This window comes from Pseudophryne corroboree, chromosome 2 (assembly GCF_028390025.1).
Source record: "Pseudophryne corroboree isolate aPseCor3 chromosome 2, aPseCor3.hap2, whole genome shotgun sequence".
Lineage (NCBI taxonomy): Eukaryota > Metazoa > Chordata > Amphibia > Anura > Myobatrachidae > Pseudophryne > Pseudophryne corroboree.
In genome coordinates, this window is record NC_086445.1 from 247,840,594 (window position 1) to 247,912,682 (window position 72,089).

At 47.3% G+C, this 72,089-nt stretch overlaps 1 protein-coding gene across 1 annotated transcript; it reads left to right on the plus strand.

The window, feature by feature from the left end:
- Positions 1-9,947: 9,947 nt before the first annotated feature.
- Positions 9,948-60,380, plus strand: LOC135050695 (myb-related transcription factor, partner of profilin-like). The gene is made up of 8 exons (XM_063957099.1): positions 9,948-10,118; positions 39,434-39,603; positions 56,847-57,034; positions 57,205-57,724; positions 57,801-58,340; positions 58,443-58,568; positions 58,643-59,735; positions 60,256-60,380. The coding sequence occupies exons 2-4, from the start codon at positions 39,564-39,566 to the stop codon at positions 57,658-57,660; spliced, it is 684 nt and encodes a 227-aa protein (XP_063813169.1). The 5' UTR covers positions 9,948-10,118; positions 39,434-39,563; the 3' UTR covers positions 57,661-57,724; positions 57,801-58,340; positions 58,443-58,568; positions 58,643-59,735; positions 60,256-60,380.
- The last annotated feature ends 11,709 nt before the right edge of the window (positions 60,381-72,089 follow it).

Below are 72,089 nucleotides of genomic sequence, written 5' to 3' on the forward strand. Positions count from 1 at the left end.
ATGTTGGATACACGGCTGCAGGAAGGCATCTAAATAGATAGATATGGCCTCACATAGTGACCCCCGGGCAGAGATGATGGGTCTGCCAGGGGGGTTATGTTCATCTTTATGTATTTTAGGGATGACATAGAATAGCGGGACTACTGGGTGAGGTTTGGACAATGCTCTGGATACTGTATCTGATATAATGCCTTGACCGACTGCCTCAGACAATAATGTGTTCAACTCTTTGTGAAACTGTTGAGTGGGATCCCGAGGCAGGCATGTATACGTTGAAGTGTCACTCAGTAATCTAGTGCATTCCATCATGTATTGATCTTTGTCCATCACAACGATGGCCCCTCCCTTGTCTGCTCCGCGAATCACTATGTCCTCCCGTGATCCTAGCTCCTTCAAGGCCAGTTTTTCATCTTTAGTCAAATTGGGCCGGGTTCTTCCCCGATCCTCTGTCAAAGTGCCCTCAAGCATCCGCGAAAAAGTTTTTATCGAGGGGTTTACTGATACAGGCTCAAAGCTCGACTTAGGTCTGATTCTGCGTAAGACCTGGGAAGCAAATGTGTTGTCCGTACTATCAGCAGCCTTTGAATTTTTACCGAAATGTTCCTGTAATTTTAGTTTCCTCTGTAGCCGGTAATTGTCAATTTTCCATTGTGTCTCATCTGGAGTATGTGTGGGAACATATGACAGTCCCTTACTCAATACCCCGATGGCTTCAGGCGAAAGGGGTCTGGAGGATAAATTGAAAATTAATTGCGCATTCCTTTCGGAGGCTTTTTGTCTGTCTTTAATCCTCTCCCTCCGCCTCGTCTGCCCCCCTCTCCTCGTGGGTTTGTTCTTCTGTTGTTGCCTCCAGCCCGGGTATGTGCCCCTAAAGGGCCACCCTGCGTGGTATCAACTCCTGTGCTGGTATTGGGCTCGTCAGTGTCACTGGCAGATGTGCTGGTGAACCGCACATTGGTTCTTCTCCTAAATGCTCCCTTGGGTCCTTGCTGTTGTTTAGGTGCATTAGCTCCCAACCAAGAGTATACTTTGTGTTGTGAGTAATCCTGCTGTACCCGCACCAATTTGTCTTTCTTGTATTTGATCAGCTCGCGTTGGTATTGCTCTAACTGCTGTGTCAGTTTGTCCATCCATTTAGTGGTGGTATCTGTGGACAAGCTGGCCAGGTGTTCTGATTCAAACTTGGTGATATTTTGTTTGGTCAGGGACAGCTCTCTCTTGGATTCCTCAATCACCAAGAGGATTAAGTCCATTGAGCATTTGTTTAACACCGAAATCCAGCGTTTGCAGAAAGGGATGCTATATCTGCCTATAGTGGGCATGTTGTGAATCCGAAACCCACGCGGAATTTGTTTTGCCCTGTAATAGTCTGACAGGGTCTTGCCATGAAACAGGAAATCAATCTCCCTCTTTTTAAGTTTGAACAAATCTCTGTACAAATCATCATTCGTGGTGACATCTTCCGCACTGAATGCAGGTTCACTGTACAGGATATTCTCAGCCTCGGCCTCAGAAAAACTTAATGTTTCAAAGTTGTCACACTGCTGGAAGTATGCGGACAAATCATCTGCGTCTTCTCCCCCTTGTGCCATCTTATAGAGGGTTTAAAACGTGAAAATATACATGCAATGTTCCGATACTGCAAGGTGTAAATCCAACCGCTGTGAACCCAGCCGGTATATATCACCAACCGTGATATGTGCAAAAAAACTGCTGGTTATGTGCAAATAAAGTGCTAGGAGTCACAACTCCTGTGCAGTGCAAATGAATGTGAATAAAAAAGTATTGCTGGAAGCGTCCTGAATGGGTTAAAGCAATGCCTAGAGGTGCCACGACTACCAGTGCTAGTGAGGACTTCACTACTGCACTGGACATATATGGAGGAAGTATGTCTGGCACTCTCCCGTGGGCTAATAGAGCAAGGCTCACGCTCCGGTGCCCTCCCAAACAGACCCGGTGGTCTGTGTATACAAATGAAAGAACGAGGCGGCACTCTGGAGACTTTGGTGAAGCGGTAAACTCTGTCAGGTGAGACTTTATCAACGTTTCGGGGTGCAAGCCCCCGTCATCAGGACACACAGTGATCAAACAAGTGAAAAATAAACATTTAAATTCATTGTGAATTAAATATTGATATTTAAGGAGTAGAACAAACATGCTTACCTGTACAGAACAGTTTCTATAATACAGGGTTCTGAACTAACTAGATGTAACCAACTGCTAAAATATCCGTTTTATGTATTTACAGTTTGTATAGATATGTTTTTAGAGTTTTAACATTCATTTTATTGCACGATATGCTTCAGGCAGACACGGTATTGCCTGTCCTGTCTTAAGAACTGCACCATGATTGGTTTGTGTATTGTATGTTTTTTCAGCTCGCACCATAGCAACGGCCTCCCCCGCCCCCTGCATGACGGCACTGGGAGCTCGCGTCACGGACCAGGGTCACCTGACCGGAAGCGCTGAGTCCGGAAGTCGGGCAGCGGCGAGGAGAGCACGGCTGGAAGCGCGCCTGGTAAGTGTATTTAAATGTTTATTTTTCACTTGTTTGATCACTGTGTGTCCTGATGACGGGGGCTTGCACCCCGAAACGTTGATAAAGTCTCACCTGACAGAGTTTGCCGCTTCACCAAAGTCTCCAGAGTGCCGCCTCGTTCTTTCATTTGTATACACAGACCACCGGGTCTGTTTGGGAGGGCACCGGAGCGTGAGCCTTGCTCTATTAGCCCACGGGAGAGTGCCAGACATACTTCCTCCATATATGTCCAGTGCAGTAGTGAAGTCCTCACTAGCACTGGTAGTCGTGGCACCTCTAGGCATTGCTTTAACCCATTCAGGACGCTTCCAGCAATACTTTTTTATTCACATTCATTTGCACTGCACAGGAGTTGTGACTCCTAGCACTTTATTTGCACATAACCAGCAGTTTTTTTGCACATATCACGGTTGGTGATATATACCGGCTGGGTTCACAGCGGTTGGATTTACACCTTGCAGTATCGGAACATTGCATGTATATTTTCACGTTTTAAACCCTCTATAAGATGGCACAAGGGGGAGAAGACGCAGATGATTTGTCCGCATACTTCCAGCAGTGTGACAACTTTGAAACATTAAGTTTTTCTGAGGCCGAGGCTGAGAATATCCTGTACAGTGAACCTGCATTCAGTGCGGAAGATGTCACCACGAATGATGATTTGTACAGAGATTTGTTCAAACTTAAAAAGAGGGAGATTGATTTCCTGTTTCATGGCAAGACCCTGTCAGACTATTACAGGGCAAAACAAATTCCGCGTGGGTTTCGGATTCACAACATGCCCACTATAGGCAGATATAGCATCCCTTTCTGCAAACGCTGGATTTCGGTGTTAAACAAATGCTCAATGGACTTAATCCTCTTGGTGATTGAGGAATCCAAGAGAGAGCTGTCCCTGACCAAACAAAATATCACCAAGTTTGAATCAGAACACCTGGCCAGCTTGTCCACAGATACCACCACTAAATGGATGGACAAACTGACACAGCAGTTAGAGCAATACCAACGCGAGCTGATCAAATACAAGAAAGACAAATTGGTGCGGGTACAGCAGGATTACTCACAACACAAAGTATACTCTTGGTTGGGAGCTAATGCACCTAAACAACAGCAAGGACCCAAGGGAGCATTTAGGAGAAGAACCAATGTGCGGTTCACCAGCACATCTGCCAGTGACACTGACGAGCCCAATACCAGCACAGGAGTTGATACCACGCAGGGTGGCCCTTCAGGGGCACATACCCGGGCTGGAGGCAACAACAGAAGAACAAACCCACGAGGAGAGGGGGGCAGACGAGGCGGAGGGAGAGGATTAAAGACAGACAAAAAGCCTCCGAAAGGAATGCGCAATTAATTTTCAATTTATCCTCCAGACCCCTTTCGCCTGAAGCCATCGGGGTATTGAGTAAGGGACTGTCATATGTTCCCACACATACTCCAGATGAGACACAATGGAAAATTGACAATTACCGGCTACAGAGGAAACTAAAATTACAGGAACATTTCGGTAAAAATTCAAAGGCTGCTGATAGTACGGACAACACATTTGCTTCCCAGGTCTTACGCAGAATCAGACCTAAGTCGAGCTTTGAGCCTGTATCAGTAAACCCCTCGATAAAAACTTTTTCGCGGATGCTTGAGGGCACTTTGACAGAGGATCGGGGAAGAACCCGGCCCAATTTGACTAAAGATGAAAAACTGGCCTTGAAGGAGCTAGGATCACGGGAGGACATAGTGATTCGCGGAGCAGACAAGGGAGGGGCCATCGTTGTGATGGACAAAGATCAATACATGATGGAATGCACTAGATTACTGAGTGACACTTCAACGTATACATGCCTGCCTCGGGATCCCACTCAACAGTTTCACAAAGAGTTGGACACATTATTGTCTGAGGCAGTCGGTCAAGGCATTATATCAGATACAGTATCCAGAGCATTGTCCAAACCTCACCCAGTAGTCCCGCTATTCTATGTCATCCCTAAAATACATAAAGATGAACATAACCCCCCTGGCAGACCCATCATCTCTGCCCGGGGGTCACTATGTGAGGCCATATCTATCTATTTAGATGCCTTCCTGCAGCCGTGTATCCAACATACACACACTCACCTAAAGGACACCTCAACTTTGTTACGAAAGTTTGAGGAACTTGGGACAGTACCTGTAAGCACCTTATTGGCCACCCTTGATGTGTCTAGCCTGTACACCTGTATCCCCCATGAGATGGGGATACAGGCAGTAAGAGCACTGATAACTAATAATGTATTGTATGAGGGCCCAGGGACAGAGTTTTTCTTAAAATTATTAAGGTTTACGTTAACTCACAATTACTTTGTTCATGATAATAAGTTTTACATTCAGTTAACGGGGTGTGCGATGGGGTCCTGTGTGGCCCCGTCGTTCGCCAACACATACATGTGGGCAGTTGACCAGGATTTATTTCTTAGTCAGCCTGCCATAACACAGCACACAATTTTATATCTCCGTTACATTGATGACCTGCTACTCTTCTGGTCAGGGCCACAATATATTCTGGAAGAATGGATTGAAGTTCATAACAACTCCTCCAGCCCAGTCAAATTAACTATGACTGTGGACCCACAGCAGATAGATTTCCTTGATGTACATATCATAATCAGAGACAGCAAGATTAATACATCAATGTACACCAAAAGTACTGACCGCAACACTTTGTTGCGGTACGACAGTTTTCATCCAAGGGCTACAATTAACAGTTTGCCTTACTCACAGATGCTACGGGTCTGTAGGATCAATAGTGATCCACAGGTGAGGGACCAACAGCTGGACGAGATGTATATCAAGTTCAAGGATCGGGGGTACCCTGATAAGCTACTACGTGGGGCTAGGGCCAAAGCCATTGGGTTGCCTAGGCAACAATTGTTAGCTGAACGGGTCCAAACCACCAAAGAGAAAAGGGTCCCCTGGGTCAATCAGTTTAACACATCCAGCAGACACACTAGTAGAAGAGCTAAGGAACTCTGGCCAATCGTAAATACTGACCCTGAGCTCAAGATGTTTAAAGATACCAAACTGATGCCGTGCTATACTAGGAGCCGGAACATCAGAAGCCTAGTTGTCAAAACTGATGTGGCTAAAAAAACAAGAACAGAGGGCAGTCTAATCAGGTCCAGAAAGGGATGCTACAGGTGCGGGTGCACTACATGTAACTTTCTGGTTCCTGGGGATTCGTTTAAACATCTCTACACGGGTAAGACCATTAAATTAAAGGACGCCTATACGTGCAACTCCAAATTTGTGGTGTATCTCTTGTCTTGCCCATGTGGATCACACTATGTGGGCAAGACAGAGTGCACGTTCAAAGTGAGGATGACACAACAGAGATCTGCCATTAGGGCAGCATTAATATCAGGAACCAGCGAACAACCGGTAGCTAGGCATTTTGCCATAGCCAAACATTCACTTTCAGCACTTAGGTACCGCATTGTGGACCAGGTGCCGTTTTCCATCAGGGGGGGTGATAGATCCAAGCGCCTCCTACAACTAGAAACCAAATGGATAATTGCACTGGACACATTGAGACCAAGAGGACTCAATGAGACTCTTGGTATGATCAGTTTTGCTTGAAACCTGGGGACCTCTGACTAAGTATAACGAAGAAGATAATTTTGTAGTGATAGATCTGATTAACAGCTCCTCCTCCCCCGAAAACATAGTTCATTGTGAATTAAATATTGATATTTAAGGAGTAGAACAAACATGCTTACCTGTACAGAACAGTTTCTATAATACAGGGTTCTGAACTAACTAGATGTAACCAACTGCTAAAATATCCGTTTTATGTATTTACAGTTTGTATAGATATGTTTTTAGAGTTTTAACATTCATTTTATTGCACGATATGCTTCAGGCAGACACGGTATTGCCTGTCCTGTCTTAAGAACTGCACCATGATTGGTTTGTGTATTGTATGTTTTTTCAGCTCGCACCATAGCAACGGCCTCCCCCGCCCCCTGCATGACGGCACTGGGGGCCCGCGTCATGGACCAGGGTCACCTGACCGGAAGCGCTGAGTCCGGAAGTCGGGCAGCGGCGAGGAGAGCACGGCTGGAAGCGCGCCTGGTAAGTGTATTTAAATGTTTATTTTTCACTTGTTTGATCACTGTGTGTCCTGATGACGGGGGCTTGCACCCCGAAACGTTGATAAAGTCTCACCTGACAGAGTTTACCGCTTCACCAAAGTCTCCAGAGTGCCGCCTCGTTCTTTCATTTGTATACACAGACCACCGGGTCTGTTTGGGAGGGCACCGGAGCGTGAGCCTTGCTCTATTAGCCCACGGGAGAGTGCCAGACATACTTCCTCCATATATATATATATATATATATATATATATATATATATATTTATATATACAGACAATCATGCACTTACTGTGTTTGTTTTCTTCTCCTAACAGAAATCTATATCTCTATTATTTATGTTTTTTTTTGGGCGGCTGCTTGGACGGGCCTTTGCCTTTACCACTGTCATGTGGGCGTGCTCTAGTGGAGCGCCTTGGTGGTGAGGACACAGGCAATATAAGTGGAGTTGTCATACCAGAACTGCTGCTTGGTTGCTGTTGGTGCTGGGATTTGAGTGTTTCATTGAGGTTAGTGAGGATGGCATTGAGTTCACGCGTTGCAGCATTTTGATTTTCTAAAATTCTGGTTATAGATTCATTGAGCATTTGATTGGTTTCTAAAATGTTGAGGTAGCTTTGCTGTTGTCTGTGCTGTTCTTCCATTGTGCGTTGTATGTTGCATGACATGTGTGTCATGTATGTATGTGTCATGTCTGCCCGCATGATTTCCATGGTATTGGCAATTCTTATGGTTGGTTAATTTTGGCGGCTGATATTTCTGCTGATTCTTCTGAGGTGAGATGGTAGGCTTGAAAATATTTGGGTCTGCCTACGCAGGCAATGCTGATTAGTTGCCTGCAGTGAAGCCCAACTGTCCCAAAACACTTGATCAGGGCCTTGTGCTAATGGTGTTGTTGGGCTGTGTTGTGGTGGTGGTGTGTTTTGCGGTGGTGGTGTACTCACAGGTGCTGGGGGGGGGGGGGTGTTTCCTTCAATTGCTGGCTGCATTTGTAAAATTATTGTCTCTTTCATGTCACTGTGTTGCTGGTGTTGCGGAGGGATGCTGGTAGCAGTACTTGAATCTGGAAGGACAATGATTTTGTGTTAAGTTATCTATATGTTAGAAAAATAACTCCAAAGCAACAAACATGGAATACATGTATTTGAATGGTGATTGTACATATCCTACATAGCAACAACATCACTCATAACTTAAATACATCCATATGCCTGTTTGTGCCAAATGTTGCTGGTTACTTCATTGTGAAAGCAAGCACATGAGTTGTATGGTATATCATACATACTCCACTATAAAAGCGCATTTGTAAACATAATGTGTTGCCTTTTACTGTGTAAACCAAAAACATAGTAATGTTGTTGCATGTTGGAGGCAATGTTAGTTAAAAAACACATGTTAAACAGAGGATTACAGCCTTACTCTTTGACAAGCTTACACGTGTGTTTATGTTATAGCATCTTCCAGACAATCTATGGCTGAAGTGAATATACATATCTTTACTGGATGTGGAAAAGGCAATATGGCTTTGTTTCCATTTGATGTTTTTTATTCTTCGGTAAGTATGGGTGATTTGGCTGGTTGGCCAGTTTATGAGTTTAATTAAATGGATCATTAAGAGATGACTAATATTGTATTTTGTTATAGATTCTTACTCACCATCAAGATGAGGGGAGTGTGGTTGGCTTCTTGGAGGTGTGTCCAAAATTTGGAGTGGGGGAACCGAAGAAACTGCAGACAATCTTCGTGGCGGGGTAGCCTGCTGTGGTTGGGAGTGGCCATCATACCTTGCTTTCTTTGTTGGCACATGTGTCTGCTTTTTGTGGGGTTCAGGAGGCCGCCTTCTGCTGCTCAAGACTTCTATTGAGGGACCTAGTATTTAAATGAAAATATTTGTATGGCCATTCCTTTACAAACATAACCTGTATTACAATGGACGCTTTACCTGCTTCCGCAGCGTCATCATCATCAGATGTCATGGGACTGACTGTAGGGAGAGCAGTTGTGCTTTTTTTTCAACACTGTACATCAGGGAAAAAAATAAAATTGTTGTAAATTCCAGCCATTATGTTTATAAACATTGCACAAAAAAAATATTTTATGTGTTGTATTTTTTAGAAAAAAATTAATATTTATTCTGATATTGCAAACACACACACACACACACACACACACACACACACACACACACACACACACACACACACACACACATTAACACATCAATATTGCTCAAAAGCCATATGCACTATGGAAAGTGCAACACAGGAAATAATGTAGAGGCCACAGACATCGGTCAAAATTACAAATACGTACACTAAATCTGACTAGATTGCTTAAATTTTAAGCAGCGATCACTCCGTGTGTACCCCTCACAGCGATAGTGATGCGCAGCCCCGCGCATCGGCATCGCTATCGCTGGTGCTAGATTGGCATGCATGCAGGCCAATCTAGCAGGTCGCACACTTCACCCGCTGGATGAAATAAGCGGCCCCCCGTCTCCACCCCGCGCGCTCAGCACACATCGCGCTGAGCGGGGGGATAGATGTGTGCTGAGCGAACCCCTCAGGACACATCTCTCCCCAAATTGCATGCAGGCCAATCTAGCAGGTTGCTCACTTCACCCGCTGGGTGAAATGAGCGTCTCCCCCCCCCATCTCCCCCTGCACGCAGAGCCGGCGCAAACCGCTCAGCAGATCCTGCAAAGCAGGGAGGCGCCAGACCGAAGAGGCGCTCTCCCTGCTCTGCACTGCAGCCTGCTGTTGCTGGCGGCAGCGTGAAGAGCGGCTCTTGTTCACTTCCCTCCGGCTCCCTCCCTCTTCTTTCCTACCCCTCCTTCCCTGCACCATCACCAGCGGCGCCAGCAGCTTGAAGTGCGCTGCCTCCACGGAGGAAATCTCATCTGCCGCTGCGCCTGCCTCTCCTCTCACGGACGTCTTATAGCTGCGGCGCCCACACCATGTACTGTAAGTACAAGTAATATCCACTTGGCAGCGCTGTGCTGCTGTTATTATCAGCTCCCTGACTCTGCCCCCCTCTCCTGCTACACCGCCCCAGGCTGGCCTATCTGCAGGGACCCTCAACAAGGAGCGCATTGCTGGCTACCACCCAGAGCCGGATTAAGAGGGTGGAACAAGGGTCATGTACCCTGGGCCCTCCGTTTTATAGGACTCCCCTGTTGGATCTGCTCCCAGATAGCTCCAGCACGGGATGATAGAGCTCAGCTAACACAGCAGCAGTAGCTGGGCAGAGGGAGAAGAGAAACCTCCAGGCCAATGACAGAGAGCTTCTCCCCGGAGTCCCCGCCCCCTGCAAAGCACTGCTGGGAAGAAGACTGGTGGTGTGCATGTGGTCTGAGAGTTCTGCAGGGTGAGAGCAGAGGCAGCAGAGCCAGCCAGCCCACATCAAAGTGGCATTGGACAGAGGGGCAGCTGCTGGGGAGCGAGAGAAAACTCTGCAAGTAAGTGGCTGCTTTACCTGCTGCTGCCTAGGAACATCACACTGCCCACTGCTGCTGCTTCCAGTTATCATGTCCTGCTATACACACACACACACACACACACACACACACACACACACACACACACACACACACACACACACACACACACACACACACGTTGTGTGTACTTTACATGTGACTGTAAGTTGGTGGATGCTCTAACCCTCCCTCCCATCAGCCAATTGCTAGATTCAAGTGGCCTAAGGGACCTTTTACGCCAGGAGGAGGAGCCATGACACACAGAGGAGGAGCTAGGCCAGCGAGATAGTTCCTCTGCTATCCACGCCACCAACTATTACCTTTAGTAATCAAGTGGCGAGCGAAGGGGAGCGAGCCACCGAGCCCGAAGCATGGCGAGTGTACATTTCGGGTACCCAGTTCAGCCGTGGCTCCTCCCCCGGTGACGTCAGAGGTCCCTTACCCCACTCCGATTTAGAACTATCCATTGCCTAAACCTTACCCTCCCTCCCCTCAGTCTATTCCCTATCCCTCCCTCTCCTCAGCCTATTCCCTAACCCTCCCTCTCTTCAGCCTATTCCCTAACCCTCCCCTCAGCCTATTCCCTAACCCTCTCTCCCCTCAGCCTATTCCCTAACCCTCCCTCCCCTCAGCCTATTCCCTAACCCTAACTTAGAGGTGACTAACAAGTGAGTTGGACACCTGCGCACAGGTTCTTGTGTCATACTGATCATCTACTGCAGGACATGTGTGTAATGATGCACTGCAAAATGCAGTGACCAGAACTGCGCATCTTGTCCCAAGTGACCGCTGGGTGAAGCTGGGGCAGATGGATGCAGTGAGAGCTGAAAATGGGAAGGGGCAAGGGATAGTGTAGCTGAGGGCATATCTGTATAGCTTAGTATTGGGCACGGTATACCCCATCCCCCTGCTGTGGCGCCCTGTATGTGCGGTGTTATACTCTGTTACTGCAGCTCAACAACATGCTTATGGACAGCGATACCCACATCCCGATGTTTAAATTCCGAGAGGGGAAGGTAAGTATGCTATCCCCTGCCCCCTACCCCTCCCTTCCCACAGCCTAACCCTAACTTCCCCCCAAGTGCCTAACTCTAATCCCCCCCCCCCCCCCTCCCGGTGGAGCCTAGCCCCCCTACCCACAGTGTAACCTGAATAAGGTACACAACTATGTGGTACAATATGAATCATGGCCACTATGTATGGTGTAATGTGACTAAGATTGGGTTACTGTGTGGCGTAATTTGAATTGGGGTACTATTGTGTGTCCATGCCCCTTTCTGGTGAGACCACACCCCTTTTTGCAACGTGCACCTATCCCTTTATTACGTATGGGAGGGCGCAAATTTATCTTTTTCAGGTGGGCGCCGAACCCCCTAGCACCAGCCCTGCCTGCACGCTCAGCACACATTGCGCTGTGCTGAGCGGGGGGAGAGATGTGTGCTGAGCGAACCCCTCAGCACACATCTCTCCCCAAATCAGCCCGTGAATACGGCCCTTTACAATACAAATCACACACATCTTGCTTTTATTATCTAATGTACTTAATGAAAGATGGAATATGGTAAATCCTCTGCGGTGTGCCACTACAAACACACACTAGCACAATATCACCAAAAAATTAAGTAAAGCATTGTCTAAAAATAATAACCATCATAATATTACTGTAACTGATTCAGCAGTGTTGTGTCAGGGTACAAATACAACCTCAAACTGAGCCAACAAATAGTATGTTTGCTTTAAACATGATTACATTCTGTCCTAATTAAATAACACATATCACTGGTTTAAAAGTGTCTTAGGACTACTCCAGCCTCTAACATGTCAACCACTGTTTTGTGAACATTGGCCCTCATTCCGAGTTGATCGCTCGTTATTTTTCATCGCATCGCAGTGAAATTTCGCTTAGTGCGCATGCGCAATAGTCGCACTGCGACTGCGCCAAGTAACTTTGCTATGAAGATAGGATTTTTACTCACGGCTTTTTCTTCGCTCAGGCGATCGTAGTGTGATTGACAGGAAATGGGTGTTACTGGGCGGAAACACGGCGTTTTAGGGGCGTGTGGATGAAAACGCTACCGTTTCCGGAAAAAACGCAGGAGTGGCCGGAGAAACGGGGGAGTGTCTGAGCGAACGCTGGGTGTGTTTCTGACGTCAATCCAGGAACGGCAAGCACTGAACTGATCGCACAGGCAGAGTAAGTGTGGAGCTACTCTAAAACTGCTAAGTAGTTTTTGATCGCAATAATGCGAATACATCGGTCGCAATTTTAGGATGCTAAGATACACTCCCAGTAGGCGTAGGCTTAGCGTGTGTAACTCTGCTAAATTCGCCTTGCGACCGATCAACTCGGAATGAGGGCCATTGCACATGGATAACTGCATAAAACAACAGAGTCCAAGTTTAAAACACTAAAATGTGCTAAAGGACAATCTTACTGCTTTACAATTCAATGACACACAAATTAACAAATTCACATGCTAAATGTAATTTTACATTACAACATCACATACAATACTGTTATATGCTACATTGGCTTTTGTAGTAAACATTCTCAAAAACTATGTATTTGGTGATGTGCACTTGAAGATGGTAGTAATGCGCTACGCCACATGACACACATTTTCTATATACATTAATATATAACAAATGTAAGAAAACACATGTTCACCATCCTTCCTGGGCCGATCGGAATCACGGACATGGGTTACTGACACTACTTCAGGAGGTATTAAACTCTGCATGGGCTCCTCATAGTCCAGATATCTGGCAATAAAGGACTGTCCACCACCGGTTTTGCAAGCCGACTTCACCTCCTTGGCCATTTTGGACTTCACACGGCGCTTTATGTCATAGTACTGTTTACGGCACGTGTCCTCCATCCGCTTGACCAACCCCTCACTATTTACAGCAACAACTTTCGCCCACAGCAATGTCTTCTTCCATGTTGGCACCTTGGCGGACTCAGGCCCAAATAGCTGCCACTGATATTTCATCAGCTCTTGCACCAATGCCACATTTTCAGCATAACTAAATTTTACATTCCGCCCAGTCTTAGTAGTGGTGAGTGGCTGTGGAGCTGTATGACTGTCACTGTCACTTGAGGCTGCAGCAGCAACCTCACCCACCTCCTCCACCTCACTAACCTCACTCTCACCTCCTCCACCTGACCAACCTCCTCCCCCTCACTCACACCCTCCACCTCACCCACCTCTGAGTTAGACATAATTGTGTGGATAAACAATTAACACAGAAAACTAATAAGACAAACAACACACTCCTCCACTACCACCACCACTACACTACACAACACACACACGCACGCACGCACGCACGCACATAAACAAACAAACACTGACAAGGGACTCCAAGTAAAAAAAACTAGGACAAAAAATAAGACAAACCAAAAATAAACAAGACTACAAGAATGACAAGACTACTTTCAAACACAATACTACACTCAGAACTCACTAGAAAAACTCCTTACAAAACCAACTACTCACCAACCTCCACAGCACAACCTCACCACTAACTAAACCCACGAGGTGCGGACGGTTTGGGGATTATTTATATGGTTGCGCACAGACACTCCTACATCTGAAACACAACCAATCATGAACGTAGGTGAAAATCAAAACTAAAAATGCAAATGCGGCCGTAGTTGCTTAAAAACACTGCCGCGTTTAACATTGACAATAATCTAGTAAAAACACAAAAAACACGAACGCAAATGTGATTGACAGCCGTAAATGGAGAAAAAAAATACGACATACATCGACATCAGAAAATACGAAAACCAATAACTCGACAGCTTTGTAAATTAGCGTAGATAGATTCAAAAAGTTGCATGAAAATGCACCCAATAAAAAATGAGTTTAAACTCTACCCAAACCGACTCAAACACGAATATTAGTAAATAAACCCCCTAGGTGGAGGCACATAGTGTATTAGAAACCCCCTCACTTGTAGTGAGCCATTGGGGTGGGTTACAAAGGATCCAGGTAAGGCAGCCATTTTAGGTACATTATAATGGACTACACTGGGCAGAATAGGCAATGCCTGGAAGAGATGACACACAATTCGGGAGATAAAAATACTAAGCAATATTCTTGCAAATTGATCATATTCTTGTACTGTTCATTCTACACCAAAGAGAACCAGGCCAGGTAGCCATCACGGGTGCACTACATTGGTTACAGTGTGCTAGATAAACAATACATAGTAGTAAGACATACAAGGGTAAAATGAGCCGAGTCTAATAGGTTGTTCATCCTGCCCTTGAAAGTACCAGACAAGGCTGCTGCCACCTAGAGTACACTACTTAGGCTACAGTGGGCAGGGTGAGTGATTCATAGAAACGTAACTTGCAGGGGGAATTAGAGTAAAAAACAATAAAATACAGTAGATTGAATTAACATAGTAACATAGTAATTGAGGTTGAAAAGAGGGAAAACGCCCATCGTGTTCAACCTGTATTCTGTATCAAGTTGAGTTGATTTTACTATACCTGCTGAAGAATGTTTTATGACTAGTTAACAACTATAAGTCATGTTACACCCGGATTAACAATGTCAATATTTTAAATGTTGCAACCTTGGATATCCTTTTCAATCAGAAATTCATCCAATCCTTTTTACCTGCATTTACAGAGTCCACCATTACCACTTTCCCTGGCAAGGAATTCCAAATCCTTATTGCCCTAACAGTAAAGAACCCTTTCCTCCGTTGCGTACGGAATTTTTTTTCCTCCAGCCTCAACGAGTGCCCACGTGTCCTAAACAGAGTTCTTTTAATAAATAATTCCTCTGATAACTACTTGTAGTGCCCCTTTACATATTTGAAGACATTAATAATGTCTCCTCTTAGACACCTTTTTTCCAGTGTATACATATTCAACCTAGTAAGCCTTTCCTCGTAATCCAGTCCCTCTAGCCCTTTAATCAATTTAGTAGCTCGCCTTTGAACCCTTTCGAGTTCACCAATATCTTTTTTATACAGTGGTGCCTAAAACTGAACACAATATTCCAGGTGCGGACGTACCAATGATTTGTACAGTGGCAGAATTACATCCTCGTCCCTTGTCTCAATTCCCCGTTTTATGCACGCTAGCACCTTACTTGCCATCTTTACTGGGCTTTGATATTGTATATGGTTATTAATCTTATTATCAATGAGTACCCCAAAATCTTTTTCCAAAACTGTTACCCCTAGACTTTCCCCATTTAATATGGAGGATGCAAGTTTGTTTTTAGTCCCGAAATGCATAACCTTGCATTTTTTTATATTGAACCTCATTCTCCATTTAGACGCCCAGATTTCAAGTTTAGATAAGTAATTCTGCAGAGACTCTACATCTATTTCTGAATTAATTACCCTACACAGTTTAGTATCATCTGCAAAGATTGAAACTGTGCTTTCCAGGCCTATTTCTAGGTCATTGATAAATATGTTGAACAGTAGTGGCCCGAGTACGGACCCCTGTGGTATTCCGCTGACTACTGGTGTCCAGCTTGAAGACTTCCCGTTGACCACTACTCACTGTACCCTGTTGTCCAGCCAGTTACTTATCCATGTACAAACAGTTTTTCCTAGGCCAAGCTCCATAATTTAATGATTAGTCTCCTTTGAGGCACTGTATCGAAGGCTTTTGCAATATCTAAGTAGACCACATCCACTGCTTTTCCTTAGTCAAGATTGTCGCTCACTTTCTCGTAGAAGTTAACTAAGTTAGTTTGACATGATCTGTCCCTCACAAACCCATGCTGGTTCTTGCTAATAATCTTAGTAGTCTGCAGATACTCCTATATGCTATCCCTTAGAATCCCTTCCAATATTTTCCCCACTATAGATGTCAAACTAACCAGTCTGTAGTTACCTGGATGAATTTTGGATCCCTTTTTAAATAATGGCACTACCTCTGCTATACGCCAATCCTTCGGTACCATGCCAGATCTAATTGAACTATTGAAAATCAAGTATAGGGGTCTTGCTAGTTGTGACCTAAGCTCCAAAAGAACCCTCGGATAAAGTCTGTCCGGGCCAGGTGATTTATTAGGCAATTATACTGGGTAAGTGGGACTGGAAGAAAGGGGGCAGGGAAAGGGGGCAGGGAAAGGGGGCAGGGGAGGGATGGTAGAATGAGGGGTCAGTATGGAGAAAAAAGGGAAGCAGAGTGTGTATCACAGACAGAAATACATGGTAAAATGGAAAAATAATAGAGGTGCTAAACTCGAAAATGAGTGAGGACAGAAAGCAGCAAATATAATAATCTTAGGGCCTAATTCAGGGTTGATTGCAATAGCAAAATATTTCTCTAATGGGCAAAACCATGTGCACTGCAGATGGGGCAAATATAATGTGCAGAGAGAGTAAGATTTGGGCGGGTTATTTTGTTTTTGTGCAGGGTAAATACTGGCTGCTTAATTTTTACACTGAAATTTTGAATTCATTTTGAACACACCCCACCCAAATCTAACTCTCTCTGCACATGTTACATCTGCCCCACCTACAGTGCACATGGTTTTGCCCATTAGAGAAAGATTTTGCTCATGCAATCAACCGTGAATTAGGCCCAATGTAAGGCAATGATGTGTATAATTACAGAGTGAAGGTGCAGTAGTGTGGAATTGAGTAGTAGGTTGCAATGTTTGAGAAATTGTGGATTTTTTTTAGATTAGAGTGGTGCAATATCCAGCTATAACAGTATCCTTGTAATAACATTTTTAGCCTTAACAATGGGAGGCCAAAGCCTGTTTGCAGGTCTTTAGAGTCATGCTCTACTACAACCACATCCGCTGGTAGAGGTGAAAGGGTGTGGTTGAGCATACCTCCCAACTGTAATAGACTCACAGTTACAATACTGAATCCCGCACCAGTTTTATAATTAATTTATTTAGAAACATATGGGCCGGGATGTAATGGGCACTGATAATGGCAAAATGTCCAATGTTTGCAGCCTAACCCAGCAAACATCGAGCATATTCTAAAGTCGGCTAATGTATTAGCAGCCGCAAACCGGATTTTTCGGACACTTTTGACTCTAAAGTAGAGCACCCGAGGGGGGAGTGGCCTGACAGCCTAAGCATCAAGACGTGTTCTGCAGAGCTCCCGCAAATCCTTAATAAACCAAGGCTTTTCTAACTCCATCCCTGCCTGACTGAGCCGTCCTGGTGGCCTCCGGGGACCCCCTCTGCACTGTGGATCTCCCCCTGCTGCTACCGTGGTGCCCCAGTGTGGTCCGCGCGCTGCGGCCTACATAGCCTCCGGAGCCGGGGAGTAAATTATGAGCGGTGGCCGGGAGGACCGGGGCCGCCGGCGTTCACGATCTGAGGACCCCACAGAGCCACCGTGCACCCCCCGCAGCCACTGTTACCTGTCGCTGGACTGGGGTAGCTGGAGACCGCGGCGCGGTAGCGAGGGAAAGTGCCGCCTTGACTCAGTGTGGTGGAGCCAGGAGGACGGACAGCGCGACTTCCGGATGGCGCTCTCCAGCGGCTGGACACCCTGTGCTGCCTTACGATAGGGGGCCCGTGTTTCTCCGACCTCCGGCCTCGGGCAAAATAAAAATAATAAAAAGGAAAAAAAGGGGCTGGGACTGCCTGCACTCCACTCCTTGGGACCCCTCGCCCTCTTGCCCCTCCTGCTGCTGGCGGGTGAGGTCCGCGGAATCGGGGGGCACTCCTGGAGCTCCCGCGGATTGTGGCCCACCTGCCCCTCCAAGACCGCATCCTCAAGTGCCGCCTGCCGCCGGAGACGCCCGCCCGAGACACCCAGCTGCTGGATCGCGGACCTCGCTTGCCGCGCCCCCCCCCCCCCCCGTACCTGCTGCGGGCGCCCTTGCTGGCGGACTTGCGGATCGTGGCGGCTCCCCCCGGCTCGCCTCCTCTCTCCCGGACACTGCAGGGATGGCGGCCTTCAGATCCCCGCTGGCGGCGGCCGTCTTGGACGTCCTATGACCCCGGCGCGGCTGCATTGCTCCAGGCTCACTGCTACTGAGGCTCCTGCTGCTGAGGTTCCCTACTGTGCTGAACACTGAAGGAGGCCACACCAACACAAGGTGAGGAGAGGCCACATTGTGTCCCTGACTCCAAACCCTCTTCCCCACCACCTGCTTCACCCCTTTCACCCCTCTTGTGACCTGGCCCTGTGAGTGGGGACACTGCAACCACGACCTCACGGCCCCCCGCTACTATATGCTGAGTGCACGCCCACAGTGCATTGTGATGAAGTAAAGCCACTCAGCGGCCCCTGCTCCCAATCTTGGACCCCCTCCCCCACGTCCCGCAAGGCTGGCTTATAATTATCTGCCACTGGAACTTTGATTGCTTCTTAATCCTATAATTAGAAGACCGTACCTCCTGCCCCATCTACTGCTAGTCTACCTTCTGCCACAACCTGTAGTGAACCGTTTTACACCTTGTGATACTTCTTCTACACTACTGCCGACGGGCCCCATGCCCCATTGAACATACCTTATTCTAGCCCTACAGTGGTTCATTCTCAGGCCTTCTCGCTTGCATATCTCCACGAGCCGCTCCGGCACTTTATCTGACCTATCCCGACTCAATCTGCCGGGCTGCTACCATGTCTAAATCCGCCGCCGCCATTAGAAAGCGGGCGGGGACGGACATATCCCAGCATTTCACCAGGGCCGACAAAAATGACAAACCGTCCTCGCTCTCTGGTCCCCTTTCCCCTAGCCTCTCGGTGTCCGACAAGGAAGACTCGTCCTCATCCCCCGCCCTGTCAACCAAGGAGGACATCCTAGCTCTGAAATCGCTCATCATGGACTTCAAGGAATCACTGGAGTCCAAACTGGACAACGTGGTTGCCACCATCAAGTCGGATATAACGTCTCTGTCCTCTAGGACCTCCAAGCTTGAATCCCGACAAGACACTCTTCACAAGGAGCAGAGCGAGACCATTAGAGACATCGACCATCTTATTCGGGACATCTCGGAACTACGCGACAAGAACGAGGACCTGGAGAATCGCGAAAGTAGAAAAAATCTCCGCATACGGAATGTCCTGGAATCCGTTCTTCCCGCGAATCTCGAAGCATACCTACACAAGCTATTCTCCACCGTAGCGCCGATCCTAGGCTCCCGTGATCTACCACTAGAAAGAGCCCACAGAGCTCTCCGACCCAAACCACGTGATGGTGATCCCCCCAGAGATGTAATTTTGCGCTTTCTCAACTTTAAAGATAAAGAACTGGTTCTTAATCCTACCTGGAGCAAGCCATACATCCTATTCGAAAATGCTAAACTACAATTTTTTCAGGACTTGGCTCCCTCCACGCTACTCAAAAGGAGAGAGCTTAAAGATCTGACTTCCGCGCTTCGCACGCGCGGAATTCGATACCGCTGGGGGTTCCCCTTCAAGCTACTGTACGACTTCAATGGAAAAACACTTATCGTCTGAGACCCGAGAGAGGGTAGGGACTTCCTGTCACACCTTGAGGACACCGACTCACTACCAGCGGCAACCTCCAATCACCAGACGGCCTAACTACCCTCACTTCTAATGCTGCCTACACTTTTCGTTTGGTAGAAGTACCTTGGCCCACATGTGTCTCGGTTCTATTTGCTTAGGTCCACTCGGCCAGTTGACGTTTACTGCATATAATATATATTGGTTGCTGTTGTGTGTGTGGTTTTATTTATTTTTTTGCTTCTTTCCATCATTCTACATGTTTTTCATGTTTTAAGCATTGCATTGTTCTGATGCTACACCCCCCCACTTTTTTTTTTATATATATATCAACTACCTAGCTCTTCCACAATGCTTAATACAACCGTATAGTTACGAATTTGTTACAAGACCCTCCCCGCCTTGTTTTCATATTTACTGCTTTTAAGCCAACGCCCTGGTCATACTGGAAATATTTGGGCGTATGACTCGGAGCACCTCAATAGGGTGCGAACCGACCTCTTTAACAATATGTTTGAGTACTTAGTGTACTGTTTGTTGTTCACGGACCTACCTTGTTTGCTCTGCTTATACTTAACCAATGTTAATGTTATGTTTTTTATTGCTTATACATTTATTCCATGTCACTTCTCTCTGATGTTTTTTATCCTATGGCCACTGTTAACTCACTTTCTGAATACCCCACCACTGGAGGGCCATGATCCCTCACCCATTCTATATAACCCACGAGTTCACATTGCCGAACTCCTACTTGTAAACACACTCCTCCTCCACCTTATCTCCTTGGAGGGAGTACGGTTATCACCCGGTGCTTCCCCACTTTGGACCAGTCGGTCCTACTTTCTGTGCTGGTTCCTCCTCGCTGGTCGTGAGGAACCTTAGCACGGACCTCTCCCCTTTCTACTGCCCTCTCCTGGTTCACTACCTCTAACTCCTCTCTTTCTTCCGACGGGCCGGGACCCCTCACTTGCTCTCTCTCCCCCCCCCTTTTTTTTCCTTCTCTCTTTCTTCTCTTCTTCTTCTCTCCCTTTCTCTTTCTCCTCCTCCTCTTAATCGCAACTCGCAATGCCTCTGTAGCTAGCGTCTCTGAACGTCAAGGGCCTCAATACCCCCCAGAAACGTTCCTCCTTATTTCGATCCCTTCGTACTCTTAAGGCGGGACTAGTATTCATCCAGGAGACTCATTTCAAATCCCAGTCACACCCGACCCTCACCTCCAAACGTTAGCCGATGGCTTTTTACTCCTCAAGCCAATCCAAACATAATGGGGTGGCCATTCTGGTAAACTCTAAAATTCCGTTTGTTTTGGGTTCCTCACACATGGATAAGGATGGGCGGTTTATCATTTTAACGGGTAGACTCGGACACTTAGAATGCACAATAGCCACTGTTTACGCCCCTAACTCTGGACAAGTGTCCTTCTTCAACTCCTTCTTCTCCACACTGTCCAGAGTCAGAAAAGGCTATTTACTACTAGGCGGGAATTTTAATACTGCCCCGGATACCCAATTAGATAAATCTTCTCACCAGTCACGCCTACACCGTGACTCCTCATCCCGAGCTCTAAACAAGCACACACGGGAATCCGGTCTCGTCGATGTTTGGCGGGCCCTCAACCCCACATCCAAGGATTACACTTTCTTTTCGATCCTACACCAATCTTACTCCCGCATCGATCTCTTCTTCTGCAGTACCCTGGCCTCCAAACACATATCTGACTCGTCTATCATCACCAACCCGTGGTCAGATTACTCCATTGTCACCGCTACCTTTGATTTCCTTGACACCCCGACATCCCGACCTACCTGGCGTTTAAACGAGACGCTGCTGAAAATTCCCCAATTCCAGGAAAAAATCAAACTAGCTCTTGCAGACTATTTTACTTTGAACATTACTGACTCCTCTTGTACCCCACTGATATGGGAGGCACACAAGGCCGTTATAAGAGGTCACATCATTAGTTACGCCTTACACAGGAACAGGGAACATAAACAAAAATTGGTTCATCTCACGGAAGAGGTCCACAATCTGGAAACCCAACACAAACAGTGGCCCTCTCGCTCTCTCCTTTCTATGCACAACTTACCACTAGAGCGGCCTTAAACGCTTTGTTAGCCGAAAAAACTGAGCACTCACTCCGTTGGTTGAAACAAAGATTTTACGAAAAGGGCAACAAAGCTGACACTTTATTGGCCAACAGACTGAGGGCTCGGAAAGCGCAATCTGCCATACCGGCTATCAAGGATAACAATGGCTCACTCCAATATAACCCTTCCACTATTAACTCCCTTTTTAAAACTTACTATGAGCGACTCTACAATCTCCCAGTTCAACCGCCCACCCTCAACTCGACCTACACACCTGCTTCTGACTACCTAACATCATGTGACCTACCCCGTTTAGACCCAGAGACTTCCTCAGGCATGGACAGGCCTATTACTGAAGAAGAGATAGCTTTCGCTATCAAATTTCAGAAACCGTCTAAAGCTCCAGGCCCAGACGGCTTTCCTATGTCATACTACAAAACCTTTCAATCTTCATTACTCTCCCATCTCGCGACGGTATTTAACCTAATATTGGAAGGCTCCCCCTTTCACTCTCAAACCACCAAGGCTACTATCACTGTAATCCCAAAACCAAATAAAGATCCCCACCTAATTACTAACTACCGGCCCATTTCGTTACTGAATACAGACCTCAAAATTTTTGCCAAAATATTGGCTAACAGGCTCAATCCTATTCTCCCCTCCCTGATTCACCCTGACCAGGTGGGCTTTGTCCCGTCCAGACAAGCGCTTGATAACACCAGACGCACGATTGACATTATTCATTATATTAACCTCCACAAGATCCCATCTCTGGCGCTTACTCTGGACGCGGAGAAGGCCTTCGACAGGGTTTCCTGGCCTTTCATGCTGCAAACCCTGCAGCACTTTGGCTTTCGAGGTAAATTCCTTCAGGCCATACAAGCCCTATACCATAACCCCTCGGCTTCAGTACACTCAAATGGTCTATTGTCAGATCCTTTTATGATCTCCAATGGAACTAGACAAGGGTGCCCGCTATCCCCCATCATTTTCGCACTGATAATCGAACCTCTCGCGAGCCGCATCAGGGCCAACCCAGATATTTCCGGGATCACCGTTAACCGCACTCATTATACTGTCTCCCTATTCGCTGACGACATACTCCTCACATTGACGAACCCGACCATCTCTCTTCCCAATCTATTTCGAGAGCTGTCTATCTACGGCAACCTCTCGGGATATAAAATCAACCAATCAAAATCCGAGGCCCTCTCCTTACACATCCCCAAGCGTACCAAGACCCTGTTGCAAGCAAACTTCGAATTCTCATGGCGTAAACATTCACTTAAATACCTAGGAGTTTTCATAACCAAATCTTACAACTCTCTCTACCGAGCTAACTACCCCCCAATCATAAATTCAATTCTCAAGGACATACGCTAATGGGACTCTTATTATCTCTCTTGGGTTGGGCGTATTAATGCCATAAAAATGAATGCACTCCCCAAACTCCTGTACTTATTCCAAACGCTCCCAATTCAGATCCCCTCGCATACCCTTCGCTCTCTTCAGTCCTCGCTAGGTGACTTTATTTGGAACCATACAAAACCTCGACTCCGACGAGAAACCCTGGCCAAACATTCTCAGCTGGGTGGCCTAGGCCTTCCCATCTTTCAGCGTTATTTTGCTGCGACTAAACTGAGCCAATTAGTTGCTTGGCACACTCCGAAGCATACTAAGCGATGGGTCGACTTAGAGAGCGATTTAATTGGCGTCCCTTCGGTCTCCTATCTGCCTTGGGTTCACCGCAAAAGTTACCCTCAATTTAGCCTCCCTACACCTACTGTAGAGGTAACACTCGGGAACTGGGAGCTCCTGAGCAAAAAATTTAAACTGTCTACTTACCCCTCCCCCCTAACTCCTATCTGGAACAATTTGGCATTTCCCCCAGGCCTATCTTCAGCAATGGCCCGTCCTTGGATCTCTGCTGGTGTCACTAGGATCCACCACTTTACAGGAACCCACGCCATCAGATCATTCTCTGACCTACAGACTACATATGGCCTGCCCAGCTCCCTGCACTACCAATATCTACAAATACGGCACTACATTTCCTCTTTACACCTTCCATTCCCACTTCCAATCCCTTCCTCTTTTGAAAAGCTTTGCTTGCATAATTCCACTGACAGAGGCGTCATCTCACTCCTTTACAAAACCATCTTGTCCCCCGAAACCTCCGCCCTTGAACCACACGAACAGGCCTGGGAAACGGACTTGGGGCGACATTTCGAGGACGAGGAGTGGGAAATTATCCTGGCCGCGGTCTCAAAGTGCTCCATCAGCGTGGCCATCCATGAAAACTCGTTGAAAATCTATACAAGATGGTATTTGGTTCCAGACCGCCTGCATAGAATGTTTCCTGGCACTTCAAACCTTTGCTGGAGAAACTGTGGTCAGGTAGGCACGTTCTTTCACACATGGTGGTCTTGTCCAGTGATCACCTGTTACTGGACCATGGTCCGTGCCCTCCTTGCCCAACTGCTGGACCTGACGCAACCTCTTTCACCTGTCAACCTACTCCGCTGTGCCCCCCTGGACCAGGTACCCAGAGACTCAAATAGACTGATCCTCCATATTTCCTGTGCGGCCAAATACCAAATAGCGCGTAACTGGAAAGCACCTGACGCACCCAACCGTCAGGCACTAACAAACAGGATTTGGTTCATTGCACAAATGGAATACATCACTAGTCTCCAACACAACACAGTACAAAAATTCCACTCCACTTGGCTTCCCTGGTACAGATATCAAAATTCACCCCTTCCAGGACTTAACTAAATTGTAACTCAAATTGGGCGCAATTGATGTTCCGTCCCGTCCGCCCTCCCCCTCCCCCCCCCCCTACAAATCCTTTTTTTTTCTCTCATACTTCTCTTCTCTCTCTCTCCTTTTCCCTGCTCCCTATCACCTGGGCTCCTGGCACGTCGGAGGTCTTTCTTTCTTCTTTCCGTCTCTCCTTCCTTCCCTACATCTCCCCACCCGCCACCCCTACTTACTTTGACTAGATCTCCTACTACGATTTGATGATTATACTTATTGGATTCACACTCTTCTGATGTTTCCTCTCCTGGTCACTCGTGAATTTCTATTGTTATAACACTCTACGTGACGAGTCTCGTGAAAACTAACCCACAACATCTTTTTTTTTTTTTTTCTCATTTTATTATTAATTTTTTTTTTTTTTCATTTTCTTTACTGGAAAATATGTGCCTCTCCAAGTGTTTACTCTTTACGGTCTCCCTGACCACATTTATTGTACTGTTATTTCCTATGTTACCGAGTGCTGTTAACTATGTTCATCTCTCCTAATAAAATTCTATGATTTAAAAAAAAAAAGTAGAGCACCCGATAAAAAGTCGGATCCATATGGTTTGCCCATGTTAAGTATACAACTCGGCCAATGTAATGGAGTCTGATATTGCAAGTCGGACACAAAACAGCTGTAAAACTCAAAGAATTTAGAGGTGTTCTTTCTGGCTAAGTTGGTTATGAAATGTTGGAAATCAATTAAAAGAACACTTTTCAAGAACATTTGCATTAATAAACACTTTTATTTTTTGACACAAAACCCAAACCTTTGATCTCTAAAAATAGCCAGTGTACATGTAATTTTTGTTCATGTCGTCCTAATGCATGTCGACCAATAGTGATCGACCAATTGACTGTCAGCCTTAGTAGTGTCGACATACCATCCGGATACCATAGACAAGCATATACTATAATTTCATCTGGATCATAATGCAAGAAAAGTAATTTCTAAAGCAACGCAAACCTTCAATGAACCTTTTGCTGGCACTATTTTCAGAATGGAATCAGTATGATTTACCGGCGAGCGGGATGCCGGCTGTCCATATCCCAACACCAGCATCCCACCCGACAGAATGCCGGCAGTGGGGCGAGCGTAAAGAGTCCCCTTGCGGGCTCGCCATGCTGCAGGGCTCGTGGCTCGCTGTGCTCGCCACAGGATCTATTAGTTCTGTTTTGCCGGGATTCCGGCTAGCGGCATTGTCGGCTGTCAGGATTCCGGCATCGGGATCCCGACAGCCTGCAAATTGAACGGATCCCTTCCAGAATGTGTATTTATTTGTACAATGGTATAAAAGAATGCACCAAAACCTTGACTGCACAAAGCTTTACAGTGAATGAAGTAGAGAAGGAGGTGAACTTATCTTGCTTAACATGACAATTGAAATCTTCAGCTCAGAATTAAACAAAACAAAGAAAAAATGGGGGACTCCAGACTTAGGGGTCTATTTACTAAGCCTTGGCTGGAGATAAAGTGGATGGAGGTAAAGTACCAGCCAATCAGCTCCTAACTATCATGTCATAAAATGGATTTGAAAAATGACAGTTAGGAGGTGATTGGCTGGTACTTTATCTCCATCCACTTTATCTCCAACCAAGGCTTAGTAAAAAGACCCCTTAGCGCCTCTATACTAAATTTGTATGCAGATTGAACAGTAAAAGTTTTTTATTAAAAGAAACACTTATCTAAAATATGATAAACTGTTCCCATATTCTGTCATCAGGAGTAAGGATAATCCCTGGGGTATTCCCACCATAACAGCCTGGCCGGGCGTAATCTCTGCAGTACAATTCAGTGGGATGCGGTCAACATCCCGCCGGACGGAATCCCAGCGGTCGAAATACCGACACCGGAATCCCGACCGGCACAATCCCGACATATTCTCCCTCCGTGGGTGTACACGACACCCATAGAGGGAGAATAACTTAGTGTGCCCGCCGCGTGGCGAGCGCAGCGAGCTCGCAAGGGGCTGCGTTGCGCTCGCCCCCCTGTCAGGGTTGTGCTGGTCGTGATTACGGTGTCTGTATTCCCACCGCCGGGATCCCGTCCAGCGGGATTTCGTACTGATCCCAATTCAGCTAATAGCTATATAAATTAAAAATAAATGAAATATATGCATATTTATTCCAGCAGATGGCAGCAAAACATTTAATAATCAAATATAATTAATATTAATTGTAGGATAAAAATCTGTTACTTTTTCTTTAATGAAAGCGCACTCCTTCTGATGCAGTTATTTAAACCTGAGTGACTATAAATGAATACCCCTTTTCCAAAATCCCCATCCCGTCCCGGGTTAGACCCCATTTACATTGTACCTTCGACCCAGGTTATTCCCGAGACGGCACATTTCACACTGCACCCGTGTGAAGTGTTTGTGTTCTGCTTGCAGATGGCATCATCCATTTAAAACAGACCGGCAAAAGGGGGTACAAAGGAGACACTTGTAGTTGTACCGAGCCTTGAAAGTCCAAGGGGCTCAGCAGAGGCGTAACTTGGGTAGGGCGAGCAGGGCACGTGCCCTGGGCGCCGTGACGGGCACAGCTAAGGGGGGCGCCCGCACCGCCATCCAGGGCATTGCTCCCGCCCACGCACCCACAGCCGCCACCGCCCGCAGCTGTTGCCCGCAGCTGCCGCCACTGCCAGCGCACCTGTACGCCGCCGAGCAAGAACCGCTGTGGTGCTCGGCGGCGTTACTGCTGCTGCCGGGAGCGTGACCGCGATGCCAGCGTCACGCTCCCTTAACTTTCACCTGCCGCTGAGTGCTGAGGAGGGACAGCCTGCTGTTGCGGGGACAGGGCGACGGGCCTGCTGTTGCCGGCGGCACCCACAGACGATGGCGGAGGAGAGGCCACTGCCAGGTGTGAGGAGGACAGCAATGAGGCGGAGGAGGCAGAAGACGCTGCAGAGGTCCCGATGCGGCCGGTGATGGAGGCCCCTGGGGAGTCGGAGGAGGATGAAGGGGAAGAGGCCGCTGAGAGGTGAGGGAGAAGGGAGGGTAACACTAGACAGCGACACACAAAGAGACTACCCCCCTCCCTCTCCCCCTCTTCTATGCCTCTCTATGTTTATATTATTATAGTATACCCCTCACCCCCATTCTATGCCTCTCTTTGTTTATAGTATACCCCCCCCCCCTTTCCCCTATGCCTAAGAGAGGCATAGAATAGGGGTAGAGGGGTATACTATAATACTATAAACAAAGAGAGGCATGGAATAGGGGGAGGGGGGGGGGTTTACTATACACAAAGAGGCATAGAATAGGGGGGGTATACTATACACGAAGAGAGGCATAGAATGGGGGGAGGTACACAGAAAGAGAGACATAGAATAGGGGGGGGGGGTATACACAGAGCAGAGGCAAGTCGCCCCCGCTACTATTGTTGTAGTAAAACTGTATTTATATCCGAGTGCCGCCACAATTGTGAGTGTGTGTGTGTGTGTGTGTGTGTGTGTGTGTATATATATATGTGAATTTTGGCTCTTTCAGTGTGCTTTAATGTGAATTTCGGGTCATCCCGTGTGCTATAATGTGAATTTCGAGTCATCCTGTGTGCTATAATGTGAATTTCGGCTCATCCTGTGTGCTATAATGTGAATTTCGGCTCATCTTGTGTGCTTTAATGTGAATTTCGGCTCATCCTGTGTGCTATAATGTGAATTTCGACTCATCCTGTGTGCTATCATGTGAATTTCGGCTCATTCAGTGTGCTTTAATGTGAATTTCGGGTCATCCTGTGTGCTATAATGTGAATTTCGGGTCATCCTGTGTGCTATAATATGAATTTCGGCTCATTCAGTGTGCTTTAATGTTCATTTCTCTAACGTCCTAAGTGGATGCTGGGGACTCCGTAAGGACCATGGGGGGGGGGGGGGGGTAGCGGCTCCGCAGGAGACTGGGCACATCTAAAGAAAGCTTTAGGACTATCTGGTGTGCACTGGCTCCTCCCCCTATGACCCTCCTCCAAGCCTCAGTTAGATCTCTGTGCCCGAACGAGAAGGGTGCACACTAGGGGCTCTCCTGAGCTTCTTAGTGAAAGTTTTAGTTTAGGTTTTTTATTTTCAGTGAGACCTGCTGGCAACAGGCTCACTGCATCAAGGGACTAAGGGGAGAAGAAGCGAACTCACCTGCGTGCAGAGTGGATTGGGCTTCTTAGGCTACTGGACATTAGCTCCAGAGGGACGATCACAGGCCCAGCCATGGATGGGTCCCAGAGCCGCGCCGCCGGCCCCCTTACAGAGCCAGAAGACAGAAGAGGTCCGGAAAATCGGCGGCAGAAGACATCCTGTCTTCACCAAGGTAGCGCACAGCACTACAGCTGTGCGCCATTGCTCCTCAGCACACTTCACACTTCGGTCACTGAGGGTGCAGGGCGCTAGGGGGGGGCGCCCTGAGCAGCAATAAAAACACCTTGGCTGGCGAAAATACATCACATATAGCCCCCAGGGCTATATGGATGAATTTTAACCCCTGCCAGAATCCATAAAAAAGCAGGAGAAAAGTCCGCGAAAAAGGGGCGGAGCCTATCTCCTCAGCACACTGGCGCCATTTTCCCTCACAGCTCAGTTGGAGGGAAGCTCCCCTGGCTCTCCCCTGCAGTCACTACACTACAGAAAGGGTTAAAAAAGAGAGGGGGGCACTAATTAGGCGCAGTATTAACAATACAGCAGCTATAAGGGGAAAAACACTTATATAAGGTTATCCCTGTATATATATAGCGCTTTGGTGTGTGCTGGCAAACTCTCCCTCTGTCTCCCCAAACGGCTAGTGGGGTCCTGTCCTCTATCAGAGCATTCCCTGTGTGTGTGCTGTATGTCGGTACGTTTGTGTCGACATGTATGAGGAGAAAAATGATGTGGAGACGGAGCAGATTGCCTGTAATAGTGATGTCACCCCCTAGGGGGTCGACACCTGAGTGGATGAACTGTTGGAAGGAATTACGTGACAGTGTCAGCTCTGTATAAAAGACAGTGGTTGACATGAGACAGCCGGCTACTCAGCTTGTGCCTGTCCAGACGTCTCATAGGCCGTCAGGGGCTCTAAAGCGCCCGTTACCTCAGATGGCAGATATAGACGCCGACACGGATACTGACTCCAGTGTCGACGGTGAAGAGACAAATGTGACTTCCAGTAGGGACACACGTTACATGATTGAGGCAATGAAAAATGTTTTACACATTTCTGATAATACGAGTACCACCAAAAAGGGGTATTATGTTCGGTGAGGAAAAACTACCTGTAGTTTTCCTGAATCTGAGAAATTAAATGAGGTGTGTGATGATGCGTGGTTTTCCCCCGATAACAACTGATAATTTCTAAAATGTTATTGGCATTATATCCTTTCCCGCCAGAGGTTAGGGTGCGTTGGGAAACACCCCCTAGGGTGGATAAAGCGCTCACACGCTTGTAAGGGCTCTACCCTCTCCTGAGATGGCCGCCCTTAAGGATCCTGCTGATAGAAAGCAGGAGGGTATCCTAAAATGTATTTACACACATACTGGTGTTATACTGCGACCAGCAATCGCCTCAGCCTGGATGTGCAGTGCTGGGTTGGCGTGGTCGGATTCCCTGACTGAAAATATTAATACCCTAGATAGGGACAGTATATTTTTGCCTATAGAGCATTTAAAAGATGCATTTCTATATATGCGTGATGCACAGCGGAATATTTGCCGACTGGCATCAAGTCTAAGTGCGTTGTCCATTTCTACCAGTAGAGGGTTATGGACACGTCAGTGGTCAGGTGATGCGTATTCCAAACGGCATTAGGAAGTATTGCCTTAATAAGGGGAGGAGTTATTTGGGGTCGGTCTTTCAGACCTGGTGGCCACGGCAACAGCTGGGAAATCCACGTTTGTACCCCAGGTCGCCTCTCAACATGAGAAGACGCCGTATTATCAGGCGCAGTCTTTTCGTGGACAAGCGGGCAAAATGTTCCTCATTTCTGCCCCGTGACAGAGGGAGAGGAAAAAGGCTGCAGAAATCAGCCAGTTCCCAGGAACAGAAACCCTCTCCCGCCTCTGCCAAGCCCTCAGTATGACGCTGGGGCTTTACAAGCAGAATCAGGCACGGTGGGGGGCTCGTCTCAATGAATTTCAGCGCGCAGTGGGCTCACTCGCAAGTAGACCCCTGGATCCTTCAGGTGATATCTCAGGGGTACAAATTAGAATTCGAGACGTCTCCCCCTCGCCGTTTTCCTAAAGTCGGCTTTACCGATGTCTCCTTCTGACAGGGAGACAGTTTTGGAAGCCATTCACAAGCTGTATTCCCAGCAGGTGATAATCAAGGTACCCCTCCTGCAACAGGGAACGGGGTATTATTCCACACTGTTGTGGTACCGAAGCCGGACGGCTCGGTGAGACCGATTCTAAATCTAAAATCTTTGAACACTTACATACAGAGGTTCAAATTCAAGATTGAGTCACTCAGAGCAGTGATTGCGAACCTGGAAGAAGGGGACTACATGATGTCTCGGGACATCAAGGATGCTTACCTTCATGTCAAAATTTACCCTTCTCACCAAGGGTACCTCAGGTTTATGGTACAGAACTGTCACTATCAGTTCAGACGCTGCCGTATGGATGGTCCACGGCACCCCGGGTCTTTACCAAGGTAATGGCCGAAATGATGATATTCCTTCGAAGGAAGGGAATTTTAGTTATCCCTTACTTGGACGATTCCCTGATAAGGGTAAGATCCAGGGAACAGTTGGAGGTCGGTGTAGCACTATCTCAGGTAGTGTTGCGGCAGCACGATTGGATTCTCAATATTCCAAAATCGCAGCTGGTTCCGACGACTTGTCTTCGGTTCCTAGGGATGATCCTGGACACAGTCCAGAAAAAGGTGTTTCTCCCGGAGGGGAAAGACAGGGAGTTATCCGAGCTAGTCAGGAACCTCCTAAAACCGAGCCAAGTCTCAGTGCATCAATGCACAAGGGTTCTGGGTAAAATGGTGGCTTCCTACGAAGCAATCCCATTCGGCAGATTCCACGCAAGAACTTTCCAGTGGGACCTGCTGGACAAATGGTCCGGGTTGCATCTTCAGATGCATCAGCGGATAACCCTGTCACCAAGGACAAGGGTGTCCCTCCTGTGGTGGTTGCAGAGTGCTCATCTTCTAGAGGGCCGCAGATTCGGCATTCAGGACTGGGTCCTGGTGACCACGGATGCCAGCCTGCGAGGCTGGGGAGCAGTCACACAGGGAAGGAATATCCAGGGCTTATGGTCAAGCCTGGAGACATCACTTCACATAAATATCCTGAAGCTAAGGGCCATTTACAATGCTCTAAACTTAGCAAGACCTCTGCTTCAAGGTCAGCCGGTGTTGATCCAGTCGGACAACATCACGGCAGTCACCCACGTAAACAGACAGGGTGGCACAAGAAGCAGGAGGGCAATGGCAGAAGCTGCAAGGATTCTTCGCTGGGCGGAAAATCATGTGATAGCACTGTCAGCAGTATTCATTCCGGGAGTGGACAACTGGGAAGCAGACTTCCTCAGCACGACCTCCACCCGGGAGAGTGGGGACTTCACCCAGAAGTCTTCCACATGATTATAAACCGTTGGGAAAAACTCGACAGGTATTGCGCCAGGTCAAGGGACCCTCAGGCAATAGCTGTAGACGCTCTGGTAACACCGTGGGTGTACCAGTCAGTGTATGTGTTCCCTCCTCTGCCTCTCATACCCAAGGTACTGAGATTGATAAGATGGAGAGGAGTAAGCACTATATTCGTGGCTCCGGATTGGCCAAGAAGGACTTGGTAACCGGAACTTCAAGAGATGCTCACGGAGGATCCGTGGCCTCTACCTCTAAGAAGGGACCTGCTCCAACAAGGACCCTGTCTGTTCCAAGACTTACCGCGGCTGCGTTTGACGGCATGGCGGTTGAACGCCGGATCCTGAAGGAAAAAAGGCATTCCGGATGAAGTCATCCCTATCCTGATCAAAGCCAGGAAGGATGTAACCGCAAAACATTATCACCGCATTTGGCGAAAATATGTTGCGTGGTGCGAGACCAGTAAGGCCCGACGGAGGAAATTCAACTGGGTCGATTCCTACATTTCCTGCAAACAGGAGTGTCTATGGGCCTGAAATTGGGGTCCATTAAGGTTCAAATTTCGGCCCTGTCAATTTTCTTCCAAAAAGAACTAGCTTCAGTCCCTGAAGTTCAGACGTTTGTAAAAGGGGTACTGCATATACAGCCTCCTTTTGTGCCTCCAGTGGCACTTTGGGATCTCAATGTAGTTTTTTGGGTTCCAAAAGTCACATTGGTTTGAACCACTTAAATCTGTGGAGTTAAAATATCTCACATGGAAAGTGGTCATGCTGTTGGCCCTGGCCTGGGCCAGGCGCGTGTCAGAATTGGCGGCTTTATCCTGTAAAAGCCCTTATCTGATTTTCCATTCGGACAGGGCGGAATTGAGGACTCGTCCTCAGTTTCTCCCTAAGGTGGTTTCAGCGTTTCACCTGAACCAACCTATTGTGGTGCCTGCGGCTACTAGGGACTTGGAGGACTCCAAGTTGCTAGACGTTGTCAGGGCCCTGAAAATATATGTTTCCAGGACGGCTGGAGTCAGAAAATCTGACTCGCTGTTTATCCTGTATGCACCCAACAAGCTGGGTGCTCCTGCTTCTAAGCAGACTATTGCTCGTTGGATTTGTAGTACAATTCAGCTTGCACATTCTGTGGCAGGCCTGCCACAGCCAAAAATCTGTAAATGCCCACTCCACAAGGAAGGTGGGCTCATCTTGGGCGGCTGCCCGAGGGGTCTCGGCTTTACAACTTTGCCGAGCAGCTACTTGGTCAGGAGCAAATACGTTTGTAAAATTCTACAAAATTGATACCCTGGCTGAGGAGGACCTGGAGTTCTCTCAATTGGTGCTGCAGAGTCATCCGCACTCTCCCGCCCGTTTGGGAGCTTTGGTATAATCCCCATGGTCCTTACGGAGTCCCCAGCATCCACTTAGGACGTTAGAGAAAATAAGAATTTACTTACCGATAATTCTATTTCTCGTAGTCCGTAGTGGATGCTGGGCGCCCATCCCAAGTGCGGATTGTCTGCAATACTGGTACATAGTTATTGTTACCAAAAAATCGGGTTATTGCTGTAGTGAGCCATCTTTTCTAGAGGCTCCTCTGTTATCATGCTGTTAACTGGGTTCAGATCACAAGTTGTACAGTGTGATTGGTGTGGCTGGTATGAGTCTTACCCGGGATTCAAAATCCTTCCTTATTGTGTACGCTCGTCCGGGCACAGTATCCTAACTGAGGCTTGGAGGAGGGTCATAGGGGGAGGAGCCAGTGCACACCAGATAGTCCTAAAGCTTTCTTTAGATGTGCCCAGTCTCCTGCGGAGCCGCTACCCCCCCCCCCCCCCCCCCCATGGTCCTTACGGAGTCCCCAGCATCCACTACGGACTACGAGAAATAGAATTATCGGTAAGTAAATTCTTATTTTTCGGGTCATCCTGTGTGCTATAATGTGAATTTCGGCTCATCCTGTGTGCTATCATGTTAATTTCGGCTCATTCAGTGTGCTTTAATGTGAATTTCGGGTCATCCTGTGTGCTATAATGTGAATTTCGACTCATCCTGTGTGCTATCATGTGAATTTCGGCTCATTCAGTGTGCTTTCATGTGAATTTCGGGTCATCCTGTGTGCTATAATGTGAATTTCGGGTCATCCTGTGTGCTTTAATGTGAATTTTGGGTCATTCAGTGTGCTATAATGTGAATTTCGGGTCATCCTGTGTGCTATAATATGAATTTCGGCTCATCCTGTGTGCTATAATATGAATTTCGGCTCATTTAGTGTGCTTTAATGTTAATTTTCGGGTCATCCTGTGTGCTATCATGTGAATTTTGGCTCATCCTGTGTGCTATCATGTTAATTTCGGCTCATTCAGTGTGCTTTAATGTGAATTTCGGGTCATCCTGTGTGCTATAATGTGAATTTCGGGTCATCCTGTGTTCTATAATGTGAATTTCGGCTCATTCAGTGTGCTTTAATGTGAATTTCGGGTCATCCTGTGTGCTATAATGTGAAAGGTCTAGTATTAAATAGTATAAGAATAGTATAAGGTCTAGTACTAGTATAACCAGTACTAGATAGTATAAGGGGTCCTACTACACTGAAGGACACCCCCCCTTTTGAGTGGCCATGCGGCGCGCGCATAATTACACCCTTCACTTTTCCATACCCTTACTTCAAAACTTCCACTTCAACCACTGCACCTACATCTATACATACACATCCAGACATCTTTATACACAGTGACACCTATTTGTGTAGGAGATGATGATGGTAAGGTTCATGTGGAATTATAAATAATGTTCCCAGTATGACATGAAACAGCTGGCGTGTCATGTTGGCACATCCTATTTTCAGTGTCCACGCCCCCCTCATGGCCATTTTTTTCAGAGTGCGCCAGTGGCGTGCGCACATACTTTCCTTTTGTTTTTTTTGTTTTTTTTGGGGGGGGGGGTGCCATTATTGATCTTGTTCTGGGCTCCAAAACCCCTAGTTACGCCTCTGGGGCTCAGGCCCCTCAGGAATCTCAGAGGTCGTACATGTGTACCCTTTTCTTGTGCAATGGTGCCGCTCTCTGCATGCAGTATTCAGCATGGTACAGGCAGCCACAGAAACCAGGCATGTGGCTTGCTCAATAAAAAATTTTTTGTCTGTGCATCACGACTTCACTGGTGGATCAGAGAGGAGCCAAGCTGAGCCACTGCCACCCGCGAAGAGGACGATGGCCATCCCTAAGAGCAACACCCTCAGCAGGCAATAGAAGTTTAGTCAAGTGTGGGCTGGGCTGGAGAGATAAGTGGGTTGTGGGGGTTGGAAATTAAGTGTGATGGAAGAAGCCGAAAACACAGGGCTGGGTGTAACAGCAGCAGTATGCAGCTCTCAGCGTCTGGCCGTCGCTAGGCAACCAGAGCGCTCCCTAAACTTCTGAGGTTACTAGGCAGCCAGGGACGCAGGAAGACTCCTGTGGGAGTCACACAGGGGGACTGGTGGATGTGCAGCAGCGCAGCTGCTGGGAATATGCCATTAAGGGAGGCTGGCTGTGTTGAGCCTCATTGGTTCAGCCTCCCTTTATATTCTAGCTCTGTCCTTCACTCTTTGCTGGTTATAACTCCAAGTTGCAGCGGTAACACCCTCGACACGAGTCTAGTCTCAGCCTGTGGATTTCGTCCCCTACCTGTCAGCACTCATCTCTAGACAGTGTTCCTGTGCCCAGCCCTTACTCAGTTCCAGAGTGGTTTTGTGTGTTCTTACTAAATGCCTTAAGTTTTATTCTGCTGTATGCTTGTGCACTGGTGTTTAGCAGAAATTACTGCTCCTCCCAGTCTGAAGGCAGCTCCCCGGTTCGGGGTTCTTTATTTTATTATTCCCTCTGTGTCTTCCACCCCTCAGTCTCACTATTTTCCCTTTAACCCTTGTACCTCAGTTTCAGCCCTGTCTCCTTTGCTTGCCTTCCCTTTGCCACAATCTTCGGAATTCCACTCTTGCTTCATACTCTTTCTATCATCGGCATTGATTCAGGACACTCTGGAGTTGAGCTCATGCTACCTTCAGTGGCATAAGTCCTGGTGGGCATCCCAGTACTGGTAGGCGCATAAAGCCTTATGGGAAAAAGCGGCTCTTATAGGCTAGAAGACCTGCTGGCGCGTTCTATGTGACTCAACCATGGGGAGGTCAGGGGTCACTGCCAGAAGATCCTTGGAGTTCTAAGAAGAAAACAAAGAAGGACTCTCCAGTTGTAACATTGGGGAGACACAATGGGATTTGCTGGAGAAACATGGGATGATTGGGCTGGGCTGAAACACAGGAAGGAATAATGATGAGGTCACAGGGGATAGGTTTAGAGAGACACAAAAGGGGGTTGCAGTGAGGCTGAAAGACACAGTAGGAGGATAAGCATGAGAGACAGAGTGAGTGAGGCTAAGATACACATGTAATGGGGGTGAGGCTGACAGATACAGGGGATGGGAGTGAGACAAAGACGCAGGGTGGGGCATGAGGCTAAGAGACAGCATGGGGCATGAGGCTGAGAGACACGGGGATGATGCTAAGATACAATGGAGTAGAACTGATGGCTGGAGATGGACAGACACGGGGGGGGTTGAGATTGGAGACAGAGGTGGAACTACCATTTGAGCTGCAGGTGCATTGCACCAGGGTCCCTGTGGGCTATGGGGTCCGCTGCCCAGACCAGCAATGAGTTTTCTCCTGGGCCATCGCACAACCATTTTGAGCAAAGTCAGATGACTAGCTTAGCAAAGGGAGCAAGTTCGACTGATAGGGGTGTCCTACTGCCTGTCAGCTCTGATGATCACAAATACATACTGCCTTACAGTGGTGCAGTGAGAAGGGGTGCGGGTACTCTTTACCCAGGCCTGATGGAGGGGCCGGGGGAAATGAGTCCCGCTGCCCCTCCCTTACCTGATGTAGGGATCCAGGAGAGAGGACACTGCTGCAGTGGCAACCCCTCATTCTCTAGCGCAGCACTCACTGCTGTGTGCTGCGTTGGGGAGAAAGGCAGCTGCAGCAGTGTCCTCCCTCCCGGCATTGGCCACGACCCCCTCTGATTACCTGGGCCCGGCTTAAAGGCAGCTCACGGCTGAACTGAGGAAAGTACAGGGGGTGGGGCCTCCTCTAACAGAAAGGGCAGTGGCCGCTGTGTTCCCACTATTGGAAATTATTTGTCTGCAAGTGTTGATATTGCAGTTATATAGGCACACACCACTGTATGACTCAGACTATGGACAGCCCAGTTACTTAACAAGTGATGTCCTCTTTTTAAAAAAAAATAATATCTTTATTAAGAGTTTTTTCCAAACAACAAGCCAAAGGGAAGAAAGACAAAACACAAGAACCATGCTACAAATGCATGTGGGTCCGGACAATATAGGGAAGCATCCAGTACAAATAAAAGGATAAACAAGAAATAAACCTCTGTTGCACAGGGAAGGAGCAGCACAAATCCCCAAGGAGAGGCCAAGTGTGTCGGCGGTTGCGATGCCTGACCTTCCCAACACTGGACAGGAAGAGGTGGCTCCTTCCACCATTTGCACAGTCCAGTTTCTGATATTCAAATTGAAGAGGTCACTGTTGAAGTACACCAGGATGAGGATATGGGTGTTGCTGGCGCTGAGGAGGAAGTTGACGATGAGGATTCTGATGGTGATGTGGTTTGTTTAAATGAGGCACTAAGGGAGACATCTGTTGTCCGTGGGATGAAGAAGCCCATTGTGATGCTTGGGCAAAATACCAAAAAAGCCACCTCTTCGGTGTGGAATTATTTCTCCACAAATCCAGACAACAGGTGTCAAGCCGTGTGTTGCCTCTGTCAATCTGTAATAAGTAGGGGTAAGGATGTTAACCACCTAGGAACATCCTCCCTTATACGTCACCTGCAGCGCATTCATCAGAAGTCAGTGTCAAGTTGTGAAACTTTGGGTAAGAGCATAAGCAGTCCACTGACACCTAAATCCCTTCTTCCTCTTGTACCCAAGCTCTTGCAAGCCACACCACCAACTCCCTCAACACCAACTTCCTCCTCAGCCATGAACGTCAGTAGTCCTGTACTTCCGTATATGTCCAGTGGTACTGCCATTTAATTCCAGTGATTTTGCCGTATAATTCCAGTGATTTTGCCGTATAATTCTAATGATTTTGTTGTTTAATTCCAGTGATATTACCATTTAATTCCAGTGATTTTGCTGTATAATTCCAGTGATTTGGATGTATAATTCTAGTGATTTGGACGTATAATTCCAGTGATTTTGACATTTAATTCCAGTGATTTGGATGTATAATTCCAGTGATTTTGACGCATAATTCCAGTGGGAATTTTTGTGTCGCTTGGCTTAGTCATACAGCTACCTCATTGCACCTCTTCGACATCTTTGCATGAGGTGCTGTTTAGGGAATAGTTTTTGAAAAGTGCCATCCTGTCTGACACTGCCGTATGAGTCCAGGGGTACTGCTGTATTAGTCCTGGGGTACTGCCATATAAATCCACCAATTGCAGAATTTTTGAAAAATTACAGGGGCGTGCAGGAGATGCTGTCAGTGGACCGAACACTTGCGTCCCACTTTCGACATTCAGCCACTGCGTGACACTACTAGATGGGCCAGGTGGTTGTGTCACTTAGCTTAGTCATACAGCAATCTCGGTACACCTCTTTTTCTTCTTTGCATCATGTGCTGTTTGGGGCCTTTTTTTGGATATCTGCCCTCCTGTCTGCCACTGCAGTGCCACTCCTAAATGGGATAATTGTTTGTGTCACTTGGCATAGTCATACAGCTACCTCATTGCACCTCTTCTACATCTTTGCATGAGGTGCTGTTTGGGGCCTTTTTTTTATATCTGCCCTCCTGTCTGCCACTGCATCCTGTTCTTTATCGTTGCTTAGGATGTACTACCTGCAGCTACCTTGACACAGGAGATATTTTTTTACCTGATCTAGGATGAGAAAAGCTATCAGATTCGATACCTCTGACTTGCACTTCTAGATAAGTCATATACTACATCAAATGCCCGTGCGGGTTACTGTATATTGGCAAAACCATTCGCCAGTTTAAAGAGCGCATGGTCATGCACAGGACTTCTGTTTGACATGCTCTAGAAGGCTGTGACCAAGAGCAACCAGTTGCCAGACATTTTAAAAATCTTAGACAAAACCTGGCAAGCCTGAAATATAAAATGATAGACCATGTGCCCCTCTCTTCTAGAGTAGGTGACAGGGGACAGCGTTTGCTTCAGAAAGAAGGAATGTGGATCCATAAATTACAGACTGTGCATCCACGGGGCTTAAATGAACACTGTTCACTGAATTGCTTTTATTAAATTCATTGTGATTATATCATTATGCTAAGTCTGTTTCTTGATTGCTGGTAAACCGTGAAACCCTGCTCAGCATCTCAATAATGCTTTATATTCTTTTTGGTTCTGCTGTTTTAGACATGACATTGTATATGTGTTTCTATGGTGATGGGAGCACCACGCAGCCGCACACTACCGTTGCTATGAGTCGGTACGTCAGCAGTTCGGCGCAATGCAGTGACATCATCGACCCGTGGCACTGAGCGGGATGGCCACTACCTCAGACACTTGGGTGATCTACTATAAAGGTATGTAAGTTTGTATTGTTCTTCTTGATCCTTGCAAAAAATGTCATAAAAACATGAAACATTGGATTTACTATCCAGTTATGTGATTCTTTGTCCACGCCGTATATCACATTATTAAATGTCTGTTAGTGCGGCTCTTTTACTGGTTATACATATAGTTTCACTGGACCAGCCACTCTCCCACAATAATTAGTTGCTCTGGTGCCCTCCGGATAAACTTGATATGAAAACCTGCACAAACCATGCAGCGGCACTCATGGACCTGTAGCAATCACAGTGTATTCACACTGAAACTCCAACGGTGAGATGCCTCCTTGCTGCAGTGCAAATATATTATATTGGGTAACTACAGTTATTCATAGTTAATGAAGCCATGCTGGCCTGGTGTTTGCATACTCATATACAGTGACATTTTTCACCTATCACCAACTAAGCATTTGGCTCACTGGTAGCCTTTATTCATTTGCCAATTATTCCTTTAGATGTAATCTAGGGTCAGCTGTGTTGATCAATTTGCGCTCACAAATGGAAATTGTTCATAATACGAAGTGTTTGTAAATGAACAGCTGAACAACACCATCAAACATATTTGTACATTTAAATTTAAATATTACAACTTCTTTACACTCCAAGCCAAAAGAACTGTACTTTTATCTCAAGGGAAACATGTACTACAAATTGATTTTCTTCATTGCACTCCATAGTTTTTTCTCTAAAACAATAACATCCTTCATTCTTCCTGCAACTCACCCCTCTGTACACATTGCTGCCTCAATTATTCACTCCCCTCTTATTAACACTCGTGATATTTTTACTTATCTTTCTTTTTTGGCAATAACATCCACAACCAGTCACCATAAAAAAATTCACAAGCTTCCAACTGTATTTATCTCTTTCTCCTGCTTCTATTAGCTGGTGACATTTCACAGAAGCCAGGACCCAATCACTTGCCCCACTTACATCCACCTGATTCGCAGCAATATAGAAATCCAGCCAACCTCATAAACATCACATGTCTCCCTGCACCCAGGCCCGGCGCTACCCGTTCAGCAAAGGGATGCAGTGCAGATAGGAGCCATACAGGAGAGGTGCTCTGCCTGCCATGCATACCTGCTGCTTTGCCGCCTGTCCCCCTACTGCTGCTGCCGGCTGCTGTGCCTGTCACACTGCGACAGGCAGCTGCACCGGCAGCTTTCAGCATCCTCTCCCCCTCCCTGACTGTGTGACAGCACACTGTGGAGGAAGACCCAAAAGGGGTGTCAGAGCTACACAGAATGGAGGGGCAGAGTTACACGGGACCAGGCTGATCATGAGGAGGAACAGGCGGATGTACAGCAATGGCCAGCCAGACTTCCTTTTGGTAAGATGTAAAGAGAGTGAGGGAGTGAGCTTGAGAAAGTGTAAGTGTGTGTGTATGTGTATGTGTGTGTGTGTGTGTGTGTGTGTGTGTGTGTGTGTGTGTCCATGTTACTGGGTGGGCAAAATGTGTTTAAGCGGCACTACTACAGGGGGGATTTGGTGTAAGCAGCACTACTATAGGGGGGATTTTGTGTAAGCAACACAACTGCAGGAGGATTCTGTGTCATCAGCACTACTACAGGGGGGATTTTGTGTCAGTGGAACTACTATAGGGGGGATTTTGTGTAAGCAACACAACTGCAGGAGGATTCTGTGTCATCAGCACTACTACAGGGGGGATTTTGTGTCAGTGGAACTACTGCAGGGGGGATTTTGTGTAAGCGGCTCTACTATAGGGGGGATTTTGTGTAAGCGGCACTACTACAGGGGGCATTTTGTGTAAGCAGCATTACTACAGTAGGGATTTTGTGTAAGCGGCACTACTACAGGGAGGAATTTTGTGTAAGTGGCACTACTACAGGGGGCATTTTGTGTAAGCGGCACTACTACAGGGGGGATTTTGTGTAAGTGGCACTACTACAGGGAGGAATTTTGTGTGAGTGGCACTACTACAGGGGGCATTTTGTGTAAGCAGCACTACTACAGGGGGGGATTTTGTGTAAGTGGCACTACTACAGGGGGGGTTTGTGTAAGTGGCACTACTAAAGGGGCATTTTGTGTAAGTGGCACTACTACAGGGGGGGTTTTGTGTAAGCGGCATTACTACAGGGGGGATTTTGTGTATAAGAAGCACTACTACGTGTGGTGTTATGTGAATAAGATTGTGCTACTGTGGCATCATTTGAAATGGGGGTACTATTGTGTGGCCATGCCCCTTCCGTGTAAGATCACGCTCCTTTTTCAGTGTGCACCAAAGGTGCGTGCTGTCCCTTTGTAACATATGGGAGGGCGTAAATTTATAGTTTGCAGGGGGGGGCACCAAACACCCTAGCACCCGCCCTGCCTGCACCCTCCAAATCACTAAAATGTGCCTTATGGAATGCAAACTCTGTAACAAATTAACATCCATACATGACCTTTTCCTATCTAACAACTTCAATCTGCTGGCTATAACAGAAACATGGCTCATACAATCAGACATGGCTCTGTGACATGGTGGTCTCCACTTCACACACCTCCAGGCCTGGTAACTGTAAAGGAGGTGAGGCTGGATTAATACTTTCCCAATCTTTCGCATACACAGTTCTACCACAGGTTCCATCACTCACATTCACATCATTTGAAGTACATTCCATCAGGATTTACACTCCTTTCTCTCTGTGTGTTGCAGCTATTTATCACCCACCTGGGCAACCCAAACAAGTTCTGGAAGATTTTTATGCCTGGCTCCCTCACTTCATATCCTCTGACATCTCCACCATCATCATGGGTGATTTACATTTTGCTATTGATAGTCCAAAATCTGCTGCTCATGCCTCAAAACTATTCTCTCTAACCTCCTCTCTTGGCCTCTCCCAATGTACTGACTCCTCTACTCATCAGGAGGACCACTGCCTTGAACGAGTATTCACCAGACTATGCTCAGTTTCTGAATTCACTAACACTCCTCCCCTTCTCTCAGATCGCAACCTTATCAACTGCTTTCTCTCCACTACTACTTCAAACTCAGAGTCATTGAAGTTCTCCAATCCTCCTAAAACCCGCATAAATATTAACATAATACATTTTCAAGAATTATCCACCTCTCTGCAACAACTGCTCTCACCTATTTCTGCATTTACTTCTCCTGAGATGACTATCACACCTGAACCAGACTCTAGAAATATCCCTAGACCAAGTGGCTCCAGCTACCCATCACACTCCACGTAGGCCTAGATGTCAACCGCGGCACTCTAAATTAACAAGACACCTACAAAAACATTCACGAAAAGTTGAGCGTCAGTGGCGTAAATCTTGTATTTCAAGTGAGTTCCTCACATATAAGACTGTCTGCCACTCTTATCGTAATGCCCTGGACACTGCCAAACAAACATATTTCCAAACTCTCATATCTGCCCAAGCTTCTAACCCCAAATTACTTTTTAATACATTTAAATCACTTCTGAACCCTCGCTCACCCAACCCACCAGCCACACTCAAGGAGCAAGATCTTGCTTCCTACATCATGGACAAGATTAATAAGATCCGAGATTAAATGGCATGCTCTTCCTCAGCCAGTCGCCTGCTTGATTTTCTACCTGAACCCTCTGGCACTCTCTCTTCATTTGATCCAACAAGTAGAGATGAAGTGTCAACACTCTTCTTATCCTGCTACTACCTCTCCTCTTGAGCCTATACCCTCACAGGTAAATAAATCTCAGTCTCCTGTGCTCATTCCAACCTTAACTAACATCTGTAACCTCTCTATCTACTACTATCTTTCCTTCACTGTTCAAGCATGCAGTGATTACTCCCATTCTGAAAAAAAACATAATTCTGAGCCTAACTCTCTCTCAAACTACCGTCCCATCTCTCAGCTCCCATGCCTCTCCAAGCTACTTCAGAAACTTGCCTACACTCGCCTCATACACTTTCTTAATTCACACAGCTTATTGGATCCACTTTAGTCAAGCTTTTATTCCCAACACTCCACAGAGACAGCACTAAGTAGTGAATGATCTAGTCACTGCGAAGTCCAAAGGCCGTTACTCACTTCTTATTCTTCTAGAATTCTCTGCTGCTTTTGACACTGTTGACAATTGGTTGCCATGGGCAACTTTTTCACTGGCTCACTTCTCCACACTTTTCACTGTTTCATGAATATAACCCTTTGTGAGAGTTCTCCTGTTTTTTTGTTTTTGTTTTAAGTAGCAATCATTTACATGGCAAAACCAGGTTGATATTGACATGTAAATGGTTGCCACTTTAAACAGGAGAACTCTCACAAAATATCTCACATCCTAATTCTCATACCCGATTACGTTTCCCCTACACATCCTATTTAGGTGAGCTAATTCACTCTTTTGACTTCCAATATCATCTTTATGCTGCTGATACTCAAATCTACCTTTCCTCCCCTGACCTCTCCCCCTCTCTCCTTACTTTTATCTGTAGCTGTCTCTGTGCTATCTCTTCCTGGATGTCCCTGCACTACATGTCTGTAAGAATGATCTGATCATCTTCCCACCCTTCCACATAACCTCACCTTAAACAATTTCACTATCTATTGCTAGCACAACTATCTTGTCTAGCCCTCAAGTACTTTCTCCTTCAAACCACACATTTGGTACCCCTCAGTCCTGCTGCTTGCATCTCATAAATATTTCCAGGATCAGACCTCTTCCTTACCCTGGATGCTACTAAGACCATTATACACACACTAGTCATCTCCAGATTGGTCTACTGCAATCTCCTCTTATCTGGCCTCCCTGACAATCGCCTTTCTCCACTACAATCTATCCTCAATGCTGCTACCTGGTTCATCACCCTCTCTAAACATACTACATCCACCTCCCCTCTCTTCCAAGCCATTCACTGGCTCCCCTGCCAAATCCAATTCAAGCTTCTCACACTTGCTTACAAAGCCCTCACCCATCCTCTCATTTGGATATATGACCATATCTTCCTTTACACTCCCACCCTCCCTCTTTGCTCCACAAATACATTCTGCTTCTCCTGAAAACTGATTACTTCCTCCCATTCCTGCCGCCAAGATTTTGGCTGTGGTGCTCCCTACCTCTGGAATTCTTTACCTCTCCCTATCAGACTCTCCAACTCTTTACAAAATGTGCTCTCAAGACCCACTTTTTCATCAAACCCAACCATCTTTCATCCTAACCTTCTGTTACATGTTCTCTTCTAGCCCATCTCTCATCCTAACTCTATTTTACATAGCTCACTTCTACCACATCTGTGCCACCCCTGTCTGTCTGCCCCTCCCCTTCAGAATGTAAGCTCTCATGAGCAGGGCCATCTCCCCTCATGTGCTTTTCGCTCTCTTAGATGATTTTCTACTCTATACTCCCTACACCAGCACCTAACCCTCAGTTTCTGACACCCTAATGATTATTTCAATGTCCTGTCCCTTGTTGCAGAAATGTTTATATACCATGTATTTGTCCTATAGTGTCTTGTACTGTAAGTTGTTGTTTTCTTATTTTGCTCATTTGTTTATGTACTTTGTTAGGCAGAGAGGAACCCTTGTGGCGCCATATAAATAAACAATAATAATAAAAATATTGGGAACAAAAATAGAAAGAAAAACAACAACAACTGCATATCCACTGCGCTGGATGACAATATCTTCCCAGATTCTGGATATTTAAACTTCTATACATATAATACAGAAAAATAGATGTAAGGGTCAGAGGTTACAATTGTCTGACTCCTTAACTCCCCCTCCCTTTACTCAAAAATGGGAAAGGGACCTGAACCTTTCACTTTCAGATAGGGAGTGGGAATCTATATTTCTCAAGACTCATGGGAGTTTCATTTGTGTGCAAGTAAGAGAAACGCAATATAAAATACTGATGAGATGGTACAGACACCCCTCTCTTCTCCGCTTGTTGGGGGTGCCATAAAGACTTAGGCTCTTTATTGCACATTTGGTGGACTTGCCCTCTCATTAAAGCTTTTTGGGACGATGTAATAGCTGTTTCAAGTGTTATATCCTCCATGCCCCAGCCCCCTCTGATCCAGCTTTTTGGCTACTGAATCATTCTTCTATGCCTCTGTCCACTTACAAGACATCGCTACTGAGACATCTTAGCAATGCTGCCCATGCAGTGATCCCCACTTTGTGGAGATCCACTAGCCCCCCTACTCGGAACACCTGGTTTTCTAGACTAGATTACTATATGAGTATGGAGGATATTCTACTGAGTTGTAGGGATGAGCAAACCGAGTTTACAACTGTATGTCTACCGTGGATAGAATATAAATCCTCTGAGTCCTACAAAACTTATATCTCTTCTCTGAAATGATGAGTTGATAATACGTCATTGATATTCATACTTGGATATTTTTTATCCTTTTTTTTTAATGCATTCTCGGCTCTTGGTCATATTCTCTCTTCCTCTTATCTTCCTCTCTTCCTCTTTCTTGTTTCCCTGTTTTAATATATGTTAATATGGACCTATGCGATATTGGACACATTTTTCTGATTCTGTGTGTACTGCTGTGCACTGATGTGTACTGCTATTTTCTATGTGTTCGATAATGTTTTTTCTCTTGTCTTATAGGCCCTACACACTGGCCGATCCGCCGTCGAACTGCCCGACGGCAGATACGGCCGACGAGCGACCTGGTGGCGGGGGGGCAGTGACGGGGGGAGTGAAGTTTCTTCACTCCCCCGTCACCCGGCTGCATTGAACTGCAGGCAAATATGGACGAGATCGTCCATATTGGCCTGCATGTACAGCCGACGGGGGACCAGCGATGAACGAGCGCATGGCCGCGCATCGTTCATCGCTGAAGCATCCACACTGCACGATATGAACGTTATCTCGTTCATTAATGAACGAGATCGTTCATATCGTGCAGTCATGTCGGCCAGTGTGTAGGGCCCATTACACCGATTTGTATCTGTATTATCTTCAATAAAAACAGATTATACAAAAAAATTAATATTGGGAACAAAAATAGAAAGGAAAAAAACAACAACTGCATATCCACTGCGCTGGATGACAATATCTTCCCAGATTCTGGATATTTAAACTTCTATACATATAATAAAGAAAAATAGATATAAGGGTCAGAGGCGTAACTAAGGTCAGAGGCGCCCAGGGCAAGATGATGAATGACGCCACACCCCTACACACACAGTGTCGGACTGGGGCATGAAGGTCCCACCGGTGGAATGCAGTGATAGGGGCCCATACTTAGGGGTGTGGCAAGCCTACAAAGGGGGTGTGGCCAGCCTCCACATAGTACTGAAATACACAATTGTCTTTTGCAGTGTAATGCAACATATCTACCATGCATAATACAAGTGCACAGTCTGGAAACTGATACCTAAAGAAAAGAGTGGGCCCTCAGGCAGTGGGGCCCACTGGTGGTTTCCCCTGTACCCCTGTGGGCCAGTCCGACCCTACACACACACACACACACACATACACACACACACACACACACACTCACTCCAAAACTGTGCTGCGCGTGCTACAAAATGGGCGCTGACATATTCTGGAAGGGGCGTGGTCACTGGAAATGGGACGTGTCTCATCTCTCTTCACTCTGGAAACATTCCTTTACATTCTATATGCACCTTACCTATATGATGGTTTCTTACAAAAGGTAAATCTCTGAAGAAGTGTATCCTCCCTGGGAAGACATCATCTTCAGTCTGTATTCAATATTCATGTAGGATATCACATTGTCTGGAAGATGTCTGTGTGTGTAGGAACAAGGTCATCTTCATACAACAGCGGTTCAAGGAGACTTGTGCCCCTATGTCACTTCCTGACCCCTCCATTGTCTCTCAGCACACCATCATCTTCCTCTTGCATCTCCCAGCCACACCATCTCTCCCTTGCGTCTCTCAGCTACACCATCTCCCCCTTGCATTGCCTCTCAGCCATACCATCTCCCCCTGTGTCTATTTTTCCTCAGTGTCTCTTAATCTCCCTTTGCTTCTTTTCTCTAAGTCCCTATTTTTCCCCCCGTGTCTCTCAGCCAACTTTCTCATTTCTGATTTTTCCTTAGTATCTTACTGTCCCTCAGCCCCAACTATTTCAGTGTCTATATTTCCCTCTGTGTCTTCACCTCTCCCTCAGCCCCCTCCACTTGTCTCTAAATTCTCAGCACTCTCTTTCTTTGATCCTATCTTAGTCCCTATTTATTTTCTCCATCTCTCCTCCTCTTTCAGCCCCTTTTCTCTTATTCCCTATTTCTCTTACGTCCTAGAGGATGCTGGGGTCCACATTAGTACCATGGTGTATAGATGGGTCCACCAGGAGCCATTGGCACTTTAAGAGTTTGAGAGTGTGGGCTGGCTCCTCCCTCTATGCCCCTCCCACCAGACTCAGTTTAGTAAATGTGCCCGGAGGAGCCGGTCACAGCTAGGGGAGCTCTACAGAGCTTTTCTAGTTAAAATTATTTTTAGAGTTTATTTTTTTACAGGAGGCTGTTGGCAACAGCCTGCTTGCAACGAGGGACTAAGATGGGGAGCAGTGTCCACCCTGCGGGGTCTGTGCCACTGTCTCCGCTGACTGGACACTGAGCTCCAGAGGGGTCGGATCGCTCTCCACCACAGGGGACCGCTCGCCCCAGCAGCATGTCGCCAACCCCTTACAGTGCTGAAGAGTGGTGAGTGAGACACCGACTCCCCTAGCAAGCGGGGGGCCGGTGTGAAGATGGCGGCAACGGGGAGGGAGAGCAGTATTAACTGCGATCCTGTGAAGGTTCAGAGGCACATGGTGCGGCGCTGTGAGGGGCGTCCTGAGCCAGCGCTTACACCAACACTGGTCCACAAGTCTGTCGGGGTCCGCGGATCTCAGCCAGCAAGTTTTACCTCAGGCCAGTATAATCTATGAAGAGCGGGAAGACAGCACCATTAAGGGGGCAGAGCTTCTCCTCAGAGCGGACCCAGCAGCGTTCCAGCACCATTTTCCTGCCTGCATAGCGCTGGATGGAAGAACAGGTCCCTCCACAGCAGCTCCAACTGTCAGCTCCAACTGTCAGTACACGGTGCCAGGGGGCTGTAGAAGGGGGAGGGGGGGCTGTAAACCGACTGTGTATCCTATTAAGGGATACTGTCTGCGCTGACAAGGGGTCTCCCTTTGCTGAAAGCACTTTGTGTGGGTTGGCTCCGATCTCTGTGTCTCTCTTGCCCTCTGTCTGCCCCTGCCTGTGTGTGTGTGAAGTGTTTGATGGTCTCCTTTAGTTATGTCCAGGGACACTGTGTCATATGCTGCAGAGGATTTATCCTCCCAGGATGATCCCATTCCATGTAATCAGGATAGCACTGGTTTAGCACAGATACCAGCAAGGGAACCAGAGTGGTTTTCCTCTATCAAATCTTGGATTTCTCAGATTTCTGACAGGGTTGCAAGTAATTAATCTGCAACCCAGGTATTACAGAGCTCTATGGCAGTATGGCCTGGTTCTGGTACCTCAGGACATGCCGTTATATACCCCCACAAACGTGCACTTGTGCATGTCACACAAGTCGACACGGATACTGATTCTGACACTACAGATGGTGATGGGGATGTGTTGCGGAGGTCCGCATCTCTTGCAAAGGGGGTGCAATTGTTGATAGAGGCTATCAGGGATGTTGAATGCTATATTTGAAAAAGCATGGTTAAACCCTGAGAAAAAATTCCAGATCCCTAAAAGGGTCCAGGTGACATTTCCTTTCCCTGAGGAGGATAGGAAAAAATGGGAAAACCCGCCGATTGTTGACGCCTCTGTGTCCAGACTCTCAAAGAAGGTGGTTTTACCTGTTCCAGGATCTACCGCCTTAAAGGAGCCGGCTGATAGGAAAATTGATAACACGCTTAAATCAATGTATACTGCTTCAGGGGCCATATTACGTCCCACTATTGCTACTGCATGGATTGCAAAGGCAATAGTAAAGTGGCTGGCTACTTTACTTGAGGATTTGGATACGATGGCTAGGGGTGACGTTGCATTGTATTTATGCAACATACATGATTCTGCAGGTTTTATGGTAGAATCCATGAAAGGCCTGGGTTCCATGGCTGCGGGAATATCTTCCATGTCTTTTTCAGCTCGTCGGGGACTGTGGCTGCACCAGTGGTCGGCCGACGGGTATATGCAATTCCGGACGAATTGCGCCTTTTCTTCGTCAGTTTTAAAATTCGAATGTACTCGACAGCCGCAGCCCTCCCGCCGGGACCATGAATTCACCATATGCAATACAAAACGGATTCGACACTCCCCTTGTCGAATAACTGACCAATCGTCGAGTAGTAGGCGTCCTGAATTCGACTTCCCGCCGTTTCCAGCCCTTTATTAGGGCTTGTTTGCTGCATGCTCAGCAGCCATTTTGTGAACCTGCAGAGAGGTGTGTGGAGGTGCAGAGCTAGCAAATTGGTTGTTTGCTGTGGTATCGTTTGGACACCCAGCAGGCTTTAATCCAGGACAGACAGGAGGATACCTGTTACCCCGGAGGAGAGTCGTTTTTGGAGCTATTTCTACATTTTTAGGTAAGTACCATGTGGGTCTGGTGTTGCATGTATGTGTTTGTGTAGTGGGGGTTGCCATGAGGTGTACATGGGGTGTTTGGGGTATGTCTTTGGGGTGTTTGGGGTATGTATATATATGTGTGCAGGTATGTGTATAGCTCCTGCTTGTATTGCTGCATTTTTGGGGGGGAGTTTTGTGTTTTGGGGTAGTTTTTCACATTTTTTTCTTTTCTTAAAATGACTTTTTGGGTCATGCTTTTGCATTGGTGTACCTCCAGCATGTGCAGGGATGTTTTTTGTCTTGTTTGGGGTGATTTTAGTGCGTGTCGGTATCAATGTGGTCGACATGTGATGTCGTTTGTTTGCTAAAACAGGTTTGTTTGCTCCTATTTTAGCACTGGTGTACCTCCAGCATGTGCAGGGATGCTTTTTGGCTTGTTTGGGGTGACTTGGAGCAAGTTTGTGTCAGCCATGCGGTCGACATGTCATGTCGTTTGTTTGCCAAACATGTTTTTTTGCTCCTATTTTAGCACTGGTGTACCTCCAGCATGTGCAGGGATGCTTTTTGGCTTGTTTGGGGTGACTTGGAGCAAGTTTGTGTCGGCCATGCGGTCGACATGCCATGTCGTTTGTTTGCCAAACATGTTTTTTTGCTCCTATTTTAGCACTGGTGTACCTCCAGCATGTGCAGGGATGCTTTTTGGCTTGTTTGGGGTGACTTGGAGCAAGTTTGTGTCGGCCATGCGGTTGACATGTCATGTCGTTTATTTGCCAAACATGTTTTTTTGCTCCTATTTCTCTGACGTCCTAGTGGATGCTGGGAACTCCGAAAGGACCATGGGGAATAGCGGCTCCGCAGGAGACTGGGCACAACTAAAGAAAGCTTTAGGTCACCTGGTGTGCACTGGCTCCTCCCACTATGACCCTCCTCCAAGCCTCAGTTAGATCTTGTGCCCGGCCGAGGTTGGATGCACACTAGGGGCTCTCCTGAGCCTCTAGAAAGAAAGTATAGAATTAGGTTTTTTATTTTCAGTGAGACCTGCTGGCAACAGGCTCACTGCAGCGAGAGACTAAGGGGAGAAGAAGCGAACCTGCCTGCTTGCAGCCAGCTTGGGCTTCTTAGGCTACTGGACACCATTAGCTCCAGAGGGATCGACTGCAGGCCCAGCCTTGGTGTTCGGTCCCGGAGCCGCGCCGCCGTCCCCCTTACAGAGCCAGAAGCAAGAAGAGGTCCGGAAAAGCGGCGGCAGAAGACATCAGTCTTCACCAAGGTAGCGCACAGCACTGGAGCTGTGCGCCATTGCTCCTCATACACACTTCACACTCCGGTCACTGAGGGTGCAGGGCGCTTGGGGGGGGCGCCCTGAGCAGCAATAAAAACACCTTGGCTGGCAAAAAAAAATACCACAATATATAGCCCCAGAGGCTATATATGTGGTAAATACCCCTGCCAGAATCCAGAAAAAAGCGGGAGAATAGGCCGCGGAAAAGGGGCGGAGCTATCTCCCTCAGACACACTGGCGCCATTTTCTCTTCACAGTGCAGCTGGAAGAAAGCTCCCCAGGCTCTCCCCTGTAGTTTTCAGGCTCAAAGGGTTAAAAAGAGAGGGGGGGCACTAAATTTAGGCGCAATATTGTATATACAAGCAGCTATGGGGGAAAATTCACTCAGTTATAGTGTTAATCCCCACATTATATAGCGCTCTGGTGTGTGCTGGCATACTCTCTCTCTGTCTCCCCAAAGGGCTTTGTGGGGTCCTGTCCTCAGTCAGAGCATTCCCTGTGTGTGTGCGGTGTGTCGGTACGGCTGTGTCGACATGTTTGAGGAGGAGGCTTATATAGTGACGGAGCAGATGCCGATAAATGTGATGTCGCCCCCTGTGGGGCCGACACCAGAGTGGATGGTTAGGTGAAAGGTATTAACTGACAGTGTCAACTCCTTACATAAAAGGGTGGATGACGTAACAGCTGTGGGACAGCCGGCTTCTCAGCCCGCGCCTGCCCAGGCGTCTCAAAGGCCATCAGGGGCTCAAAAACGCCCGCTCATTCAGATGGCAGACACAGATGTCGACACGGAGTCTGACTCCAGTGTCGACAAGGTTGAGACATATACACAATCCACTAGGAACATCCGTGACTTGATCCCGGCAATAAAAAATGTGTTACACATTTCTGACATTAACCTCTAAAAATGGGTTTTTATGTTTGGGGAGAAAAAGCAGGCAGTGTTTTGTTCCCCCATCAGATGAATGAATGAAGTGTGTGAAAAGCGTGGGTTCCCCCTGATAAGAAACTGGTAATTTCTAAAAAGTTACTGATGGCGTACCTTTTCCCGCCAGAGGATAAGTTACGCTGGGAGATATCCCCTAGTGTGGATAAGGCGCTCACACGGTTGTCAAAATAGGTGGCACTGCCGTTTTAGGAACGGCCACTTTGAAGGTACCTGTTGATAAAAAGCAGGAGGCTATCCTGAAGTCTGTATTTACACACTCAGGTACTAGACTGAAACCTGCAGAGCGTGCTGCTGCAGCGTGGTCGGTGACCCTGTCAAACATACTAGTTTGCTAACATGAGAACATATTAAAGACGTCGTCTTATATATGAGGGATGCACAGAGGGATATTTTGCCGGCTGGCATCCAAAATGAATGTAATGTCCATTCTGTCAGGAGGGTATTAGAGATCTGTCACTGGACAGGTGATGCTGACTTTAAAAGGCGCATAGAGATTCTGCCTTATAAGGGTGAGGAATTATTTGGGGATGGTCTCTGGGACCTCGTATCCGCAGCAACAGCTGGGAAGAAATATTTTTACCTCAGTTTTCCTCACAGACTAAGAAAGCACTGTATTATCAGGTACAGTCCTTTCGGCTTCAGAAAAGCAAGCGGGTCAAAGGCGCTTCCTTTCTGTACAGAGACAAGGGAAGAGGGAAAAAGCTGCACCAGTCAGCCTGTTCCCAGAATCATAATTCTTCTCTCGCTTCCTCTGAGTCCATAGCATGACGCGGGGGCTCCACAGGTGTAGCCAGGTACATTGGGGGGCCGTCTCAAAAATTTCAGCGATCAGTGGGCTCGCTCACAGGTGGATCCCTGTTTCATTCAAGTAGTATTTCAGGGGTACAAGCTGGAATTCGAGATGTCTTCCCCCCGCCGTTTCCTCAAATATGCCTTGCCGACAACTCCCTCAGGCAGGGAGGCTGTGCTAGAGGCAATTAATAAGCTGTATTCCCAGCAGGTAATACTTAAGGTGCCCCTACTTCAACAAGGACGGGGTTACTATTCCACACGGTTTGGGGTACCGAAACCGCATGGTTCGGTGTGACCCTTTTTTATATTTAAAATCCTTGAACACATACATAAAAAAATTCAAGTTCAAGATGGAATCGCTCAGGGCGGTTATTGCAAGCCTGGACGAGGGGGATTACATGGTATCCCGGGACATCAAGGATGCTTACCTGCATGTCCCCATTTACTATCCTCGCCAGGAGTACCTCAGATTTGTGGTACAGGATTACCATTACCAAGTCCAGACTCTGCCGTTTGGACTGTACATGGCACCGAGGGTGTTACCAAGGTAATGGCCGGAATGATGATACTCCTTCGAAAAAGGGGAGTTTTAATTATCCCGTACTTGGACAATCTCCTTATAAGGGCGAGGTCCAAGGAGCAGTTGCTAGTCGGGGTAGCACTATTTTGGAAAGTGCTACAACAGCACGGTTGGATTCTAAACAGTCCAAAGTCACAGCTGGTTCCTACGACACGTCTACTGTTCCTGGGGATGGTTCTGGACACAGACCAGAAATAAGTGTTTCTCCCAGAGGAGAAAGCCAAGGAGCTGTCATCTCTAGTCAGAGACCTCCTGAAGCCAAAACAGTTATCGGTGCATCATTGCACGCGAGTCCTGGGAAAAATGATAGCTTCCTACGAAGCAATCCCATTCGGCAGGTTCCATGCAAGAACTTTTCAGTGGGACCTGTTAGACAAGTGGTCCGGATCACATCTTCAGATGCATCGGCTGATAACCCTGTCTCCAAGGACCAGGGTATCTCTACTGTAGTGGCTGCAGAGTGCCCATCTTCAAGAGGGCCGCAGGTTCGACATACAGGACTAGGTCCTAGTGACCATGGATGCCAGCCTTTGAGGCTGGGGGGCAGTCACACAGGGAAGAAACTTCCAGGGACTTTGGTCAAGTCAGGTGACTTCCCTACATAAATATTCTGGAACTGAGGGCCATTTACAATGCCCTGAGTCAGGCAAGGCCTCTGCTTCAAAACCAGCCGGTCCTGATCCAATCAGACAACATCACGGCAGTCGCCCATGTAAACCAACAGGGCGGCACAAGAAGCAGGATTGCGATGGCAGAAGCCACAAGGATTCTCCGATGGGCGGAAAATCATGTGTTAGCACTGTCAGCAGTGTTCATTCCCGGAGTGGACAACTGGGAAGCAGATCTTCTCAGCAGACACGACTTCCACCCGAGAGAGTGGGGACTTCATCCAGAAGTCTTCCAAAGGATTGTACACCATTGGGAAAGGCCACAGGTGGACATGAAGGCGTCCCGCCTCAACAAAAAGCTATAAAAGATATTGCGCCAGGTCAAGGGACCTTCAGGCGATAGCTGTGGACGCTCTGGTAACACCGTGGGTGTACCAGTCGGTTTATGTGTTCCCCCCTCTGCCTCTCATACCAAAGGTACTGAGAATAATAAGAAGGCGAGGAGTAAGAACGATACTCGTGGTTCCGGATTGGCCAAGAAGAGCCTGGTACCCAGAACTTCAAGAAATTATATCAGAGGACCCATGGCCTCTGCCGCTCAGACAGGACCTGCTGCAGCAGGGGCCCTGTCTGTTCCAAGACTTACCGCGGCTACGTTTTGATGGCATGGCGGTTGAACGCCGGATCCTAAAGGAAAAGGGCATTCCGGAGGAAGTCATTCCTGCGCTGATTCAAGCCAGGAAAGATGTAACTGCAAAACATTATCACCGCATATGGCGGAAATATGTTGCTTGGTGTGAGGCCAAAAAAGGCCCCAACAGAGGAATTTCAACTAGGTCGATTTCTGCATTTCCTACAAGCAGGAGTGTCTATGGGCCTAAAATTAGGCTCCATTAAGATACAGATCTCGGCTCTGACGATTTTCTTCCAGAAAGAATTAGCTTCAGTACCTGAAGTTCAGACATTGTAAAAGGAGTGCTGCATATTCAGCCCCCGGTTGTGCCTCCAGTGGCACCTTGGGATCTCAACGTGGTGTTGAGTTTCTTAAAATCACATTGGTTTGAACCACTAAAAACCGTGGATCTAAAATATCTCACGCGGAAAGTGGTCATGTTATTGGCCTTGGCTTCGGCAAGGCGTGTATCAGAATTGGCGGCTTTGTCATATAAAAGTCCCTATCTGATTTTCCATATGGATAGGGCAGAATTGAGGACTCGTCCCCAGTTTCTCCCTAAGGTGGTATCAGCTTTTCACTTGAACCAACCTATTGTGGTGCCTGCGGCTACTAGGGACTTGGAGGATTCCAAGTCACTGGACGTAGTCAGGGCCTTGAAAAATTATGTTTCCAGGACGGCTAGAGTCAGGAAAATTGACTCGCTATTTATCCTGTATGCACCCAACAGGCTGGGTGCTCCTGCTTCTAAGCAGACTATCGCTCGCTGGATCTGTGACACGAATCAGCAGGCGCATTCTGCGGCTGGACTGCCGCATCCTAAATCAGTGAAAGCCCATTCCACAGGGAAGGTGGGCTCATCTTGGGCGGCTGCCCGAGGGGTCTTGGCTTTACAACTTTGCCGAGCTGTTACTTGGTCAGGGGCAAACACGTTTGCAAAATTCTACAAATTTGATACCCTGGCTGAGGAGGACCTTGAGTTCTTTCATTCGGTGCTGCAGAGTCATCCGCACTCTCCCGCCCGTTTGGGAGCTTTGGTATAATCCCCATGGTCCTTTCGGAGTTCCAAGCATCCACTAGGACGTCAGAGAAAATAAGATTTTACTCACCGGTAAATCTATTTCTCGTAGTCCGTAGTGGATGCTGGGCGCCCATCCCAAGTGCGGATTGTCTGCAATACTTGTACATAGTTATTGTTAACTAAAGGGTTTTTGTTGAGCCATCTGTTGAGAGGCTCAGTTGTATTTCATACTGTTAACTGGGTATAGTATCACGAGTTATAAGGTGTGATTGGTGTGGCTGGTATGAGTCTTACCCGGGATTCAAAATCCTTCCTTATTATGTCAGCTCGTCCGGGCACAGTGTCCTAACTGAGGCTTGGAGGAGGGTCATAGTGGGAGGAGCCAGTGCACACCAGGTGACCTAAAGCTTTCTTTAGTTGTGCCCAGTCTCCTGCGGAGCCGCTATTCCCCATGGTCCTTTCGGAGTTCCCAGCATCCACTACGGACTACGAGAAATAGATTTACCGGTGAGTAAAATCTTATTTTTAGCACTGGTGTGCCTCCAGCATGTGCAGGGATGCTTTTTGGCTTGTTTGGGTTGACAGTGTGTGTCAGCCATTTTGTGTGTGACAGCCATTTTGTGTGTGTCAGCCATTTTGTGTGTCAGCCATTGTTGACCTCTAGTATGTGCAGGGATGCTTGTACGGGGGTTTTGGCTTATTTGGCTGTTTTTTGTTTTGTTTTCTTTTTTTTTTATGTGTGTTTGGTCCTGCTTGAGAACTAGGGTCCCAGCAGCATGACGTGTGGTTGCATGTAATTTTGTAATGTGTGTTAAATTTATAAAAATATATATATATTTTTTTACAACAGAGATGTCCAGGGACAAGCGGGCCCCATCCCCCCCTTCCCCCCACCCCTCAGAAGAACTGTCCCTGCATAGCAACGAGGAGTGGGAGCCGACCCAGGAGGAGGATACGACCGACCAGGCATGCAGTGACCAGCTGCGGTCGTCAAGGGACCAAATGGAGAAGTCAAAGAAAAAGAAAAAGCCTAGAAAGGTAATTACTGACAACACCTGCAGACACAATAGCATCCAACTTGACACACCCTAGTTTGCGCACTGCCATGAACACCTACAGGTATCTTTGCGCACTGCCAGGGATACTGACACTCACAGGTACATACCGATCTTAGTAAATGCATGTTTGTTTGTTTTTAATCCCTAAAGGCAAGAAGCCAGCCAGAGGAGCAGTCGGAGGAGGAAGCCTCTGGTGAAGATGCAGGACCAAAGAAGCCGCGTGGACCCAGATACACTGGGGCGGAAAACTGTGCCCTAGTGGATGGCGTCGACAGGTCCTACGACGTTCTGTATGGACCAAGGGCACAGACCACAGCAGCTAAGACCAAGCGAAACATCTGGGATGCCATCGCGAGACAAGTCACTGCAGTATCTGGAAACCGCCGGAGTACCAGAAACTGCATGAAGCGGTACAGTGATTGCCGCAGACAGACCAAGAAGAAGATGGGGATTCAGCGCCGACATGAGACAGCTACAGGAGGTGGTCCGGCTCTCAATCTGAAGTGGCTACCCTGGGAGAACGTTATTAGAAGGCGCATGAACCCTGCCATGGTCGAAGGAGTTTGCGGAGGTGTGGACTCTAGCCGTCCTTCTGGCTTTCCTTAGGAGGAAGAACCGCCCGGAAGACGGAAGACGGCGGGAGACAAGCAGTCCAAAAGGAGGCCTGATGGTAAGAATACATTCAGATGAGCTGTACTAAATTTTATTTTTTTTTGTATTTGCTAATGTGTTTTTTTTTTCCACAGACACGCCTGCCCAGAGGACATCACCTGCGCGCAGGACATCGCCAGCGCGCGGACCATCACCTGTGCACCAGGCATCAACAGCAGCGCGCGGACCATCACCTGCGCAGCAAGCATCGGGAGCGCGCAGATCATCACCTGCGCGCCACACATCATCATCGCGCAGAAAGTCACCTGCGCGCCAGACGTCGTCAGCGCACATACCATCACCTGCGTGCCAGACAGCGCGCAGAACGTCACCTGTGCACCAGACACCGTCGGCGACCACACCACCAGATGGGTGCCAAACTACATCTCCTGCGCGCAGGCCATCACCAGATCGTCATCTCTCCAGGAGCTCTGGTACTGTGACCGAAGAGCCTCAACAAGACACTACCCTTGTGGACCCATCACCCGAACTGTTTGAGTCTACAGGGTTAACGGATGAGACTTTTCTTGGGTTTGAAGACAGCCGTGCAGAAGTATCCAGCCGGACCCTTGAAAAGTCTCCAGAATTGAGGACAAGCGAAGCTCCTGGAGCAGCGGCACCTCAGGATGGAGAAGGTTTGTATTTACTTTTTTTGGGGGGGATGGGAGGGGTGGTGGGGGGGTGCACCAGTTTTTTATAGTTTATTAACTTTAATTTTTTTTTTCTATTGCAAACAGAGATGCCACGGACCAGCAGAGGACTTGCGTCGGGGATTGGTCCGTTCTACAGGCCGGATCTCCTACAGGATTCGTCAGAGGATGACGAGGTGGAAGTGCAGCAGCCTGCTGTTTCTACATCCCTGTGTAAGTAAATATCGAATTGTGAGCCTTCAAACAAATGTATGAATGTGTATAAAAATGTCTAATTTTCTTTTTAGCTGCACAAATGCAATTGGTGGCAGACGTACAGGAAGGGCAGGATCCCTCAAATGTTCAGAGGGTACACACCCTGGCATCCCAGATTACTTCCCGCCAGGATACTTACACGAGTGTCGTTGGAACCAGACTGGACGCCATTGAGAGGACAATGGAGAAGATGGCAAACGGTCTGGTTGAAATGCAAAAGGCTCATGCCGACAGCACGGCCGAAATGCAAAAGACCAGAAGAGAAGATCACAGGGAGACTATGGACATCCTTCACATTCTGGCCACATCCATGAACAGGCTGGTGGAGAACACATCATGCCTGGCACACAGCGTTGACAACATGTCGGAGAGCCAACGACATTCGGCATCCAGCCAACAGATCATCGCAACCACACTGCAGATGATGTACGGTAAGCTCCCAGAGCTAGCTCATCAACACGCTGGTGATCCACCACTTCTGCCATTACAAGCCACATAGACGCCTCCTTCCCTTCCTCCACCACCATCCTGGTATAGACGGTCACAGCTGTACCAAGGATATACAGGGATGTACCCCACCCACTAGATGCCTCCACCACCAACACCGGCCGCAACATCTACACCCGCACGGGCACCGAGGCCAAGTCAACCCACTCCCCAGCCGCCCAGGGCATCGACGCCCCATCAGGAGGAAGACGAGGATCCGGACGGACAACCACCATAAGCCCGGTTGTATTGTTTTATTTACTGTTATGTTTTTCATGTATCCCTTTCTCCCCCTCCCATTCGTTTGTTTTTTTTCTTACTATTGTTTTATATGTGTTCGGCTCCCCCACCCGTGACCGGGTACTACCAAGGAGCTTAATGTCTAGGCATACATGCGTGGGCATGTATGCGGGCGCGTGTGGTAACAGATGAAAGCTCCTTGTGGCTACATGTATGATGGGCCAAAGAGCTATTCTGATACCACTTTTTTTTTTACCAAAAAAATCCTTTTTGTATTGGTGTACAATAGGCTTTCACTGTTGTGTGAATTTACTATTCACTAGTGTTTGTTTTTGGCTTATTCATAGGATTGGGTGGAAAATTGAAGTGGGCGGCATAGTTCATGTTGTGCGTACCAAGGTGAGTAAAGCCATGTTTCAATGTATATATTCAAGTAACTTTGGACCGCCTGCCCTTGTGGAACCACACAGCCCAGCAATGGGTCATGCTGGGCTGTTTGGTTCCACAAGTGCAGGCGTGTCAAAGTGCTGACCACTGACACCACTATTCCACTTTGGACCGCCTGCCTTTGTGGAACCACACAACCCAGCAATGGGTCATGCTGGGCTGTGTGGTTCCACAAGTGCAGGCGTGTCAAAGTGCTGACCACTGACACCACTATTCCACTTTGGACCGCCTGCCTTTGTGGAACCACACAGACCAGCAATGGGTCATGCTGGGCAGTGTGGTTCCACAAGTGCAGGCGTGTCAAAGTGCTGACCACTGACACCACTATTCCACTTTGGACCGCCTACCTTTGTGGAACCAAACTACCCAGCAATGGGTCATGCTGGGCTGTGTGGTTCCACAAATGTTCTTGGGAAAGGAATGAACATGACATCATTAGTGTCTTTACTTAATATGTTTTTTCCCCCCACAGATATCTACACAAGAAAAGAATGTAAAGAAGAACAAACTACTTTTTTGTTTTATTACATTTCATTTTTTATTTAAAAAATAAAATACAATTTTATATATTTCTTCAATAAATTTTTAAAATGAGAAGTTTTCTGTGGTTTTTATTTAAATTATTAGTAAATACAATGGCCCTCATTCCGAGTTGATCGCTCGCAAGGCGAATTTAGCAGAGTTGCTCACGCTAAGCCTACGCCTACTGGGAGTGTATCTTAGCTTCTTAAAATTGCGACCGATGTATTCGCAATATTGCGATTACAAACTATTTAGCAGTTTCAGAGTAGCTTCAGACTTACTCGGCATCTGCGTTCAGTTCAGTGCTTGTCGTTCCTGGTTTGACGTCATAAACACACCCAGCGTTCGCCCAGACACTCCCCCGTTTCTCCGGCCACTCCTGCGTTTTTTCCGGAAACGGTAGCGTTTTTATCCACACGCCCCGAAAACGCTGTGTTTCCGCCCAGTAACACCCATTTCCTGTCAATCACACTACGTTCGCCAGAGCGAAGAAAAAGCCGTGAGTAAAAATACTATCTTCATTGTAAAATTACTTGGCGCAGTCGCAGTGCGAATATTGCGCATGCGTACTAAGCGGAATTTCACTGCGATGCGAAGAAAATTACCGAGCGAACGACTCGGAATGAGGGCCAATGTGAAATATGAGATGCAGTGGTATTGTGTTAGGTCGCCCATGGTACAGCAGGGGAACTGTCGTGTCCCTTTTCATCCATGAGGATTCAAGCCACTTGGGAAGGATACTCCGCAAGACCTGTGGAAGAGAATAGTATGAGGTTCCAGCTATTGGTAATAGTGTCACCCTTCTATGGAAAAGGTAAAGGTACAAGCAACACGACACAAACAGGTTACAGCGGCCACAAATGCAACCCTCCGGCACTTGCGTAACTACACATCCAAACATTCCCTGACGCAGCGTAAGCATTCCTGTCAGGGCATGATTGGATGTGCAGTTTTGCAAATGCTGGAGGGCTGCACTTTGGACATGCTGGGGTGACTTTGGACAAGAGGGAGTTTTTGGCAATACATCTCACCTGAGGGGGGTTGTCTGCTACATGGCGGAGGGTCAGGTCCACATCACAAGTAGGTCGCCCATGGAACATCAGGGGAAATGTCGTGTCTCTTCACATCCACGCCACTTGGGAAGGATACTCCGCAAGACCTGTGGAAGATAATAGTATGAGGTTCCAGCTATTGGTAATAGTGTACCCCTGGTATGGAAAAGACAAGGTACAAGCAACACGACACAAGCAGGTTACAGCGGCCCCAAATGCAACCCTCCAGCACTTGCGTAACTACACATCCAAACATTCCCTGACGCAGCGTAAGCATTGCTGTCAGGGCATGATTGGATGTGCAGTTTTGCAAGTGCCGGAGGGCTGCACTTTGGACATGCTGGGGTGACTTTGGACAAGAGGTGTCACGATCCGGGTATCTGGACGCCATTTCTTACCCATCAGATGCCTCCTAAGGCTGGCTCAGCGCTCCAGGACCGGATCCCATCTGTTATCCTAATGTTCACATTCCTGCATCCTCTCCTGTCTCTCTGAGACGCTGTCACAGTAACGCCTTATTACATCTGGCATGGCGTCTCCCGCGGCCTCCGCCGCCGTCCCTGAGCTTCTGCATGCAGAGTGTCAGAGTGGCGATTACGTCAGCCGCGGCCTCCGCTGTGTCCGCGTGGTTGGATGTGCACTTGTCAGCCTGGCGTCTCCTGTCTCCAGTGGCCGGCGCCGCCATTACTGTTTTCATTACCACATGGATTACAAACCAAACTTCCCTCCAAGTGTCTGCATGGGCGCAGCCATCTTGGATTCTGTCAGCTGATCATTTCCTCCAATCTGTTGTCAGTATTTTTAATCTGCATAATTGCCAAGCCAATCCCTTCCTTGCTGCAGGTATAAATACACTGTGCCTGAGCAAGGAAGGCGTCAGTGCTTTGGTTGTCAAACCTAGTTCCTGTTTGTCTCTCTCCTGTGATTGTCTTCCAGGTTCCAGCTCCTGTCTCAAGACTTCCACCATAGAGACCCGCACCAGCATTCCACCTGCGGTGTAGCCTGACTCTCCAATCCATTGTGGATTCATCTGTTTCCAGCTACAACATTACCTGCTTCCAGCTCAGCTTCCAGCAGAGTACAGCTTCCCTTAAAGGGCCAGTGTCCTTTCTACACTTTACCACTCTCCACCGGTATTATTATTTCTCCGCTCTCAAGTTCTACATTTCAGTTCATATTTCATCGCTCCCAAGTTCATTTATTATTTAACTGGTTCCAGCCAGTATCCACTCCGTGCTAACAACAGTCTGGTTCCAGCCAGTATCCACAGCAGCTGTTTTATCTTCAGCAACCCAGCTTTTCCTGGAACACCAGCTGGCACAATCCTGGGTTATCTCCATTGCTACAGTCGGGCCTGGTAAGGACTTTCCATCTAGAAGATCATAAGAACTATCTCACACTACCAGTGCCCTGTGGCTCCTGCCATCCTGTAGTACCCAGGAACTGTATTTATTCTTTGCTGACTTTTACGTTTTCTTTTACTGCTGCTGTGTTGCGGAGTTGTCATAATAAACATCCTTGACTTTTATCCAAGTTTTCGTGGTCACGCCTTCAGGCAGTTATTATCCATGTTACTTACATGTCCAGGGGTCTGATACAACCTCCCAGGTTCCGGTACATCTCAGCCCCTACAACTGAGGCTGCCTCCCGTAAGCTCAGGCCCTCAGTTGTGACAGTAAGCACTGACCTAATGAATCCAGCCGGAGACCAGGATCAAGCGGCCAGGCCGATGCAAGAACTGGCAGCCCGACTAGAACATCAGGAGGCTGCACAGGGCCACATCATCCGCTGTCTCCAGGATCTCTCTACTCGGCTGGATGGGATTCAGACAACTCTCCGTGGATCAGGCGCGTCTGGTGCGTCAACCACAGTGACTCCAGCTATAACTCCACCCACCTTACCCATTTCTGCTCCACGTCTTCATCTTCCAACGCCAGCAAAATCTGACGGATCTCCAAGATTCTGCAGGGGATTTCTCAACCAGTGTGAGATTCAGTTTGAGCTACAACCTGGCAATTTTCCCAGTGACCGTACAAAAATTGCCTACATTATTTCTCTTCTCAGTGGCTCAGCCCTTGATTGGGCATCACCGTTATGGGAGAGGTCCGACACCCTGCTATCTTCCTACACTGCCTTCGTGTCAACATTCAGGCGCATCTTCGACGAGCCAGGCCGGGTAACCTCAGCTTCATCCGAGATTCTCCGTTTACGCCAGGGGTCACGTACTGTAGGACAATATCTGATACAGTTCCAGATCCTGGCATCCGAACTGGCATGGAACGACGAGGCCCTGTATGCTGCATTCTGGCATGGCTTATCTGAGCGTATTAAAGATGAGTTAGCTACCAGAGACTTACCTTCTAAGTTAGATGAGCTAATCTCACTCTGCACGAAAGTGGATTTACGTTTCAGAGAGAGAGCAACTGAGCGTGGAAGATCATCTGCTCCAAAATCTTCTGCTCCTCCTCCTCGTCAACTGTCACCATCTAAAGATGAGCCCATGCAACTTGGCCGTTCCCGTTTAACTCCTGCTGAGCGCCGAAGACGTCTCTCCGAGTTTCTCTGTCTCTATTGTGCAGCTCCGTCTCACACCATTAATGCCTGTCCCAAACGTCCGGGAAACTCCAAATCCTAGCTCGCCAAGGAGAGGGCCGGCTAGGAGTAATGATCTCCTCTCCATCTCCTCAAGATTGTAATCTCCCAGTCTCGCTTCAAGTTGCTCAACGTTATCGGAACGTCATTGCCCTCCTTGATTCCGGAGCAGCTGGGAACTTTATTACCAAAGCCTATGTTAAACGGTGGTCCCTACCCACCGAGAGACTTCCTTCGTCCATTTCTTTAACTGCCGTGGATGGCAGCAAAATTTTTGATGCAGTTATTTCTTTAAGGACTCTACCAGTTCGTCTGAGAGTGGGAGTTCTTCATTCCGAACTTATTTCTTTTTTAGTGATTCCAAGAGCCACACATCCTGTGGTCCTGGGCCTTCCATGGCTCCGTCTTCACAATCCTACAATTGATTGGACGACTACGCAAATCCTGGCATGGGGTTCCTCCTGTGCTGAGACATGTTTGTTTAAAGTATTGCCTGTCTGTTCTTCCTCCCCCAGGTCGTCTGATGTTCCACCTCCTCCATATCAAGATTTCACGGATGTGTTCAGTAAAGCTTCTGCTGATATCCTTCCTCCTCATAGAGAATGGGACTGTCCGATTGATCTCGTTCCAGGGAAGGTTCCACCTCGAGGCCGAACTTATCCGTTGTCTCTGCCTGAGACGCATTCTATGGAGGAATATATTAAAGAGAACCTAGCAAAGGGGTTCATTCGACCTTCTTCTTCTCCAGCCGGCGCAGGCTTCTTTTTTGTAAAAAAGAAAGATGGTGGTCTGCGGCCGTGCATCGACTACAGAGGTTTGAACGACATTACCATCAAGAACCGTTATCCTTTACCCCTGATTACTGAGCTCTTTGACAGAGTTAGCGGAGCTACCATCTTTACAAAGCTGGACTTGCGAGGTGCATACAATCTCATCCGGATCCGTGAGGGTGACGAGTGGAAGACCGCCTTTAACACCCGTGACGGACATTATGAGTACCTCGTCATGCCCTTCGGATTGAGCAATGCTCCAGCTGTCTTCCAGCATTTTGTCAATGAGATCTTCAGAGACATTCTATACCGTCATGTCGTGGTCTATCTAGACGATATCCTCATTTTTGCCAACGATTTAGAGGAACATCGTTTTTGGGTTAAAGAGGTTCTGTCCCGTCTCCGTGTCAATCATCTCTATTGCAAATTAGAAAAATGCGTCTTTGAAGTCAAGTCCATTCCGTTTCTAGGGTACATTGTGTCCGGTTCCGGACTAGAGATGGATCCTGAGAAACTACAAGCAATCCAAAATTGGCCGGTACCCTTAACCCTCAAAGGGGTCCAGAGGTTCTTAGGGTTCGCCAACTATTACCGAAAGTTTATACGAGACTTTTCCACCATTGTGGCGCCTATTACTGCTTTCACTAAGAAGGGTGCTAACCCGTCCAAGTGGTCTGAAGAAGCCATGCAAGCATTTCATCTTTTAAAACAAAGGTTCATCTCTGCGCCTGTTCTGAAACAGCCTGACATCGACTCTCCTTTCATCTTAGAGGTGGATGCCTCCTCCGTTGGAGTAGGAGCGGTGTTATCTCAGAGGGCTAAAGATGGCCATTTACACCCTTGCAGTTTCTTCTCCCGGAAGTTCTCCCCAGCTGAGCGCAACTATGCCATTGGCGACCAGGAGTTGCTAGCCATCAAGCTCGCTCTAGAAGAGTGGAGGTATCTGTTGGAGGGAGCTTCTCATTCAATCACCATACTTACAGACCACAAGAACCTTTTATACCTGAAGGGCGCACAATGTCTCAACCCTCGTCAGGCCAGATGGGCACTTTTCTTTTCCAGGTTCGACTTTAAACTCCAGTTCTGTCCGGGCTCTCAGAATCGCAAGGCCGATGCCCTTTCCCGCTCATGGGAGCAAGAAAATGAGTCAGAGTCTTCAGACAAGCATCCTATTATAAATCCGTTGGCATTCTCCACGGTAGGGATGGACTCTACGCCCCCATCAGGGAAAAGTTTTGTGAAGCCGATGCTAAGGAAGAAGCTCATGCATTGGGCCCATGCTTCCCGTTTTGCCGGACATACAGGTATCCAAAAAACCCTGGAGTTTATCTCTAGGTCCTATTGGTGGCCAACTCTGAAAAAGGACGTCTTGGAGTTTATTGCATCTTGCCCAAAGTGTGCCCAACATAAAGTATCCCGCCAGTCGCCTGCGGGGCAACTGGTTCCACTATCCGTTCCCCGTCGACCATGGACCCACTTGTCGATGGATTTCATTACAGACTTACCCATGTGCAACAAGTTCAATACCATCTGGGTGGTAGTTGACCGGTTCACCAAGATGGCACACTTCATTCCTCTCACCGGTCTTCCGTCAGCTTCCAAGTTGGCTCAAGTATTCATACAAGAGATCTTCCGACTCCACGGTCTTCCTGAAGAAATTATATCAGATCGAGGAGTTCAATTCACAGCCAAATTCTGGCGAAGTTTATGTCAAGTCCTCCAAGTCAAGCTAAAGTTTTCCACGGCTTACCATCCTCAGACCAATGGTCAAACCGAGAGGGTGAATCAGGACTTGGAGGCCTTCCTCCGCATCTATGTGTCCTCCTCTCAAGATGACTGGGTTCAATTACTTCCCTGGGCCGAGTTCTGTCATAACAACCAGTATCATTCTTCATCTGCTTCAACACCATTCTTCACTAACTTTGGATTCCATCCTAAAGTCCCTGAGTTCCAACCGCTTCCAGCAACTTCTGTTCCCGCAGTGGATATCACCTTGCATCAGTTTGCCAATATCTGGAAGAGCGTACGATCAGCTCTGCTCAAGGCATCGTTCAGGTACAAGAAGTTTGCGGATAAGAAGCGTCGAGCAGTTCCTGCTCTCAAGGTGGGTGATCGGGTATGGTTATCCACGAAGAATTTGAGGTTAAGAGTTCCCAGTATGAAGTTTGCACCTCGCTATATCGGTCCTTTCAAGATTGAACAAGTCATCAATCCTGTTGCTTACAGACTCCAGTTGCCTCCCTTCTTAAAAATACCCAGGACATTCCATGTTTCCCTGTTGAAACCGCTGATCTTGAATCGGTTTCATTCCTCACTTCCTCCAACTCCGAAAGTCCAAACTCAACGAGGCGTTGAGTATGAAGTGGCCAAGATCCTGGACTCACGTCACCGTTACGGTCAACTACAATATCTTATTGACTGGAAGGGTTATGGTCCTGAGGAACGTTCATGGACCAATGCTTCTGATGTCCATGCTCCTGCCTTGGTCCGGAGATTCCATTCCAAGTTTCCTCAAAAGCTAAAGAAGTGTCCTGGGGCCACTCCTAAAGGGGGGGGTGCTGTCACGATCCGGGTATCTGGACGCCATTTCTTACCCATCAGATGCCTCCTAAGGCTGGCTCAGCGCTCCAGGACCGGATCCCATCTGTTATCCTAATGTTCACATTCCTGCATCCTCTCCTGTCTCTCTGAGACGCTGTCACAGTAACGCCTTATTACATCTGGCATGGCGTCTCCCGCGGCCTCCGCCGCCGTCCCTGAGCTTCTGCATGCAGAGTGTCAGAGTGGCGATTACGTCAGCCGCGGCCTCCGCTGTGTCCGCGTGGTTGGATGTGCACTTGTCAGCCTGGCGTCTCCTGTCTCCAGTGGCCGGCGCCGCCATTACTGTTTTCATTACCACATGGATTACAAACCAAACTTCCCTCCAAGTGTCTGCATGGGCGCAGCCATCTTGGATTCTGTCAGCTGATCATTTCCTCCAATCTGTTGTCAGTATTTTTAATCTGCATAATTGCCAAGCCAATCCCTTCCTTGCTGCAGGTATAAATACACTGTGCCTGAGCAAGGAAGGCGTCAGTGCTTTGGTTGTCAAACCTAGTTCCTGTTTGTCTCTCTCCTGTGATTGTCTTCCAGGTTCCAGCTCCTGTCTCAAGACTTCCACCATAGAGACCCGCACCAGCATTCCACCTGCGGTGTAGCCTGACTCTCCAATCCATTGTGGATTCATCTGTTTCCAGCTACAACATTACCTGCTTCCAGCTCAGCTTCCAGCAGAGTACAGCTTCCCTTAAAGGGCCGGTGTCCTTTCTACACTTTACCACTCTCCACCGGTATTATTATTTCTCCGCTCTCAAGTTCTACATTTCAGTTCATATTTCATCGCTCCCAAGTTCATTTATTATTTAACTGGTTCCAGCCAGTATCCACTCCGTGCTAACAACAGTCTGGTTCCAGCCAGTATCCACAGCAGCTGTTTTATCTTCAGCAACCCAGCTTTTCCTGGAACACCAGCTGGCACAATCCTGGGTTATCTCCATTGCTACAGTCGGGCCTGGTAAGGACTTTCCATCTAGAAGATCATAAGAACTATCTCACACTACCAGTGCCCTGTGGCTCCTGCCATCCTGTAGTACCCAGGAACTGTATTTATTCTTTGCTGACTTTTACGTTTTCTTTTACTGCTGCTGTGTTGCGGAGTTGTCATAATAAACATCCTTGACTTTTATCCAAGTTGTCGTGGTCACGCCTTCGGGCAGTTATTATCCATGTTACTTACATGTCCAGGGGTCTGATACAACCTCCCAGGTTCCGGTACATCTCAGCCCCTACAACTGAGGCTGCCTCCCGTCAGCTCAGGCCCTCAGTTGTGACAAGAGGGAGTTTTGGGCAATACATCTCACCTGAGGGGGGTTGTCTGCTACATGGCGGAGGGTCAGGTCCACATCACAAGTAGGTCTCCCATGGAACATCATGGGAAATGTCGTGTCTCTTCACATCCACGCCACTTGGGAAGGATACTCCGCAAGACCTGTGGAAGATAATAGTATGAGGTTCCAGCTATTGGTAATAGTGTCACCCTTCTATGGAAAAGGAAAAGGTACAAGCAACACGACACAAGCAGGTTACAGCAGCCCCAATTGCAACCCTCCGACACTTGCGTAACTACACATCCAAACATTCCCTGACGCAGCGTAAGCATTGCTGTCAGGGCATGATTGGATGTGCAGTTTTGCAAATGCTGGAGGGCTGCACTTTGGACATGCTGGGGTGACTTTGGACAAGAGGGAGTTTTTGGCAATACATCTCACCTGAGGGGGGTTGTCTGCTACATGGCAGAGGGTCAGGTCCACATCACAAGTAGGTCGCCCATGGAACATCAGGGGAAATGTCGTGTCTCTTCACATCCACGCCACTTGGGAAGGATACTCTGCAAGACCTGTGGAAGAGAATAGTATGAGGTTCCAGCTATTGGTAGTGTCACCCTTCTATGGAAAAGGAAAAGGTACAAGCAACACGACACAAATGCAACCCTCCGGCACTTGCTTAACTACACATCCAAACATTCCCTGACGCAGCGTAAGCATTGCTGTCAGGGCATGATTGGATGTGCAGTTTTGCAAATGCCGGAGGGCTGCACTTGGGATACGCCAGGGTGACTTGGACAAGAGGCAGTTTTGGGCAATACATCTCACCTGAGGGGGGTTGTCTGCTACATGGCGGAGGTTCGGGTCCACATCACAAGTAGGTCGCCCATGGAACATTTGGATAACGGGTCCAATATTTGCGGCAACCCAACAACAGGAGAAAACAGGGGGTAACAGGTCGTCAATAGGACGAAACTTGGAAAACAGGCCTGGGAAGGTGCGTCAACAGGACGTAAAACTCTGAAATACATAAATAAAGATGTTTTTTTAGAATATTACAATCTCAGTTTACACGATAATACAAATGTTACAAGTATACACACAGGCAGTGGAAAAAAAGCTTTGGATCAATGTCCGTCAGGAATTATCTCCTTCGTCCATACCCACCGGTAGAGCAGAAGAACGGTTCCCGCGTCGGAAAGCACTGCGACGAAGAGTCACCGGCAAACGGTTTGCGACACATATGTTGTGTAAAATACAACATGCATTTACCATGCCGCAAACCTTTCCCGGTGAATACAAAAGAGCACCACCGGAAGTGTCTAAACATCGAAACCGGCTTTTAAGTACATCGAAGGCACGTTCAATTATTTGCCTCGATGCTTTGTGTGTCTCTTGGTAACGTTTTTCTGCTCTACCAACAGGATTAGACAATGGGGTCAAGAGCCACGATTTGTTGGGATAACCCGCATCGCCTATGGAAAAGAAAAAAATGGTGGGTAATATAAAAATAAATTAATTAATTTAAAAAAAAATTAAAAAATAAAAACAATTAAGATAAATACCTAACAGCCAGCCACCCGGCATGTTTCCTGTTTCGAACTTCTCAAACAGCGATGACTGACTTAGGATGAAGGAGTCGTGAGATGATCCAGGAAATCCCACAAAAATATTCAAAAATTTCATGTTGACATCACAGACCGCCTGTACATTCATGGAATGGAAATGTTTTCGGTTCCGAAAACATTCTTCCGAATTCCGTGGCGGTCTGATCTGCATGTGGGTAAAGTCAATCGCGCCCAGAACATTGGGAAAATTGTATTTGGTAAAAAAGCCTAATTTGATCTCACGACATCCACTGTCCGTCTCTGGAAATGTGATGAACTGGATCGTCAATTTGCGGAAAGCCCTAATGACCTGGGTTATACAGCGCGACAGTGTCGACTGTGAAAAACCGCATGTTTGAGACAGTGTAGGCTGGAATGTTCCTGACGCCAAAAAATGTAACGTAGCCAGCAGTTTCTGGAAACCGCTGACTGCGCGATTGGTCCATGCCCGAGGTTCCAGGTCGCGAGTCGATAAGCGATAATTTTGAATCACCTCGAACTCGCTGAGATCCTCCAGTTCACTGTGTTTAAAAAATGTTTTTCAACCAGCGCTCCAAGACAATAGTGCTGCACCGTCCGCTGAAGTGGTCACCCCCACTTCCAAAGAACGTATCTGGACAATTTACAAAATGCAGATGGGCGCACCCCAGGGCAATGGGGGTTATTCCAATATAATGTTTGTGTTTGGAGATTTCAACCTTTTAAAATAGACCAGTGTTCCTCTTCATTCCCTCAAAAAAATAGAAAAATGAGGAAATATAGTGAAGTACAGTTTTTTAATTTATTGTACGTATTGGCAACACATGAATGATATACAGTGATAAATAGGATACAATGATAAAGAATATAAAATATATAATCATATAATATAAAATTCCACCAACTTTCAGTGGGCAGTTTATGCGTACCAGAATATGTGGGGTCCCCAAGCAATGGTTACCCTAAAGCGTTTTGTGAGGTGGTGAACAGATACCTCCCGGGATATCAGTACTGCTCCTCCTCTCGCCGTGGTAATCCTTGGTACTCTCAATATTGCTGGATCTGTCGCAGTCTGTCTCACAAAACGCTTTAGGGTAACCATTGCTTGGGGACCCCACATATTCTGGTACGCATAAACTGCCCACTGAAAGTTGGTGGAATTTTATATTATATGATTATATATTTTATATTCTTTATCATTGTATCCTATTTATCACTGTATATCATTCATGTGTTGCCAATACGTACAATAAATTAAAAAACTGTACTTCACTATATTTCCTCATTTTTCTATTTTTTTGAGGGAATGAAGAGGAACACTGGTCTATTTTAAAAGGTTGAAATCTCCAAACACAAACATTATATTGGAATAACCCCCATTGCCCTGGGGTGCGCCCATCTGCATTTTGTAAATTGTCCAGATCCTCCAGTTCACGCCTAGTGCGATACTGGCGTGGATGTGGAAATGAAACCCGCAATACTGGCTCACCCAATTCAGACATTTGCTGACCTTGATCCTGATGTCCACCAACCCTTTCTTCCTCCATGCTTGCAGCCAGCATGAACATCACAATCTGGTCAGAAAAAAGCTCCATTATTGTAGTCAGTACAAAAATAGGATATAAATGAGTTAAAACGCAGGGATTGTCCTAAAAAAACGATTCCCCAAGAGAGCTGACTGTAATGGCTCCTTCTCCCTAGAAGTCTCAAAAAACCGGGAGTGAGGAGATAGGAGGGGCTTTGCAGAAGTGTATCCTGGGTAAAACTGTGGAATCATGGGTACATTTCCCTCAGCAGAGTGAAGAAAAAAATATTCTTTTAAAAAATCAATTAAATAATACTTGTGAGTCAAAAAAAGACAAACCTAGTAGATAATCCCTTCAAATATAAATAGATATGCTATTAGCAATCCAAAAAGCAA

Coding starts and splice junctions, on each gene's coding strand:
- LOC135050695 (XM_063957099.1), top strand. CDS start 39,564: ATGGCCACTACCTCAGACACTTGGGTGATCTACTATAAAG. Junction 39,604..56,846: donor TTGGGTGATCTACTATAAAG/GTATGTAAGTTT, acceptor TTTTTACAACAG/AGATGTCCAGGGACAAGCGG. Junction 57,035..57,204: donor AAAAGAAAAAGCCTAGAAAG/GTAATTACTGAC, acceptor TAATCCCTAAAG/GCAAGAAGCCAGCCAGAGGA.